We start from the raw sequence: 72,089 nt of genomic DNA, 5'->3' as shown, positions 1-72,089 counted from the left end.
TCCTTTGGCTCTTGGTAAATGCTAGATTATTGCAAGAGGCCAATTAAATCGGGGGTCAAAGCATCTCCGAATGTGGAGAAACAGTTCTCCGCCTCTTCTGGCTGTTCGGAAAGATGACCGAGGTTAGGAGTCTGCTGTGAATGAGGTTCAAGTCAATAAACACCTTGTAATTAGATTCCCTCTAGTGTTTTGTTTTCCTTAAAATACGTATAATTAAATAACAAGAAGTGGAGAGAGCCAAAAGCATGGCATGCAAGCAGGAATAAGGCAGGTAGGGAGCAGGCATGGTGCGGTGCCCTCATGCAGCCGGGCCCGCGGTGCCCCAGCCTCCCTCCACGCTGCTTCTCTCCTCAAGGGCGAACCTCACAGCGGGACACTCAATATTACAGTTACCTGGGGATGAAATTCAAGCTCTGTGTAAAGCCTTCTCCATCCACCTGCGCATCGTTTGTGTGAGGGCTTTACAAATATTTTAAACAGTATAGTGTGGTCTTTGCATTTGCTCTCTGGATTGGGGAATGCAATTGAGTTTTCCTTATGAGACCTCTTCAAAGACTGCATGTTATCAAAGACTCACTAAAACCCTTAAACATTTGAGATACAAGACCACGTCTGGCTCACTGCTTATCATCTGGCCAGGGGTAACTGGCTGTGAACACGAAACACGTGATTTTTGCCCCACAGTAGGCCACAGATAGGCCACCGGTGACTTGTACATTAACAGGGTCAAGACCCATCTCTTACCTAAACCCTTCAATGGTTGCAAACGTAACAGAAGGAGCAAGACACATCTCAGGTCTCTTGAGAACTGCTTGGTTCCATAGACTCAAAGAGCCAGACTAATCTTGATCACCCCTCTACTTTCAGACAGCTGAAACTACAGGTCACCAATTGATTTGGATTTTATTCTCTAATAGCTCACAAAGATTTCTCCTGCACTGACTAGACAAGAGCCTCTTTATCATGCCAGTTGGATCAATTGAATCCTGCTGATAATGCTGCACAGTCTTTGTTCCTTCCTCTATTCTTTACCTCTCCACTGTAAAGAAAATGTGCAATAAGATCGTCTCAAGGTATTGAGAGAAAAATAAGATATCCAGTATTAATATGCTTAGACATTATCTCAGCATCTCAGAGGGGATTGTCTCCACCTGATTCTTAATTTCGTACTTTAATATTTTTCCAGATCCTGTTACATAATTACATAAATCCTATGTGTTACAGAGAATTTTATTCTGCTAAGGAACATCACAATAAAACTGTCTTCTATCCTATTAAAAAAGTACTGTTAATAAAAACACCACCCTTCAACAGAAAAGTGATATTCACAAAACCTGTGCAGCATTATCAAATACCCGTTGCCTTTCCAAGGCTAGTTAGCCATTAACATTATCTATGCAATCGCTAAGTATATGGCAAAAACAGGTAGTGGCAGTTCGTAAAAAAACCTCATCTCAGATGTGATCTTCCTTGGTGTCTCTCCTCTTGCTCCTGCTCTCTCTAGAACAGCACGAAGGATGTGACCCACCTTTTTTTTTGTAGTTTTCAGCTGCAGAAAAAATCAGTGCCTTTTGAAAGTGCCTTTTGTATCTCTACCTTTCTAAAACGGCCCTCCGCGTTAGCGATGCTTGAAAAGAACTGGCAACTTTCTGCCAGACATTGATGGTACCAGCACACAACTATTTGGCGAGAAGGGTGTCGCTCGCCAGTCATTTGAGGTTTGGGCTGGTTTTCCTTTCTTGAGTGATAACGGGGTCTCGCGCCCGGCCAGGGCAGGGAGGTTCGCCTGCGTGCTCTGTGCCCAACTTCTGCCGTAACGTGCTGCGTTTTGAGGCAATGCCAGGACAGCACGGCAAGGTTAGAGGCGTGCCCGGTTTTTGAGAGTTCGCCTGCTGTAATTTTAATCTCTGAAATCAACTTCAGCGCCACGAGGCTGTGGTGACTGTTTGAGGGAGTTGCTAGCATTTCCAGCCTTGGAACCAGATCCGAGGAGATGATTGCTCTTGGCAAGAGATCACCCCACTGATGGCTGCGATCTTTAACCTCCCAGATGCACTGGGAGTAACTGAATGGGACTATGATGAAGTTAAATTGGCACAGACCTGTCTTTTACTCTGTTTCCTCAGAAGATGAGAAGGAAAATAGCCCAATCTTGCCTCACCCTGTGCAATAACCTGAATCTATTAGTACTCTTCCACTCCAACAGCATGGAAATGCTTGTTTTGGTCAGATGGAGAATGCTGGAAAGCCGCTGATGGTGACAGTTGACAAACCCAGCGTGTGCTCTCTGGCGGTTTTTTTCTCTGGCGTTATTTCCCTCAGGTAACACTTTCACATTTTATTTGTGTCCTGCAGATTTCACTGAGCCTCACAACTCTTGGGCACAGCCAACATCCCCCATGGGCTGTGCTTGCCTTCCTGGAGCAGAACGTGCCAGCATTTCCCCTCCGCAAACGCATGTTCAAATCTCACCAAAGATGAGGTGTTGATCCAGTTTGATCTTTGGTCCCCGTCCCCACATCTCCACAGTGCAAAGCCATCTCATTTCAGACCCAGAACGCCTGGGCATGCTGCAGGTGAGAGCTTTCTTTTACCTTGGAACATGTGACTGTAGTGTTTCTTCCTACCAGTGGGAGGTCTGAAGATGTATTTACAATCAGTCGTTTAGATTTAAAAAAACAACTGATGATTCTTGCTGCCCAGCTTTGAGGCACATGAAAAGACCTTGATTTTGAAACTACGCTGAGCACTGAGGATCCAGCCAGCAAGTTGCGCACCCAAAGCGCTCGTTACTTTTTATAATCTCAGCTGAAATACGGCAAAAAGGATTTTAAGAAAGCAAGTACGCAAACTATTTATTATCTATGTAATGTCTGTAACAGTAGTTCTTTGCATTCCCTAATTTCCTCACAATTTACATATAAATGAGACATCGTAACACTGGGTAGTTTTATTACTCCAAAACACTGTCAAGTATGTTGACAAAGCTTTGAGCCTCTTAAATTAAATACTTCAAAAACCCTGTAATTCTGCATTCGGTTTCAGAAGGAATCGATTTAAAGGTATGGTGTGTGCTTTGAAGGCAGGCGGCGCGGCATGCGAAAGCCCAGACGATTCCCGCTGTGGCTGTGAGTCTGCCTGCGCAAGCAGCCGGCACCTTCCTCCGCAGCTTCTCCAAATATAGGGCGGTGACCGTAAAGCCTCTTCTGTGATCGGATGATCCGTACAGAAGTGCTGTTGCCTGCTCATAGACGGAAGGTAAAACTATCGCTCAGTCACGTGAAGTTTGAAGGGGAGCCCATCACCCAGTTCTGCCCACGTCAAAGGAAACCTGGGGTCTGCAACAGATCATGTCCAACAACGCGCAGGATCAAGAGAAGGCAAGTTTGTCAGTTGCACTAATGTTTTTAGGTTAATTTAAAGCAATTAATGTCTATTGCTTTACTGTTCAACTACAAGTTTTGCCACTTAGGTGCTGCTTAATTAATGCAGGGAGAAAAAGCCTCATTTCACTACATCTAAAGGAAATCTGTGTTTGTGGTAACATGCAGAATAAAGAACTTTTAGGGCAGCAAAGTCTGGTGAGGTGCTACAGGGTGGCTGAAAGGTGCTAGTGCTGCTGGCTGCTTAGGGGCTCTGAGTCTGGCTGGGTCTCTCCAGCCCTCTAGCCTGTGCATCATTACTGCCGAGCTCGCTCCCCTCTAGCCGAAGCAGGCCTCCTGCTGATCCTCTTCTCTCATCTGGGGACCATGGGTCACATGCGCAGACTCTCCCTGGGTCTGCATGAGAGAGGACTCCCAGCTCCAAGGATATTCCTTCTTCATGCAGACCATGGACAGATGGAGACCATGTGCAGGAATTACAGTCCACCTAGGACCCAGCACTTCCCTACGCAGATGAATACACTAAATCTCTGCACAGCATTCAGTTGCAGAAGAAAGACTGTCAGATCATACACTTCAAAAAGACCCTAAAACCAGAACACAAGCAGCATCATTTGTATTTTAGGCTATGCTTTGATGCAGAGTGTGTGTGTAAGCATATGGTTATTTACCAAACCTTCCTGAGAGCTCCGCAGGCAAGAGAAGGAACAAAGAAGCACAGGATCCATTAAAAGCAAATGATGGGAGGAAAGCAGTCAGTTGCAGTATTAATAAAGCATTGCTTGCCATCCAAGCTGGATTATTTCAACAGCTAATCAGCTTCAGAGCATAAAGAGACTCTGGAGCACGCATGATTGATGACTCAGATTCTACTAGAGCTGTTGTAATGAGAAGGGAAATCTTTAAATCTTGCTGTGACGTTACCCTAAAACTCAGAGGCATTGGAATAAGCATGGACAGAAGGCAAGTATGAGTCCAAGCAACAATTATCTCTGCGGATCTAAGGATCTTTTTGTTGTACTTTCAAAAGCATGAGTAATCTTCCAAAGCATTCTCTGCCAGGCAAGACTAAATCCCAGGAATTGGTGCTGAATGGGGAGGTATTTTTAAAATTCACACCTAGTGCCTGCATAGTTCAGAAATCTGGCCCAAAAATCTGGCCCAAATATCTGCTTTAATGTCACATGCCATTTATCTTACCTAATTTCAGCTATCTGTAAGTCAACCACCTCATCTAAACCAGATAGCTAGAGGCCTTCCACAGCAGGTAGCAGAGAAAGACCAGTGTCCCCTGAAGCTGACCGCAACAGCCGGTCTTGGACACCATCTAGGGCAGAACTATTTACCGAATGGACCTCCTTGTCTCTCTGCATTGACTCTGGAAGGAGCCTCGTGTACAGGCTGCAACTAGGTACCAGCAGCTGGTGAGATGAACCCATCTAGGGTTTCTCGTGGCTCTGATAGATAAGTCCTTGTGAACACAGGTGCTCTTTCCTAAGATACTACTTTCCACCTGAACTAGAGGTTGCTTTTCCATAGCAGGAAGGCAGTTTGCAGTAGGACATAGCTGACTGGAGGCATGTGCCACACTGCTGACTCTGAGATGTGGCAGAAGTTGGGGGGCTGGGAGTGAGGGACTTGCAGCTTCAAACTGTACCTCTCTTGCCTTTATGGAATGTGAGCTGGAGCCCGGAGGCGCAGGCTAGGGAAAGAAACACTATGGGCAAGAGTAGGGGCCAGAAACTTGAAGTCAAAGTGGCTTCCAGTCTTCAGTGTCTCTGAATTAACAGCGTCCTAATATATCTTTGCTGACTGTATCTTCTTGGCAGCTTTTAATGTCTATTTCTTGCAACTTAGAAGTTCATTCTTATATTTGTATTTGAGTCACTTAATTGCTTCATTTTCTCTATTGTGTTTAAATTTCCTTCTGTATCTCCCAGAATGGTAGCTATATTCAAACCGGAGAGGCACAGAAAAGAGTGCCAGAATGCACAGATAAGGCCACCAGCCAAAGGATGCAAGCTGATTTGACACCCATTGCCAGACCTAGAGATTCAAAATTATGTTAAAAACAATTTACAGTGACACTTAGGGCTGTGAAAAAGAAATCCGCGATACTCTGCCAAATCCGTCCACCACCATCTACCATTTATCAGCCTAATCTAATCAATCATCTAACTCAATTCACTGCATTTATAAAGGCAAGTGTCATTTTCATGTCTAAATGCCACATATGTACTTGATACCCATGTATCAATACTGGTGTGGCATGGATAAGCAATTGCATGCTGAGAGGACTAGCTTCTCCACTGGTTTTACTGGGCCACCTCATCATCTTTCATCAGTTTGGCATCTGAACTAGCTGTAAATAAATTACACCAGCATAAATTGTATTTAGAGAAAGAGCGTGAGGCTGGGAGCCACTGCAAACGAGGCAGAAATACATACCAAGCCAGAAAGTGTTTTTGCAGCCAGTCTGGTGGGAGTTAATGCATACACATATTAATTAATTGTCACTGTAGGCACCAAGCTATAACACAAGTGCTGGAATAGCTTAAAGCATTCACAGCTAAGCTTCCCAGGGCACAGAGATTCCCCTCTTTGCTGAAGTTTTGACAAGGAGGGAAGTGGAAGCATCTAATTTTATACAGACGAAGACTGAAATATTTAGGTGGTGCTTGTTGTTTTTTGTTTGTTTTTGGTTTGTTGTTTGATGTTACTGTGGATACATAGCAAAGCATTGTTAAATCCAGATCTCTGTAAATCCAGATTTAACATAGTTCTAATTCTGGCACTACTGTGGTTCCTGGGTACCTCGTCCAGGAGCAGGACCCTTGTGCACCTTGCCATACAGCAGTTTGTTGCAGAAACAATCTTAGCTCTTTGCCTTTGATCCACAGTAATGATGAAGAAGTTCAGGTGAGTGTTAGGTATCGAATAAATACCTGGCAAAGCAATAGTTGCCCTAAAGACTTTGTGGTCTAAATAGAGAAGATGAAGAAGGAAACAGAGAAAACCTCCCAAAGGGTCAGTGAATTAGCAGAATCAGGAACAAAACCATATTCAGGGTGCTCCTGCCCCTTGAAAACACAGCTCCTCCATTCCCTCACATATGTAAGTCTACACTCACATGGACAAGGCAGAGCTTGCTTTACCTGACATTTGTAATTAGTATTTTGTTACATATTTTTGCCAATTAATAGATGTATTCATAGAGGTGACAGATAAAGATGCCAACTGTTTTCAAAGGACTAGATTTGCTCTTCCCTTCCAAAAGCCAAGGTGCAAACAAACATCACCTGGATTTCTTGGCAACACTGAAGCTAGAATATGATGTTCTTAATAGGACCCCATCTGCTCCACCATCCCACCAAGGCCAAGATGAGGGCTCACAGTTATTCCCTGGGTGTTTTCTACAAAGGTTCCAATTCAGCTCCAAGGAAATCCTCCAAGGACTCCTAGGCATGCCGAAGGAAATTGTTCCATGCCCTATACGAATAATGTTGCCATTGTATTCCTGCAGAAGCAGAAAATATACAATAGTTCACCAATGTTTTCCACCTGTTCATTATATCTTGACTAGCTTTGAAACCTTGCCAGGTTTGCATTAGACAACTAGTTGAGATTACCTTGCAATATTGTCTTTATATCCCTTTGGTTGCTAGAGGGGATATCTAGAGAATGTCAAATACGAGTTCGGTACAGTTTAGCAATAGTCACTGCTTTAAGGCACCGATGGAAAGCTGAGCTCGGGGCAACGCACTAACTAGTTTGTGTATATTTATGAATATTCTACATGACCCCCTATAGATACTCTCAGAATTCATTTTAAAAGGATTCACATTTTCTGGAAGTTTTCCAAACATTGCATATCAGCTTTGCAAACAGTCAGACATATAACTCTGCACTGTAAGTGATCGTTTTTGCTTGAAGTCCTGTGATGAACCTCAAAGCAGCGGGCAGATTGTATGACCAGATGAGCCATTTTTTTAAAGTAGGTGATTCACTGCAGGTAAAGCGCAGCTGTCTTGCTGGGTGACATTTTTTCCTCCCTCATTTCCTAGGGTGGCCTTGCGTAGTCCTTCACAGGACCTGAACGCAAAGACTGGGACGGACTGACTGCCTTTGGGCCCTTTCAGAGGGTAAAGGATGAGGAGCAGAGAACTTATAGATCGATCCTAGGAGTATGAGAAAGAGGTTATTATTCAACTTCCCCCAACTTCAGATTTCTGGGAAAGGCCCTGTGCAATAGAAGAGAGTTGGTTTTGAGTGGCTGAGAAAGGAAAAGTACCAAATTCTTTTAGATCACAAAGCCCAGGGGAAATTAGCTAACATGAACAAATCGGACTGTATGTGGTAACCTGAAGGCATGATGCAGATATTTAGTATCCGGGAAGTTCATGTGCCACGTGTAGAAAATGTCTGTAGTATAAGAGAGACAACTCTGACCTTTCTCAGCAGGTCAGCAGAACTCTTTTATGCATGGGCTTAATCAAGTCATATACAACTGCAGCCGACAGGAGCTCATGATCCACACACGTGATTTGGAGAGGACTCTCCTGCAAGGCACTTAGCACAGTTATCGCTCCCATTTGGCAAATGGTCAGGAATTGCACTTGATTTGATGAGGTGCTGGGAGATAAATTTCCTGTCACCTCTCGAGATAGACGTCGCTGTGCAGCAATCAGTGCCAGCGACCAGATGCTGGGTACGCCACGAAACCACCAGCTTTGCAAGCAGCGCCTGCATGAGCAGAACCTGCTCTGTGCCGAGTCGAAGGGCTTGCACTAGGTATTTTGCGTGGGCATATTCTGCTGCATCTGGGCTACCTTTGGGATATCTTTGGTCTGTGGGAACAGCCTGCCTCGTAGTCAACCCGCGTGGCCAAACCTAGGTCTGCAGGGACAGGCTTTGGGGACCTGCTCTCTGTTTAATCCCAGGAAAGCTAATGAAATTCACCGGACTGAAATGATATCTTGCAGAGAGCTTTTCATTTCATCAGTTTTATCCCAGTGTTTCCTGTAGATAGATGAATGCTAGATGTCATAGGAATACACTCTAATATTAAGTCCTTTCTAGCTATTATTTATCCTAAGAGAAACCTTATTTGCTAGCAATAGAAAAGACCTGAGTACCCAATCTGTCTCCTTGCTGTCTCAAAATAGTGTACCCAGCATTCCCCACAGGGGTCCAGCTTTTGCAGCTTGAAACCTTTGGCTCTTCAGGCGCATTCTTGTGCAGATATTGTCTATCAGGACTTTTTCTATTTCTATCATGATGCTTTAAAAATATGACTCTTACTGAGGAATATCTTGCCTATTATTTCCATACTTTGCTATTGTCTGTACATTCATTGGTGTGATTCCACTAGGACAAATTTCAAACGATCAAAAGTTAGTGAAACTAGTATTGAGTTTGAGGCAAATATATTGTTAATGTTTGTCCTATAGTGAAAATTTTGTACAATAATAATGTTATTTACTAAAAAACCTCCATAACCTATCCGCCCTTCTTCCGTATCCATCCACATTGCTGATTAGCTGGCAACCACCTTCTTCCGCAGCATCCGCTCTGCCATGTTGCTGTTTATTGAATTAGACACCCTGAAGGAAGATCGCTGTGTCAGAGGAACCCAAGACGCTTGGTGAGTGCTGGGATGGATGTCACACTTGCTAAGATGACTAAATTATCTTGTCAGGGAGCATTAAAGTTGAAGTCACTTCTTAAGGACTGCAGAACACTTTGTAGTGCACTTCCACAGGGCTGAGACTCCCTGTCTGCTTGCCTATGCACTTTCCTACGAGCCCATGTGCTGGTAGGACCCTGCACCCTGGCAGGGGGGTGCAAGGTGACCGTGAGCTGGGCGAAGAGCAGAGGTGCAGAAAGGCTGTGTCTTTGCATTGCTGATGAAAACCCAGAAGGGAGACAGAAAGCGCAATGCTGCAAACAGAGTTTGATATCCTGATCGAGCTGATTTAATATCTCACTGCTGCTACTGGAAGCTCTGCCATCATCCCCCTGTGCCTCCCCTGGTGCTCAGGAAACCTTTCACGGAGCTGGTTCAGCTCAGGAACGCGGCAAAACTTCACCGGGTTTTCCAGCGAAGGGGCTGACGCGTAGCCTGGCCAGGAGCCTGCAGGCAGCGCCGCGGGAAGAGGCACGGGGACTGCCCTGGTCAACAGATGTGCGCCCTTAGGTCACTTTGCCAGCACCGTTCAGCCAAACCCCAGTTGTACCCTGCCCCTGTGAAACCAGTCCAGGAATCTAGAGGCCTCAGAAATGGGTGTCAGTGACCATGTAAAATATGCTTAGTGTGGCTGAGGCTCAGGCACGTTTGTGCGCTTACATATGCAGTAGACTCCCCCCGCAACAAGCTCAGGTGCTAATTTGCATTTGTTGGCTGCATCTTTAAAAAATCATGAAGGTAATGAAAGCAAAAGCCTTGCCTGGAATTGTAAGTGACTGGTTAAGCGTTTCTCAGGTAAACCACATGCGCTTTCCTATTTGGGCAGCGTTGAATCTACACCACTTAAGGAATCTCCACATGTGAATGGATCGGAAAGTAATAGCCATTTCCCAGGGGCTGATGAGTCTTTTTTTGTTGTTGTTTTTTTTCCAGTGACAGGAGGTGATTTGTAGCAGAGATCACACTCTGCTCCCTGAAAGTGGTGTCTTTTCATTTACTCTGCGAACAACATGACACTGTATTATTGCCCTCCTGCAATAATGCAAGGACATGTCTAAATTGATCTCTGCTCAATCCCATTTGGGAAAGTGCTGGAGCCGATCCTGCAAAAGCCGGCGAAGCCACCTGACTGGGGAATGACATGTTCCCAGGAAAAGAATTTATGCTGCGGACACGAACGCATTTTGCTAATTGAGATTCTCCTTGAACACAAGTAAAATTGTAGCATATCTGAGCGTGGGCTGGCGTGTATAACCCTCGCTGAGCTGTTCGGGGGGGTTCAGTCATCATCCGCCTCTTCGAAGCAAAATTACCTGGTTGCCTCCATCAGCGGCAGATGCACTGCTCTTCGCCCGCGTAGAGAAGCAGGGTTTGGAGAGGTGGGTGCGCCCGAGACACGTTGCAGACTGTGCTGTCCGGCCAGGCAGCAGCGCCCGGCCGACAGCAGGCAGCAAACGAGTTCAAATGTCGAATGAGTGCAAACAGCCCAAAAGCGGCTGCTGAGTTTCGCAGGCGGAGGAGAGGCTCTTCCCGCGCCCGCGCTGTCGCTCTTGCTGCAGCACGGCTCTCCCCGAAGCATGCGTGCCGGCAGCCCGTGACCCGGCGGCGCGAAGCCTCGCGAGATGCGACGGTGCGGGGGACACTGCTCCAGGCCAGGGGACAGACATGCAGCCGGCCGTTTGCAAAGGCTGGCTGGGCCGGCCGCCTGCTGCAGTGCAAATTCTGCAGATTTGAGGGTTTTTCCATGTCACCAGTCCCTGCAGCATGCAGGCTCTGGGTCTCAGTCGGACGAATCAATGTGTGTCTCACTGGGAGCAGCTTGCAGGGGTACCGCCAGCAAGACCGGAAACGGAGACGTACGTAACAACCGCGATGGGCTGCTTCTCCTCCTAGCGCTGGTCCTTCTTGTGGGAGCCAGTGCAGAGCAAGGAGATTTCACAGGCTTCATGAAATTCCTGTGCCAAGCACCAAACAGCACTAAGTCAGTCCCAGCCACTGCTAAAATAACACACATCAAAATCCAATAACTTACTGTGGGTCCAAAAGGAAGAAAAGAAAAACCAAGCAACACGAAATTTCCCTTCCCCTTCCCCGCTTCCAGCCAAGAAACAAGCAAACAAAGGACTTTATCTGACATCAAATCCATGGTTTCTAAAACAATAGATTGTGGGGCTATTTATGTTTAATTATTCAGCTTAGAGGAAAGAAAACAGCAGAGGAGTTGTTAATCGGCAATCTGCACGTTGCATTATTCAGCGGGTGCTTTGGTGGGGGGATGCCGGGAGTATCTCTGTGCTTGTTTTGCAGTGAGCCTCACTTCTGTCTGTCCCATCTTGCCAGCATTGCATTTTGCACTTCTCACGGCAGGGAATTCACTGATTACTCCCCTCTAATTGAGTTTGGGTAATGAAAGTCACTAAAAATCTCTTGCATGTCATTTGTTGTCATGTATCTCATTAAACCATTAGATTTGTTCTAGACCCCTGAAAAAGGAGGCCAGGAAAAGAAAAAGTCCAATTTCCCAGTATTTCTTAAATGTTTCCAGAGAAACGGCACAGGATAATTACAGCTGCTTTTGCATTATTTAACCTGCCTACACACCCCCGGGACTTTGAAGAGAGAAAGTCAGACAAGATCCTGGAAAGCTGTTTTGTTAGGTACCGTTGTGCGTGGGATCAGTTTACTGAAGGGGCGAGAGATTTTGAAAATATTCACGAATGCAAGTTTTGCTGGTTCAGTTCAAGGGTGTCTGCATAAGGGATGAGACATAACGTGCCAACACCAAAATCAGACAAGAACTACCATACAGCTATTCGCCACTGAGATCACAGCCGAGACCTGAGTCCCTAATCACTTCTGAGCTTCGTTCTCCTAGCTGCAAAGTAGGGACGTAAGGCTCACTCACTAACCAGAAAAGGTTTTGAACAGGCTAACAGGCCAAAACGATGCTTTGGAAAGATCGCGTTCCCGTGCGTGTTGTGCTGACCTGCTAGGACAAGCTGCAGGACACCACAGAGTTAATGCACGGTAACGCTCGCTTTCTGGTGCACACCACCCCAGCCGGGACAAGCAGCAGCATGAATATTTGAGATTTAACTTTCCCTAATATCACCCCATTTACTTTATGTCAGACTGTGTTTATCTTCTGCTGCTCACATTTAAATGTCAGAGTATCAGCATGTCTAAATTCCTCTTTTTATAGATGGAAACCGTCAGGTTTTAAACACAAAAGGCACCCGGGACTGTGATATACATATTACCCTGGCACAGAGTTTAACCTTTAAAACCTGTTCTTTAAGAATCTGTTTTAGGATAAAGTCAATCACTTCAATAAAATGATAATTCACTGTTATATACCTCCTGGATCCTGAAGAAACCACAAGTGCTTTGCAAAGGATAAAAGCAGCACAGAGCAGTATCTTAATACTAATTAATGTGTGATATAATGAAGGACTAAAAGTTTATGTTTCCCATATACCTTGAGGTCTTCCTGGTACTGGGACTGAAAGATAATACATTGAAGGATGGCTCGGGTAGAGCCCCAACGGTTGGCCCTTTGCACTCCAGCTTTTCTCTTTGAAAAATCAGGCCAGTTTCTCTGGCTGGGCAATAAAACCCCTCCATTCCCAAGGACACTTCATCAAAGTACGTTTTTTTGAAAAGCCCAGGCCAGCAAAGCGTGCTTGAACTCTGCTGAGCGGATGTGATCGCTGTGGAGTTGGCACCCATCTGAGGTGGCCTCGGGCCATGGCACCCTGGGCCCTGACCTGCACCGAGCATCATCTCCACTGGGAGTCATCCATCAGGGACAGTCACAAGATGAAGCTCCAAGAAAGACTCCAAACAATGCCAGAGTTAAACTTTAGGGTCCATTTTCAGGTTATTTCTATATTTTTGGACCCCATCTAGACACATGATAATTAAAAAATAAGAAAAGGCCCATCAAGCGAAAAGATATTTTAAAAAATCAGAGTCTGGTTTGAGCTTTTTGTGAAAGACGATAGCAATTTTGCTAGGTTTGTCTCCAAAATTGTTGTGTGCCTTTTGAATGACAACGGCTGCTTACTAAGGAAGGTGAATTTGAGTGAGAATTCGACAACAGGAGTCAGAGAACAAGGGAGCTCAAGGACATTATTTTAAAAAACAAATGGTGCTTTACCATGAATATGATCCTCTTGGCTGTTTGCTCACTTCACAGGGTTTGGGACCTAGAACCAGCGCTTGCCGCTTTGCAGTGTCATGGCACAAAGTTCCTTAACAGATACAGCAGGGAAAACATTTCCATATATTCTTAACCCTTGCTGCCCTTCAGTGGGCTGGGATCCCTCCTTGCCAAGAAGAGAATTCCGGGTAGGCTTTACTACAGCAATATCACCAGAAATCTCCAAGCTGTTAAAAGGAAACACTCAAAGAAACAAGGTTTCTCTGGCTTGGGTATCAGGTAGAAATCCACATGGATTCCTTTAATTTGGGTAATACCTCCCTATCTTCATTAGAAGAATATCCCTCTCTATTTCATGGTGGGAAAATCTCTCTTTCGCTGATGGAGCCCAGGAGACATCTCCACCAATTACCAAGTTATTAGCTCTTTTAAAGGACAAAAACAAATGGGCTATTGAGGTTTGATTGCATTACAAAATGGTCTTTTTTCCTCTGTTTATTTTTGTCAGCTAGATCTAGGTAATATGTTCCAGGAAATGAGACAGCAGTGCTATCTGGGGGCAAGTTTAGCTTAGGCAGGTCTGTAAAGGCTTTTTGGCTCTGCAAATACCTTCTGATGTTGCACACTCAGCCCTGCTGCCACTGCCCCTCTCGTTCTTACTTTCACCTCTGCCAGTGCAACTTCCCGATGAAGCAGCACTGAGAAGATGCAACTTCTCAGGGCACAGGAAAATTGCTGCTCACACGCAGGAGTGAAAACAAGGCCTGGGGTCTGCCCCAAGCTCTTGGCGTTGTGTTGGGCACATTGCTTCAGAAGAAGGCTAAGTCTAGCAAGGCTCACGCAAAGAAGCAGGCACTACAGGTAGGACTCGTCCATTTATCCCCTATTTGTATATGCACTAATCCAATGTGTTGCACTGACCCCTGAAAAGCATTCCCGTAGCAGTTCACTGATGCTTTTGTGACACAAGTAGCTGCTCGATTAGATCACAATGAAATGGTTGTTTGATACCATTCATTAGAACAGAGCTCTTTGGCAGGAATAGGTGAAGAATAGGTAAAATAGTCTACTAATTGCATTGCATCTCATCCTCCAGCTTTGTAACCTCCCTCCTTGTAATTACGATAACTTCGATAACTTCACGCTAGAGGTTTTGTGGGATTAATGTGACGAGTGGTAGAGGGGATAAGACTGCTGAGGAAGCAGTAACTTTGTGATGGTGGTCACAGCAGAAGGGCTGGTGAGGACGTGTGCCCAGGGTGGCATCACGTCGACGACATGCAGCTGTCAGCACAAGTGCAGAACTCAGCCTGCACGCAGCTGGAGCAGCCAGATGCTATGTAAGCTGTTTCAATATGTAATTTTATGGATCATCTTTAAAATATGGCTGTCGGGCAGTGATAAGCCTGCAACTTTATCTGCAAAAGAGAGTTGTTATTTATCTAGATTGATCGGATTATAAAGTCAGGACCTTTAATTAAAGAGTACCATAATCCAAAATCAAAATAATACAAGTCACTGCCCAGCACATGGACTGGGTCTTCTTCAAAGCTGCTGAGCTTAAAGTCCACTCACGCTGTTAACAGTTTGTGCCTAACTCCATATATTGCCTGGACTTTTAATAAAACCTAGGATATTGAATTCACCAGCTCTAATTTGCGTATGCTCAGTAGATAGCTTTGTGAAGGGGTGATAGCGGCTATCCTACAAACATCCAGCTGGAAGTCACCCCAAAAAGATGGATTTCTCCCACCCCAGCCTAGGTGCTTTAACGTGCAGTGCAGTGGGAGCTGGGCCTATTCGTGTCCCAGCAAGGGCTTGTCTGAAGGGCTCCCCGCAAAAGAGCAGAATTGACCTTTGCGTATCAGCCCTGCTCCCCGCACTGCACAGAGCCAGCTCCTGCTTTGTTCCAGCACAGGCAAGTTTCACAGGGGGAGAGCTGCAAATCCTTGACCCCACAGCACCCTCCGAGCCTCACGTGGGGATTAGACTTCTGGACTGTGGGAGTTCACAGCAACGCAAAACATTGTCTTGTTTCTAAAATGAGGACACAATGCATTTTTTACTTTCTCTTCCCTTTTTTGAGCAGCTGGAATATTTTAGCTTTTTTTTTTTTTAATTTCAATGTTATGGAGGAAATTTCAAGCTGATTAGTTGGAGTCTGGCAAAGTAATAAAGTGACTGAGAACAGCGTATGAAAGCAGAATTCCCAAATCAGCCGCAGTTGCGCGGCTGCTGAAGTGAGCTGTGCCATAAAAGGTCGCAGGACAGGCGGGAGCTTCGCCGCGCTGGGACTGAGTTGTGCAGGAAGGTCGGGGACTTCGCTGCAGAGGCGAGACACAATTCAGGCTGAGGTCACTGCAAGAGGCTTTAGCTTCCCCTGGCTACTGAGCAATGAAAAGAGCCAGCAATGAGGTCCCCACAAAGCCCAGCTGATCCTGGTGGAACAAATAAAGCCCCAAATCCATTCTGCAAGACAAGGTCACCTGGCAGCCAAGGTCTGCAAACGAGCCTGCTGGTTTCTTTGTCAAGTTGCAGTCCTTCCGTCTCCTTCTCTTCTGTTTCTGTTTCAGTCGTCCCCTCTCCAGCCCTAAGATTTCTTTGCTTTTCGTTCTCCTCACTTTTTTAATAGGTCCGGGCTGGGATGGAGAGTGTGCTACTATAATGCATTATTGCACTGACTCCTGCACTGGTTGTTCAGACATGCAGAGGCTGGAGGTCAGGGAAGTTTTTAATTCACAGACTTCTCTGTTTGCTCACTGAGCAGGGGCAGGAGCCATCGACTTAGCAGATTCAGAAGCATCTTGCAGCCACATTACAATGTGCATTTCTGCAGGCAGCAAATCAATATGCATCTCGTGATGTCTTATCGAATGAAAAAGAAACATACGCCATATTATAGACATACACAGGCCAAGGAAAAAATTCAGTGTGGGTGAGAGGCTCCAGCCCATCCTGTAGCAAGGTGCCAGTGCTGAGACTCGCGCCAGGCCCCATGGGCCAGGCGAGCATGACATTGCCAGCTACGGCGGTGAGCCCCTGGCCCCAGCGCCACCGCGGGAGGCAGCGCTCCCACCCAGCTGACCCTTTTGGAGACTGGGGCAGCAGCCGGGAGCCCTGAGGCTCGCCTGGGTGCGGGTACAGATAGCCGTGCTCGTCTGCTGGGCTCCATGTCCTGCCCTGGCCACCGTTCCCTGCCCCCTCCTGGGCCATGGTGGGAAGCCAAATGGATAATGCCACCCAGTGTCCGCGATAAAGGGAGAAAACATGACAACTACATGTTCGGTAGATGGGAAGCTAGCTGGCTAGGAAGAGAGGGCAAAGCACTGAAGGTTTTAAGTGACAACAGCTGGGCCAAGGCAATGCAAGCAGAAGGACAAGCTGCGCTGTGCTGGCTCAGAGAAACCTGGGTTTCCTAAGCCCTTGCGAGCTGTGGTGCAGCATAGCAGCCACCTGCAGCCATCATGTGTTGACGAGGCCTCTGAAATGGCCCGTGGGTGCCTGTATGTCACAACCTGCATCCAAGCCAGCTGGCTGAGCTCTGCAAAGAGATACGGGCAGACGGCAAAGCCTGTGACTTCCAGCAGAGCAAAGGGCAAGTGTTTCCCCGTGGAGATCACACACCTCGGAAATCACCCACAGAACAAGCCTTTGCGTGTACATTGTCTGAACAAAGGGCGCAGGAAATCAGTGATGTTTTCTTTCACACCCAAATGAGCTGGTGCCTGGCCATCACCAGCCCTTGCTTAATGTCACCAGTGCCACAGCTTTGCAGGGGGGACAGCTTCAAACCCATGCCAGGCGAAATGAGCTGCACTCGCTCTGCCTGCCTGCCTGAGCTGCTGCCATGCAGGGCAGGCTGGTCAGCAGCTGACAGGTACGACCAGATCCACGGAGGAAGCATGAAAGCAAAGCAGGACAGCGCAAAGCCCTCTTCTCTCACTGCAGGTGAAGGCAAGACATGACAGAACAATATGTGGAGTAAACCTTTCCCTGGGGAAGTTAAAACAACAAGAAACCCTTGGAATCATACAGATGATGATAGCTTGATTACAAGTTATTAGTGCCAGTGAAGCAAGAAAGCTATGAAATTTCACACTGCACTTCCTCCTCTGGAGGAGAGGAATAAGATACTCTCTCAAATGTGTCTTTGAGGAATAAAATTCTTCAGCAATTCTAACTGACAACATTTATGCCATTGCTAATAGACACTAACAAATAGCCATCTTGTAACTACAGATAGCAATACTCTTGTGGAAGTCAGATTTTTTTTGATGAAATAGTTTTAGATATAGCCTTTTGGCTTTCAAGTTGATGGGATGGACAATATGCCCTGGAGAAGACAGTAGGAGTTTCCATGCACCTGGAATTTGGCTTCAACATGGGCTGCAAAGAAGGTGGATTTTGCTGCAGTGCAACCCAGACCATAAGAGCTGATCCATTCTCATAAGAATATGGATAAAGAAGGCTGCACCTATGGTAACTTCTGGCCTCTTGAAGGCAAACTATTCAGCAGATAAAGGTCCACAAATCTTCAACTAGCTTTCTAGTTTTTAATCATTCTACAAAGAACGGTGATATGGTCAAAATTTGACACTTGGCAAATGTTACTCACAGCTTCTTGCACTTGAACATTTTCTCTCTAGGATGTGCGTGTCCAAAGAGGCAGAGAAGCCAGGAGGGTCAGTTCACTTCAGACAAGCAGTCCCAGAGCCTGAGGGAGCCAGGCCTTTCGCAAGAGCAGGTTTTAACTGCAGTATTTTCTGTTTCTGTTGGGCTAGAAATTGTATATGACCTTATTGACGAGAAGTGTTTTGGTCTCAGTAAAGTAACATCTGTATAGGCTGTTCATCTGCTCTTGAAATGCAAATTTCTGTTAAGAAAAAATACCATCATATGCTTAATCAACAATGAAAATACAGATCTTTGATCCATTCTCTGTCCTCAGTCTGGACAGATTGTTAAATGATGTTTTTTATTTTTATATTTCTAGTATCACTTATTTGAATCATGAATTAACTGGCTATAAATAAGATGGAAATTGGAGGTGTAACTCTAACCATCAGAGGAGCAAGTTCAGGAACAGCCTTCTAATGTGATTAACAAAACAAAAATCTAACTAGTTTGAAGATGGAGGCTGATGAATATAAAAGAACTATGCGACGACATACTTGCACAGTGAGCATCCTGGGAGATTCTTTTCGAGCCAGAGCTGCGTTGTAATCAGTAAATATAGAATCTGTGTAATATGTTCAAGGAAGCGACTTGTTATGGCTTTGTTTAAGGGAATTCTGCACAAGAGCGTAAGAAACATCCCGCAGGATGCGAGCAACAGTCGGTGCAGCCCAGGGCTCGGGCTCTGGCTGTGGCAGCAGGAGATGTTGCTCTGGGAGTGCAGAGGAGCCAGGCCCTTCTCCACTGTCCGCCCTCCCCGCAGTCCTCCAGCACCAAGAGATGGTGTACCAGGAATGCTGAACAGCACATCCCTGCCCAAACTTAGCATACACCATGACCTGATTTTTTAAAGAAAATTTATGTATTTTTAATATTTATTTTATTTTTCTCCCCTGTGGGAGGCAGCACTTAAAATGTTTGACTCCGGCTTTCAAGTACAGCAACGAAGACCACTGGCTTTAGGCTGAAATAGCCCCAGCCCAAACTGGCTGTAGAACTATTGCAGATTTTGAGAGGGACTGTAGCCTTCTCTGATCCTGTCTCCACAAGCCCCATGCAATGACACAACACCTCCAGCAGGTTTTGTACCTGCATCAAGCAAATGGGTTTGGGGCAACAGATGAGCCCCTAGGGAAAAGATGCTTTTCATGTGGACATTTGTGCTTCTGTATTTCTTCCTGGTTTCTTCTTAACCTACCCAAAACCAAGATGTCTCATAGGAGTTAGGGTGCTTTAAGATTTAGCTGAGTTTAGACAAAATCCGGATAATCTGAGTTGACTTGGGCAGCCTTTGAAAATCTATTTGTCTATGAGTAATACTCAGGCAACAAGTTTTGGCCAGAGGGTTTTTCCCCAATAAGGATTTATGGTTACAAACCTAGCTGGTACGTTCCTACGTGACTCTTCCTCTGCTGGTGTTACTTGTCAGCACAGAGCTCTTTTTTTTCTGGAGAGGATACTGAGGTGTAGAAGGATGTAATAACGTTTTGGATTTGCTGTCAAATTTTGGAAAGCTTTACTTTGCCCATGAACATCTGGAGGCTATGGACTGATTATAGGCAGGAGGACAACACATATGAAAATGTCTGCATCTCTGCTTCAGATTTTCCAACCTCTCCACGTACCATGGAGGTCGCTGCAGGAAAAACAACCTCTCCTTCTGGAGCTGTTAGTAGTGGCTGTGCCAGGAAGAGGAAATAACAGCTCATTAGTAATCAAGCAGAAATGAAAAAATTCATTTAACCCCTTCCATGTGCCAATGGTGAGACAGAGATAAAAGTAGATAAAACAGGGAAATTCAGGGCCCCAGAAAAGAGGTTAGCAGAGAGCAGGTGACATGAGGACGAAGAGGTGCAGAAGGCAGGATTTGCTTCACAGTCCGAGGTCCAAAGGCTTGGTGTCGAGCACCCACCAAAAAAGAGAAATCAAGTTTCCAAAGAGTTAAAAAAACTGTCTCATGTGCACCTGATAAATAAAATAAAATTTCCAACTCAGAGACGATCCAAGACCATTTTTCCAATAAGAAATAAACCCAGGGCTTAGAAAATGCACACACACAAAGCAGATGAAACTTAAAAGCGTTTTACCAGCACAGTAGTTACAAAAAAAAAGGTGACCTTTAAAGAAAGCCACTGAGAGTTCACTTGCAGCAAAAAATAAATAAAAAAATCAGTTGGGTTAACGCAAAAAGTCCTATCTCCCAGATGTTTCTTCTGGCGCAGTTTAGTACTCTTTTTACTAGGTGTTTTAGCATCAGGATTTTAAAATTCTTTTTTTTTTTTTTTAAGTGCTGGAATAAATGGCAGGGAAGGGCAGAAATATCATCTCCCTTTGCATCCTCCCCTCTCGATCAAGGCTAGCAAGAGGTACTGGCTGCTTTTTGTCCTTTCCTTGCACAACACTTTAGTCCAGATGAAGTTTAACTTCTCATTGCTTTCCGAGTGGTAAAAGGAAAGAGGTGGACTATCTACCTCTTTTCACCCTGACAAAAGTCATCTTTGGAGCTGAGAAAAATGTGTTAACTCTGTACAGAACTTATTTAAACTGGAAAATATGAAACCTTCCTTTGCCGGAGTGACCCCAACTTAGAGTTTTGCTACCGATATCATGGCCGTTGCCCTGAGATGAGGGGAAGCTGCAGCACTGCAGAAAGAGGTTTTCTTTCTTGACAAGGTCTCCAATGTCCACGCTGAACCTTTTGCTCACCTGCCATCCCCCTTCAGGCTACAGGAGAGACCGACGATATGTAAAGCACAGCTCTTCATTGCAGGCCTTTGAGATAACAGTAGTCGTGATCATCTCTGTTCCCTGCTCTGATCGGTTGTTGTGCCAGACGAGCAAGGCTATTCTGCTGTGGGCATCATGTTCCCCTCAGGATCAAATGGAGAAAATTTACCGCCCCCGGAGGAAAATATTACCAGCATAGACCAAAGCTGCTGTAAATTGACAACTTTCAAAGTCTCTAAGGCAATGGTGACCTCAATGGTCAGTCTGTCTCTCTCTTCCCTGACTTAAAGCACATTTCTATTTAAAAGGGCAATGGATAAATTAAAATGCAGGCTTTGGGCTGAACAATTAAGTTATTATCTTCCCAAATAACACTCAGGATGTCTTTGTCTTTGAAAGATCAGGAGAGAACGGAATGTCTTTGTTTCATTTTTTCAATGCTGTCGATTCAGGCAGTTTGAGATTCTTTACATAAAGCTTCAGCTCCTGGAGGCAGTTCATGGGGTGATGTTCTTGTCCCTAAAAACAGCTGAATAAGCTATGACCATCTAAATGTTGAAAAGAAAAACGCTAGCTTCAGGTGAGTGACTGAGCTGGAAATAAGACTCCCACGCACCAGTTGCTAGCATCCCTGTGGGCAAGGCCTAACAAACGGTGTAAACCTGGGATAACTCCGGTTTGGTCCACGTATTTACAGCAGGGAAAATCCAACATGAGATTAGAAAGGTGCCACCAGCAGAGTGGCTGGGAGCACAGGTCCCTGCTCCTGTAGTGCACAGCAGTGCTCCCAGGGCCGGCACCCCTATGCAGAAACACCATAGGTTCAGTTTGAGCGCAGCTATCACGGCAGCCTGCATATTCTTTAAATCTGATCATGCTTGATGCCTGTTACAAGTTTTATTAATTTTAAAAGCTTTCTGATCTCTTCCAGTTAAGCTTTAATTACTGTTCTTCGCTTCCAGCCCATGGAAAGATCAAAACCAGTTTAGAGGAAGAGATCTTTTATTCCTTACCAACCCTGCCCTGAATTATATTTCTTTACTTTGCACATCCATGAGATCATTACGTATAAAGCAGCAATCAGTTAGCAACATCTACAGTAGCCATGCTCCAAATGCTTGTGGCAAGATGCCAAACACAGTAAATGTGACTTTAAGGCTGTGCAGTTGGTCCTTTGAGCTTTTTAAGTTTCTAGCTGGAGAGAAAAAAGAAAAAAAGAGACAGCTGGTGCAATTACTTATGCTTTCAATTGCCAGTTATGTAACAGGCAGGTACACGGATATATTTCAGACCCTTCAGTTTGAAGGCCATTGCCCGTCATTTGGTTTGAAGACCATTGCCCTCTTCAGAGAAGATACAACAGTAAGAAGCAGCCAAAAGATGTCACAGCTTGGGGAGCTCATTGGTCACTTCATTTGAAAGGTGAAATTGCTTTCAAAGGGTTCTTCCATCAGCATTCAGGGCCTCCGACATTTGCCTTTCTCTTTGCATCTTCTCACAGTCATCCATACTTTTGTTAGCTCTACGTAAGGTGACTGCAGAGTGTTTGCCTGGCAGATAGCCATTTGTGAGAGCAAGCCTATGCCGAACGCGGCCGCATACTCACCAAGTGCCGTACTTCATGCTTGGGCTGGAGGTGGGCATGTGCTCGGCTTGCCGATCCGCTCCGCTCCGCCAAGCTGATGCTCAGTTCTGGCTAAATGTAGCGTTTCTAATTCTACCCTGCCTAAAGCCTGGGGATTGAAAATTCTAAATTTATCAGCTTCCCCTTTTCCTAAACAGATCACTTGCTATCCAAGTGGAATGGACAATCGAGATGCTACAGTCCGTCCATAGCCATCAGAGCTCAGAATTAACTGAACCACCAAATCTCCTAAAATCTGACAATGACTCGGCTACCAGGACCTAAGTGCAACTGTTCCTTCCATCTGCATATTTAAAACTGGGGAGTGGAATTTTTAAACGTAGCAGGTCCAACTTGCACTGATTTCCATGAGAATGAGGTACCTAGCTACTTTGAGATGTGGTCCATACTGCTCTTTTTGGTAATGAAATGACATTTTCTATTACGGGAAAATCGCAGGGATGCTGGGGGATCTTACTTCACATCAGACATGAAGGGATCCCCTGCTGGACCCATGGATAGGCATCACTCCTCCATCTTCCCTACTAAGGCTGGAAAGTAAATCACGAGCTAGCAGGACACTTTTATTCTCAAGCTCGATTTCTATAGCAGCTTGTCTGGGATTCAGAAATCTTGAGCTCTATTCTCCAGCTGCTGTAAGATCTCTTGACAAGGAGTCACAACTGTCTTCGCTAGCTTTCACCTTAGTCCAACAACAACTGCAGTAAAGGAAAAAAACAAACAAGCTGAGAAGTGTGCTGAGCAGCCAAAGAGCAAATGTAGGGGAAATATTTTTATAGAAAGTCTAAGCAGTTTTGCAGAGCTCTTTTCAAGTGCATTTACTGAAATTTCCCCAGAGCCCTCCTAATGTAACTACTGTTGGAAAGATCCTAACTAAGAGAAACAGCTCCTGCTGAGTGATAGTCCATAGCTTTATTAGTGGAGATCAAAGAGAATAAAACAATTACTGGTAATTTCCAAGGAACTGTTTTTCCAGGGGGCACTGGAGATGAAGGCTCTGAAAATGGGTCCATGTGTGCTTAGGTAATGGATAGGCGTTTAGCTCTTTGTTTTACATTTCTGCTGGCAGAGGGAGTTACCTCCATTACAAAATTCACTGATTCTATTCTGGGATACACTGATGCAAATGTGAAGAGCGCTCGGGAGAACTTGGGACCCCTTGCCTCTTATAACGTCCTAACGGATGCAGGATGCCGACTGCAGCCTGGCAGTGGGATTTGGGTACCTTACAGTTCGATGGGAAACAGGGTGCCCTCATCCTCAGAGGTCTCTGGATCAGGTCTGATTCAACTGCGACCACTTGAAGCTCTCTATGAATTAATTTATTCAACTGCCTATCCTATGTTCATTTTTGGTGTTCTTGGAGATAAAGCCTGACAAATCAAATATTGCCACTGTTGCATTTGCTAGTAAGTACTCAGGGTGGTGGTGAGAGTTTTGGCTGACACGTGCCCTAGAAATCAGGCTGTTTTACCCTCCTTGGATGCACGCGGAACAACGTTCAAACTCGCCGTGCTGTTGTCTGTGAGGCTCAAATGGACTTACAGCTGGTCTGTGCGTGGAAGCATCCCTCCAGCAAAACAATTGTCCTTTCTCCTGTTACATTGTATCATTTGATTTAGAGATGATTCATCTCTTTCATTTGAGCCTGGACTTTGCTATTATCTTGCATTTCAGCCAAATATTATTAGGAATGTTGATGTGTCTACATAGGGCCATTCTCTAGAATATTAATCTAAGAACTTTTAAAGTGAATGCGTATGCATAAAATATTTCTTTGGAACAAAGATGGCCTTAATTTGGTTTATCTTAATGCATTTTGGAGGCAAATTACAACAAATCAAATTAAGGTCTCTGTAATGCTGTCCACATGGCAGTTGAATACAGTTGAATGAATCCACTTTAAATACAAGCCTTTAGTTAGACCAGGCTAATTTTTCCAATTTTCCCATGTAAACATGCCCTAAATTAAAAAATCAGAAAAGGGAAAAACAGCCCCCAGTTCAGTTATGGCAATGAAATTTGCAGCTTTGAAATTTGCAGGTTTGGAAGCTGAGTTCCACATAGCGATGCTTATGGCTCTTGTGTATGCCCAAAGAGAGGGGAATCAATTAAACGCACTGGCTGCTCTCTCTTGATGGCGTGGCCAAACTCTTGCTTCTGCTTCATCCACTTCAGAGCAGCTCAAAACCAAGAGGAGCTGCAAGGGTGGCATGTCTGTCACACACAAACCTTCCAGGGACACCAGATGCTGGAAGAGACAACAAATGTTAGAGCAATAGTGGAAAAGCGGCACAGCCTGGAGGGACAGGGAAATGATAACTGTGCACAATGCAAAGGAGACTTGTACCAGGAGCAAAAGCCCTCCCTCATAAGAAGCAGGAAATTCCCTCTCTGTGTGGGACCCCTGCAAACAAACCTACAGCTCTGAAGTCTTTCTTGTGTCTTAGGAGATAAATAAATGGACTGTGCAAATAAGTAAGGTTTTCTGAAGAGACATGCATGTAAGGGCAGATGCATTGCAGACCACTCACTGAGAGGTGGGCAATGCCACACCCCTGGCTGGGAAATGGAGGAGGCACACATGAAATAGCATATTCCCCAGGAGCAAGTGCTCCCGCTCAGTCCATTACAAGTATATGTGCAGGAGAAATCGGAGGAAGATGAAAGAAATCTGACAACAACGGTGACTAAAGGGGAATAGCAAATTAATTACCAGTGCTAATGAGGGGAAGAAACTGCCAAAGCTTTTCACTACAAAATGGGTCCCCGTGTATGGTCGTGGCCCCAGGAAAAGTGCTAATTTGGCACGTGTCCTTTCACTTGAGGAAATCCTATAACGAAATACTGGCTAGAAGTCATGGGTATCACTTAGAGAAGCTCATCTCTGCCAGGAGAGAGAAGGCGACTTGGAGAGCTGCTGCAGACCAACCAGGCGGGTAAACAGACTCCAGGCCGTGGAGCTGGCAGGGCAAAGGATGCTCTTCACCAGGATGTGTTGTTCAGAGAAAGAGCCGTTCCATTGTCTTCAGTACCTAAGCAAAGAACACAGGATCTCCAAATATTTTAAAATATTGGCCCTACTGTAAAAGGCACGAATCCTTTGCTAAGGACAGAGACACTATTATGATTAAGGAGAGACAAAACTTCTCTAGTAAGACTCTGCTGTGGAGGAAGAAAAAGATTTGCATGGCAAGTGCTGGCCTTCCACAAAATGTGATTTGTTATAGAAGCCCCAAGAGAAAAAAGCAGAATTTATTCTATGGATAGTTAGCAAAAAATGTGGGTGCCCATTATCAATAATCAAAGATCTTAAAGTCATGTTGTATTGCACTTCTTTAAGAAATAAAGTTTGTTTTTAAATTTTGTTTTCAATTTATTTCTATTAAATTTTCATTTCCCTGGTACTACCACTTATCAAATTGTTCTTGTGCAGTTCTCTGTAGGGACAAGAGTCTCTCTCAACCATTTCCAGACTGAATATGCATTATTTAGTTGAATGAACTGAAGAACAAAAATGTCACACCATGTCCAGGGCCACACAGCAAAGCAATAACTCAGCTGGGAGTTGGTCCAGGCCATGGCTCCCGATCTCAGTTCTCACTGCTAGGACAAACCCTTCCCTTGAAGGCAAAAGGGGAAATGAAAGTGATTGTAGGACATTCTCCAGGGCACAGTCACAAACTAAATAATAGGCTTTGTTTATGTAGACAGCTTTCTAAAAGTCAAATCATTGATAATGAGGGATCTTAATATCATGCTATTGTCTGGGATAACCACAGTCGACTCGCTGGGGACTGCTCTTGGAGGGAGTACAGCACTCTGTATTTACACTGATACTCCAGCAGTCAAGATCAGAAGCAGTTTTGGACTCAGTCCTAGGAAATGAGCCAGGTATGATAAATAAGATATATTCTGGGGAATATGTAGGGCCAGCGAATTACAGAGTCAGGCTTGATATCAGAGCTGTCCTGCCTCTCATCATACTGCTGGGGATGGAAGACAAGGCCAGGGCCTTGATCGCCAGCCCCTGCAGCGCTATGGGCATGGCGCAACTCAAGACAGAGCTGCCTGGGTGCAGTTAGCAGGGTGATAAAAGCAAACAACATCCTTCCAGTGTCATATATGCATGACTTGGCTTGAGAGAAAGAGCCCTTCAGGTTTTCTGAACCCAATGCATCCGTCTTAAATTTTCCTTTTCCCAACAGAGGTCCACCCACTTCTCTCCAAAGAATTATGGTTCGTTTAATCCAGGCATTTGTTGAATAATTCACTTCTTGTTGCTTGTGAGAAGACAAGCTGATTTGGAAATATAAGACTTTTTGTTTGCTCTTTCCTTAGGGAACATTATATTATTACTATTTTTTAGTAATAAGTATTTAGAGGGCATGGAAAATGTGCACCATTCAGCCCTGCTTTCAGAGCTTCTAGAACCAAAGTTTTAGCAGACAAAACAATGTGCCAGAAAATCAACTGCCTAGAAAGTGTCAGCCAGGAAACAGGGAACAGAGATAGTGGCTGGCAATTTAGGGAACTGATCAGGCGTCAGGAATAATAATAAAAAGATATTAAGGACAAATAGTTCATGGGAAAAGAAATAAGCTGAAATGTCCTGATGCTGCTGAGTAAATACTTACAAATTACTAATAGTTTTGCAGAAGATCCGTTAATGACAGATTTGCTAGCAATAAAAAGAGAGTAATATATATCATGAACACTACTTAAGACTGCAAATTTGATTAAGTTCCCTTCTAAGACAAAGACATTGCTTTTCCATTTTCCTCACTGTTTATGAAGATGAACTCAGTGGCTGAGATCTGAGGAATCTTTAACAGAACCACACTCCAGAATTTTTAACTTGTTGCCATTAAGCCCAAAACACACACCAATTTTAATTTTATATTGCAACGTCATACCTTTCTCACCTACTAGATGGTGATCTGATGGAGGTGGAGCCTGCTCACCCAAATATAATCAGCTACCCACAGAAGACATTGATGGTCATGTCAGTTTTTTGACTGATCCATGCTCAAATCTTGATTTTCTTTAAAGTTCTTTCATTTAGGGGCTATGAAAGTATCACTAGATCCCCACGGATCTTCATACAAAGCACTTGCTAGCAAGCGGAATGCACACTGAAGTGTCACAAGAGATGCTCTCCCTGTGGGTTCTTCATGTGTCGTGCAGCAAGTGCTGCAGTTTTTTCTCCCCTCCTTGCTGCGGGATTGCCCCCTGCGATGTCTCCACCAGGACTGCCTGAGTCACGCGGCTGTGTGACCCTGACTGCCATTTGTTGACACCTAAATCAACTCTCTGCTCACAGCCTGGCATCTACCTGCTGCCAGTTCACACAGCTTTTGAGCACTGTACATTTCTGATAGGAAATAACATCTCAGCAAAGTGCGGCAGCTCAGCAAAAGCCATTTCCCAGTGACTCACCGCAAGGTGCTTAAGGAGGTGAGAACTTGCATGGTGCAGATTACCAGCTTTCTCTCCTGCTGACTAATTCCCTGGCATGAAGTGAAATTTTCAGACCATACTGTACTTTTGACTCGTGGGGCCTGAGATATGAAAAGCAGCAACACGTCCAAACCCTGGCAGCAGATCCCAAAGACACAGAAGCATTGGAACCAGCCCAGCAAGAGCGGATCTGCCACCTGTAGCAAAGTCCTGCCTGGACTACCCCTCCTCACTCTCCTGCCCAAGGGGCACAGCCTACAGATATCCTCAGCCCCATCCCAAGACACACACTCTGTCTCTTCAGGACTTTTAAAAAATATTTATTAAGTCCAAAAACTGAAGCTTTCCCTAACCCCCTCAGAAGACCCTTCTATGGCTTAATACAGCAGCATATCCCCCACAGCAGCACGGGATGCCTCGAAATCCCAAGACACGGACAGATTTTCCCTGGTAGGACCAGGGACTGCTTTAGTAGTGTTTTTTTCAGGAGAAATGCTTGGCTCTCCAGTAGATAAGGCTTTCCAAGATCTTGGATCCGGATCTTCATAGTTTTATTCATCATTCTGCCAGTTTGTCAAGACAAAGTGAACAGCATAGTGTGCAATCTCAGCTCAAGTTTAAAAATGAAATCAAACATTTTCCTTTTACATTCACAAAGATCCTCAGGCTTGGACTTTTAACTTTTTACAGACCTGCACATTTCGCATCTTGCAAAAAAGCAGCAGTTTCCCTTTTGAAGTCTCTCTCCAGTACAGGGCAAAACTTAACACCTTTGCTGGTCCTTCAGTGAAGTTCTCCTAAGTACTGGTACACTGGATGAGGAACAGGCCTTATTTACTCATAAATGCTTTATGCCAGGTTTAGACACCGAAAAAAGCTACTGAACCTTTAGTTTCAGCTCCCCAAGCATCCTACCTGCCCAGCTTACTACTAGAGCCTGCTGGCATCAGGCCCTGGGCAACGGGGGGACAGCACACCACTGACTGGCCATGCTCACCTTTGAGGGGGCCCTGAAGGATGTACAGCAAGGTTCAAGAGAAAGTAATTTATTTAGCTAAAAAACAAAGACTTCAGGTAATTATGCAAATATTTATGCAGAACTTATGCTATCTAATCCCATGATTTGGATTTACTTTAGCTGTCCACCCTAACTCTTAAGCACTGACTCTGCCTGCATTAAGCCTATAGGGAGGGTTGGTGATTTTGATGTGGCTCCATGCCACAATAAGGATCTTCCCAGGACGTCTCGGTGCAGGATCAAGGCCCTGTTTTGTACCAGACGAAATCCTAAAAAGCCTGAGCTTGTTGAAACAAAATCCCTGCTTTCTGCTATGCCTGCAGATATATGTTTTCGTGGCAGAAAGAGAATGAAACTGAAGGGGAGACTTTGTTTTCAACTGCAAAGTTGGAAAAAGCTAGTTGGATAAAGCTAACTAAAACTGATGCCTTATCGCTCCAAACCACAGTAAGCTTCTGGGTTCTACGCAGAGAAAGCAATGGCCTTAGGTAATAAATTGATTATTTTCCTGTTAGCTGTGGAATTTGTTAGTGCCGTAAAACTGCTGCCCATGCTGAGAGGGCCCCTGTTATTTTCTTGGACCAACAGAATAATAAAAGACTACTCTGACAATTCTTTACATCTCCGTTTTACGTAGATGGCTGCTGAACTCTGTAAGGTAAGCAATATACTGTCTGATTATTGCCACGTGGATCCTTTAAGCAGAGTAAATTAAGAAAAAAGGGAAAAGAAAAAAAAGAAAGCACAAGACTTGCTTCTGCCGAAGAGCTTGGTATAACTGCATGCGGATTTCAAATTTGAAGCCAATCGGCAGAAGCACAGGACACACTTCTCAGTGCTTCCCTGACTGATAGCAATTGTTGGAAAGCAAAAATAAATGTGTGTGACTCACAGCTCACACAGGTTTAGGGGACGTAGCACCATATCCTTAATGCTGGAAGGCAATTTGTTCAAGGAGATTCAAAAAACTCATAAGACTTAATAACGATTCAGTACTCACACTTACCAACGGGACCCACTCTCATGTGCAGGGTGTTTGATTTGCAAGGGAGACATGCTCCAGACATAGACATCAAGATGACGTTTGGAGGAGCATAAGGGAATCTAATGAGACAAAAGTGCATCAAAGGAAAATAGCCGAGTGGAGCTTGAAAGTCAAAAGCCAAGAGGTTTTTAAAGAGAGAGTATATTGTCTTGCTGTAAGCGTGAGAGCTGATCCCGTGCTGGTACAAGCCAGTCTAATTTCATTTATCTACCGGAACTAAACCAGTTTACTCTAGTGAGGGTCTAACCAACCTGACTGCTTTGTCTTTTTAAATAATGTAAGAGCCATCCCTGCCAAAATGCTTGTAAGAGCTTGTATCCCCTGGCATGCTTGTAAGAAAGAAGCCAATAGCAGGAGAGGGCATGGCCGTGGACCATTTTAAGGACAGTATGAAAATCGTTTCAACAGCCCTTTGCCAAGGTTGCCATGCCAGATCCCCAAAAAGGTACTTGCCAGCTACCGCTTTCAGTCCTTCTGCCTGGCATCACATGGCAGGCAGTTCTTAGCCAAAACAGGACACGCCAAAGAGCAGCTTTGGACCAACATTGCCACTACATTTCCTCACTGACCAGCCTAACGTAAAGGGACATTAAGAGAGCTCAATTGTTGCACATCAGCCATAGAGGATGTGGCAGTTTTCACTTGGACTGGAGAGGAAAAGGCAGTGATTGTAACTAATTATCATCAACTTCTAAGCGTCCCTACCATGTGCATTGTCAGTTTGACATCTCTGCTGTGGTGTAAGCCGAAACGGCCTCACTTTTATCATTGTTGCACAATCCTGGCTCGCCACCTCCAGGAAGACAGACATGACGAGGGGGTAACGCACAGGAGGCAAATGCTACTTTCCATCACGCTCCCTTTTGGCCCAGGCCCGCCACGCTCTGGCAAACTCTTGTCTCTTACCCATGTTTGGTTTTAATCAAACCTGTTGGCATCAGGACCCTGACCTTCTGACAAGCCTCCAGTCTCTGCACTGTCATTAAAATGATTTGTGCAATGCCGTCCCATTAAGAGGGATTTCAGAAAGGAGAAAGTGCAAACTCCCAGAGCTGGTGGAACATGCAAGTAAACACAGCGTCATTCTGGCATAGATAGCTGTCACTCAAACTGATCTCATCCTCTGGAAGGATCTAATGAAACACATTCTGCCTCAGAGATATAAGACTGGGAAATGAAGTTTTAAATGGTGTTTTCATCCATGCTGGAATGGCTCAATTTGTGCTTTATTTCATTCGTGCAAAATAACCACTTTTTAAAAAGAAATGCTAATACTGCTACAAATAATTAATGTTATCTGAAGCTATCAAATTCTAGGAGGGGTTGAGTAGATTCAAAACAGCAGAGACATTTCAAATTTCCGTGATATGAGACAATATAAAAATAATGTCTATGTTCTTGGATAACCTTTGGTCTCAGTATTTTGCTGAATATCAGTGCTCCCGAGGCTAGCGTATGTTTATTTCTTAAGTCGAAATGTAACATTTTGCCCATATGTTGATATTAAAACAAAAATTTCACTTCTGAACTCTTTAATCTTTTTATTCATGTGTTCTGTCGCTCTCAGGCAGGAATGGTGAGTACCAGACGCTGCCTTATGTAAAATAATTGACTGTATTTTCTCTCCTCTGAACTAATTCACCACATTTTCTCCCCATCTATCATCTAGATGAATGCACTGTGTTTTCTATCTATCACACTGCTAAGGTACTCATCACTGGGGTATGCAGGCAGTAGATAAAAAGTATAATGATGCTATATTAAATAAAGAAAATTAATGTTCCACTCACAGTCAAACTGAGCCAAATTGCAACAAGTGGGTTGCCATGAGGAGAATTTTTGTGAGATTTAAAAGCCTGATGCCTAGTTCTTGAGCCTTTAAGGGCTCAAACCTGGCCAGCATTTACCAATGACTTTTGCTCCTTGGTCAGAGTCTGGGTGAGAAGCTTGCTTTTCAAAGAGAAAGATCCATGGCTTCAGGTGCTATAAAATGTCTCAAGAAACTGGAACATTAAAACAGCAGCAAATATGACAAGGTTATGTAAACTGAACAGGTTCTGTGAATATTGGCCTGATTTATAGAGATAAGAAAAGCAAACCAGGATCCTTGTGCCCAGTGTTTTTTGGATATAAGAAGCTGCACCCATTAGGGCCTGTGGTATGCATTTTTCTGAGGCCTTGGATCCAAAATGCAATGAAAAGCAGCCCCTGGCTGCTCCACAGATCATTCATCATGAGAATGTCCATTGTGAACAAAAGAGGGAGAGCAATTTTTTAAGCAAGTCTGTCCTGAGAACGGTAGCTCAGTCCAATGCCCCTTTAATGTACCATATATATTTTAATGTGGTACCAGTCCATTGCAGCCATGTTTTTCTACCCTTATTGCAAAATGCTGAATTACAGTTAAATGCTAGATGGTATTTCCTAACTGTGTGACTGATTGCTTGCCTTTGTGCATGGCTAGTTATTTGTTAGCAGTGGGAGCTTCAAAGCCTAACAGCCAGTCTAGCCGCACAGGAAAGTGGTTCAGTTCTCTTTTGTTCACCGCACTAGGCTAGTTGAGAGAGCAGAAACATTTTTGGTGCTTCACAACAGAGATATGAAAGTGACTGCACTGCTTTTGATGTAGAGGCATCTCCTTGCCAGCCAGCACATCCAGATTTTCTTCCCATGGAAACTGGGGCAGAGATGGAAGGGGAGGGGAGAGTGTACATCCAAGTCTCATGCTGAAACAGAGTACTGACACATCTGGTACGTGCAATTTGCCTGGACGCTAGGGAGAAGAGATCCCATTCCCAAAACAAAGGATGCATTTGCCTCTGCTCAATTCCCAAAGACACCAAATGAAGGATCTGCAATCAGAAGCTGTTGGCCCCACAACTGGAAAATCACTCTTCTCCCCTTAGCAGCCGTTTCCCTTGCGTTTTTTTATCTGCACAGGCAGAACAGCACACAAAGCTTTGCAGCAAGTAAGGTTTTGGTTTTGCATCTCCCAGCAAATTATATTCATGCCAGGTGATCAGTCTGCGGCCTGTTTGCAGTAGATCTCTCTCTGCCTGGCCAGCTAAAGAAGGCTTATGATGTGCACTCCATTCTTAGTAAGGTTTCCCTACGTTAAACATGAGAACAAAGCTCCTTCTTCTAAGCAAATATATGGCAGAAAGCTAGAGTTTTGCTCTTGCTCTTGCTTCTGATCTGTCTGCTGTATTTAATTAGTAGTTATGCTTGTTAATTCCAAGAAAGCAGCCATGATATAGCCTTGTGCTGAGATTTGTTAAGCTTAGAACAACAAAATAAATGTCCCAGGAATGGAAAATAATGCTTTCAAAGAAAAAGAAACAGGGGAGCCGTCTACCCAACAAGGGCAACTGTTCAAAGCCACAGTGCTTTATCACAATAATAAAATCTCCCCAAAGGCTCAGGACTTGTCATTTCCATTCCCTAGTTCAAAATAGTTTGTGTGTCAATGGATTTTTGACCCATTTAAATAGCATTTTGGAGAATGTGCTGAAAAGCTGGGAGGGATTTTCATCCCACCTCCATCAGAAAGTGCTGAAGTTGTCTAGCCACCCTGATCCATTTGCCTATCGGTGTGAAAACAGCAGTGTAGAGAACAAAACTGTATCTTAAAAAGCCATTTAGAAAAACGGCTATGTACCTTATAAGATGGTTTAACCTGGCACTGATTTATTCTCCCCCTTAACACTGCTATCCCTTACACCCTCATTCTGTCCATCCCTCCATCCCCATCAGAGCTGGCCTAATGAGTGTGCAAGTATGATGGCTGCATCCAGGCTCCATGTGCCCCAGGTAACTAAAGCAGAGAGCAGAGGTAAGTAATGAGACAGGGTTTTCTGTTCTGAAGAGACAAAAGAGGAATGGAGATGAGGGGAGTTCTCATAACCAGGGATAGAGAGCATCATCCCCAAGGAGGAAAGACATTAAAAATTAGTTCATCCCTTAAGCAGATCTCCAGCTCTCTGGAGGTATGAATGTCTCCAGAAAAAGAGCTGCCAGGCCTTCAAGCATCAGAACAGCATGAAAAGCAGGAGATTTTTCGGAATATTGTATCACATATTGGCCTCTGCTTGCAGAGGCATTTGCAAGCAAGTGGGTCACATTTACAACCTTTTCTTCGCTTTTACAACGAGAAGAAATACGCTAAAGAAGCCAGACCTTCTCTGGACAAAGTGTTTTCAGTACTTCTGTGCTGTGGACAAGATGTGACCTTCCAGCTACTGAGATGCAAGAGGAAACCTTTACCTTCTCCATGCTTAAGACCTACACTACCCTACAGACAGCAGTACAGATTGGGTGCAGACATGAAGAACGGATCCGGATGTCTACACTGCCTTGCCCACACATGCTGATAAAAGACGGAAAGACAGAAAGGCAGCAAGAAAGAAAGAAAGAAAAAGAAATACAGCAAGAAAAGCAGCAGCAGCAAGCCAAAAGGCTCACGTGGCACCTGACATAAAAGGTAGCATTTTCTGTGGTAAGGGGAACCAGATTCTACCCAAGAGAAATCTTAGATCTATTGCATGCCAAAAGATTTGAGCTGGAAAACCTTTTTTTCTTTTCTTCCAGTACGTTTTGTCATCTTGTGCTCTGGGAACATCTTGAATAGCTGTTAATAATTTATATGTTACAGTGGCAAATTAATTCACTAGGCTGTTGGAACAGCTTTGAAATATATGGTTCCTGGGTCTTCCCTGGATTATGAATGGAACCCCAGGATCTGCCAGGTGCCAACAGGTTTTGCTTTCATTTCTTGCAAACATGTGATATGCAGCCTGTTAGCACATGGATGCATCTGCAAACACTTGAAAGTAGGCTCAGACTGGCAAAAAATAGCCTCACCAAAAGGCTCTCCAAAATCTGTCTGGTCCTGGGAAACAGTGTCCAGTTGGGCTAATAACCATAAAACTGCTTATTGAAGCAATATTTGCACTAGATCAGGTAGCATTTACACACTTTTTTATGCGGCTTCCATGTTAGAAAAGATGATTACCTGCTAGTCACAGCTAGGGCCTGGGACTCAGACTAGCCTGCTGCTGACTAAATTTGCAGCCCCTGACACGTTCCATCACAGCCTTATGCCTCAGTTTACCAGCCTGCAAAACTGCTGGGGTAACACTGAATGGGCTGTGATGCCACTAATAAAAGCTGCTGTGAAACTTTCAGAGAAAAATGCTATTTGATAGCAAATTATTACTGTTCTTATTTTCAAAAAAGTGTTTTCCAGAACAAGGACTTTCACTGTGAAAAGCTCAGCAGGGCTTTTACTGTAGACTTATTGTACTTTAAAAATGCAAAATTTGCATAAATCACCTTGCAGAGAAGGCCAAAGAGGTAAGAGAAAGAAAGATGCAGGCTGGGATTAATGTAAGGGAAGGAACAGATGAGACAGAGGAAAGATGAATGAAAAAAGAGAGAAATTGGAATGAAGTGTAAAGGGAAAGCAAAGTGTGTCATTCCAGTGACTTCAGCAGTCCAAAGAGATCGACCACTGACGCTGTTTAATAGGAGGGCCAGTCTTTTGGTAACTAAATGTTTGCAAAAAGGAAGACGAAGGATTTCTTATCCCTGCTGGGATTCGATCTTCTTTTCAACACTGCCTTTGTGGAAGTGAACCTTCACTCGGCATGTGCCATCAGCTATGGCACTGTGCAGCTTGCATCTTTTAAATGCAGTCTCTGTTGGTGGCAATTGTTTGATTGCATCCTCACCCTTTCCAAAGATTGTAAGACCCAACAGGAAAAATGACCATTCACTTTCTAGGGAGTTGGAGCAAGCCCATGTAAAGTAAGCATTTTCTGCAGAAGTTTGTGCGATGTGTCACTTTCCAGCAGCTGGGGAATCATTCCTCCATGCACGCCAGGGTGTTCGCAGATATCTGTCATGCATATCTCAGTGCATTTCAAGCATTGCTCTCCTCAGCACCTAAGGAGTCTATTAGCCTGAATGACACTGGGTGGACTGCAGCGCACATGGCTTTTTCTCCCTTTTTATTTTGTAAATCAAAATGACATTGAAGACAGAAGGACTGAGAGTTGTTGGCAGTGCAAGGACAAGACTGCCCCCTATTGTCACCTGTCACCATCACCTTCCTTTTTACACTGAGCTTGTCCCTCTTGCTCTAAACACTCTGAAGAGTCTGCTCCCGCCTCACAGGCTTTCTTTTTATATCAGTGCAGGCTTTTATTTCCTTTGCTTGATGCATATTGATGGCAACCCAAACACTGACATTTAATTCAAGTATAAGCTGTCTGTGCTCCTCCAGGTGAAAATTAAACAAGGGATGCTGCAGTAGCCAGATTTCACAAGCACCTGATTAGTGAGGGGGCTGGAGCCATACAAATTGTCTTAAGAACAATAATTGGGAATAAGGAGGGAGCTGGGCCCTGCGTGTCTTGGGCCCTGCACTTTGCCTTGGTACTCCAAGCTTCCTGGCTTGCTGAGCAAGGGATCTGCTCACCCTGAAGACTTGTCTCGCTGCGTGTTCGGTGCCAGGATCACTGGAGGAGGCAGGTGGAGGTGTGGGACGAATACCACTGAGGCAAGCAGTAGCCTTTTTCTCACCTTAGCAGTTTGCTGGTCACCAGTGGCTGAGATCAGGGAAAACTTCTAATCCCTGCTCTCCATATCCAGCAGTTTAATTTCTTTGCCTGTTTACCAAAGAGCTGAGTTTAACACTTTACAGCAGCTTTGACTGGCAGTCAGCAGGATAAGGGTTAAAGGACTGAGGAATGAAGAATTTGAGTCCTGTGATCGTATCATATATCATAAGTCCTGTCCTAGCAACTTCACATGTATTTTGCCAAATCCATGTGAAATCTCCTATAAAAAAGATAGAGGCTGATAGACTCGGTGCTTAACAAGGCTTAATGTCATTTTAACATCATCCAGGGAAAAGCTGCAGCCTGACTGGTAAATCTTGATGCTGTCACGGTGTGGTTTTGAAAGTCCAGTTGTGATCATTTTGTATTTCAAGAAAAGCATTATTGCACAAATACATCCGTTCAAAAAGAGAAGTTATTAAGAATAAATGGAAGCCAGAAAGCAATATAGAGACTTAAACACATTTTTGTTCTTGCCTACACACACGCTCGTATGTGAATTATAAAAGGTACACTATATAACAAAGCCTGTGCTGCAAAATTGTCTTATCACAAAACAGAGCATAAAACATTTCTGGGATTTTAACTATCACTGCAAGTCGCCAAAGTGCACACGCCTTCGAAAGGATGTTCATCACGGCATCTGCCCTAGGTGCCCTGGAACAATCCCGCTTCATCGCGATGACAATGCAGAGGACTTCGGTGGGGACGTGCGGATTTCTGTGCAGTTAGCGTGAGGCCGGAGGAAGCAGCCGGCCGCGCCGGCGGGGCGTCGCGCCGCGCAGCACAGACGCGCGTCTGAGGGCCGCTGCCTCCTTTCCCAACGAGCCCTCTCGCTACGCCTGGCTGTAATGGTGTTGCACCGGAACACAGCTCGACTCTGTCTCTGAGGAGAGGGCACAAAGCAGCGCTCCGGCGGGAAATGGCGTGCTCAGGCCGGAGGCTCCACGGTGGCCAGGCCTGCTCGGCTCAGCCATGACGCTGCCCCCTCCACAGGGTGCTGCCCCTTGAACTCCCACTCCTTCCCCATTGGCTGCCACTGTCGCCATAGCAACAAGCAGCTTGGAGGCGGGGCAGGCCGCTAGCATGCCCCTCTGGAATGCTCCCTGGGGGGCTGAGGTGCGCTCTCATTGGTGGCTGCCGTTGCCCTGGTAACGAGGGATCGGTGGCTGCCCCTCTGCCTCCTCAGGTTTCCCTTGGCCGAAGGGGGACCCGCCTCCTCATTGGCTGCTGCCGTTGCCGCGGCGACGGGAGGACGCGGCCTGAGCTGAGGGAAGCCCCCAGGGAGCCATGGCGGAGGCCGGGGTGCTGCTAACCAAGGAGCCGGCGCCGCAGGCGGTGCCGGCCTGCCAGCTGCCCGTAAAGGTGGCCGAGGTGGCGCTGAACACAGGGCCCCACTCCTCCAGCGGCCTGGCCACGGCCGGCTTCCGCACAGCCAAGTACCTGCCGCAGGAATGGCACGAGCACAACTACAGCCAGGCCCACGAGGCCTCCATCGACTGCGACCAGGCCGAGCGCTGCCGGCTCGAGGCCCGCGGCCTGGCCCGGCGCACCGCTGCCATGGCCCAGCGCACCCAGCAGGAGTCCACGGCTGCCCTGGGCCAGCGCCTCCAGGACATTCACTTCTGGAAGGCCGAGCTCCAGAAAGAGATCGAGGACCTCATCGCCGAGACCGGGCTGCTGGCAGCCCAGAAGGTGCGGCTGGAAAGGGCGCTCGACGCCACCGAGGTGCCCTACACCATCACCACTGATAACCTGCAGTGTCGGGAGAGGCGGCAGCACCCGGACCTGGTTCGCGACCAGGTAGAGCTAGAGTTGCTGAAGGTGAGGAGGGATGTTAACGATTGTTCAGAGGCCTGTCGTAGAGCTGCCCCGGTCTCTAAAATGGTGAAGAGGTTGCTCTGTAGGTGATAACTGAGCAGGTGGCAGCTTGTGAAGGTCAGTTCCAACAAAGCACAGAGGCCTTGTTCCCCTCCCGGGCAGTCTGAACTCATAAGTTCATAAGTCTATCACTCATAAGTTTAGGAAAGCTTCTTTAAAATCCTTCCAGTATTTTAAAAGTATTTAAAATCATGTGGGTATGACTAAAGGACATCTCCAGTTTGAGGATCCTCTCTCAGACTGGGTCCAAACAAAATCAAAACAGAGTTTTCCTGAACCAAGCTGCTCATCCCATGCTGGCATTAGATATGTTCATCCTGCACTTGGAGTAAAGTCCTGCACTCTCTGCAGGTTCCACTTAAAAAATGCAGCACCCCTTGAACACGGTATTCAGAACCAGTGAAGCACAATGCTGCTTGCCTCTTTCCATGCTCATGCAGGCCGAATCTTGCAGTCTCTGTCGTAACCTTCCACTAATGAATCTGACGCTGTAGTCTTGCCAAGGTTCACAACAAGGTGGTGATCTAACACTGAACTACAGCGCTGCAGTACAAACCATTGTTTTAGTCATACTGCAGGACAGCAGCATGGCTCTCAGAACAGTACCGTGTAGTTGTGTGACACCTGCACAAGATGACAGCTCCAAGCAAGCTGTCCAAGGCATAAATAGCTGGTACTTTTGACAGTGTGATTTCAACAAACCTGACACTCTCCTGAAATTTTCTTGACTCTTTTCTTCCCATAGAGGACTGTTCACACCAGCAGACGCCTTGTTATCTGTTGGTGAGATCCAACATTGCATTTGGATTGCCTTCAAAGCTGATGTAGTAATTTTGGTTGCGGATGTTACAGAGAACAGATTCTGAGTCATTTTTCATTCTTGAATGATACATATTCTAGTATCCAACAAATAGATTAATGATCTTTTGCTTGCAGCCTCCAAAATATTGTGAAAGTTGATTCATGATGAGTTACTGATAAAACCAGATGGTTAAAACTAGTTATTAGAAAAATATGGAAGCGACCTTCATATTTGGTGGGATGATAGTGCTTGAGCAATATTTTTAATGGGAATAATGCTGAATTGTAGTCAATATTTAGGAGATTATTCTAGTCGATAATGTAAAAATGTGAGAATTAGTGTACTGGATATTTCAGTGGAGTACTAGTCTGCTTTGTGAATTGTAACAAAGTTGTACCCAAATTACAAAAAAGAAATTATTTTCATCTGTTGTTGGTATTTTAGAGAAGTTTATGAAGGTAGATTTACAAGAAAAAATCATTTTCTGGCAGGTTTTGCTTCCTGTATTTCTTTCCTCCTGGTCTTTGTTCCAGAGAATAGTTTGTTCATTGTTAAGTCCATCTGCTGCTGTCACTAATTCTTCACCTGAAATTGTGATTCTCTGCTTGTGACGACAGAGCATCAACAGCCAAGTGGGATGTCATCAAAAAAGAATGATGTGAGTTCAGATGAGGCGTGTATACCAGCAGCAGATGGACTCCTGAGAAATGAAGATTTTGTTGCCATGCCAATGACCTTTGTGATACAGAAAGAAGGGAGAGTAGTACGTAACATGAGAGGAAACTCCTCACATTTTTACAATGGAATAGATTTTACAGCACAAATATTTGCAAATAGATTTTAAAATGTGCCCTCTGTGGCCTTGCCAGCTCTTTAAGCTGCTGCTATACTCTATACCTCTCTTTCACTACAAGAAATCAAACTATACCTTGCATTTCTTTCTCTATCCAAAACTGAGTAATAATTCCTGACACTGAAAGCTGCTCTTCCACGAATTCTGGCTGTTCACTGCTCAGATTTCAAAGTTAATGGCCCAGTTCACGGGTAGCTGTATGTTCATTTGCTTATTTGGAGGAGTTATTCAAGTTTTATTACTAGAGTAGTTGCATACTTTTTCTGAATGCTGCTTCCGTATCCAGTCACTTTCCAATCTTAACTCTCTTGAGAAAATAAATGATGGAACTGTTCAACTATTTCCCCACCCTTCTTTGGAAATGCAAAGGAGATCAGGAGTAATTTATTCTCTTCCCATGCAAAAACTGAGAAAAATAAGAAGTATCTTCCAGAAGTCAGCTGTGTGAGGAAAAATACATCCTTTCCCTTGCACAGGAAGTTTTAACTACACAGTTAATTTATTTTCTAGGGCATTTTCGTTCATTTGAAATTCTTCCTCTTCTACTGGCAGCCCAGGCTTGCATCAGGTTCACTCGATGGTATATTTGCTGCGTTCCTGCCTACTCCTATGGGTAGGTGCATGGGGAAATCTGCAGCTGGGAGAAGAGCGTGCCTGGACAAGGGACTACCTTTCGTTTGGTCTTGGAACAGCTTGGCGGTTTGGTGGCCTTTTCACAGGACACAGGTTTTATTGCTGCTTTTGGCTTTCTGCAGCAATGAAGAACATTTCCCAGTTCCCAGAGCATCCTGCCAAGATAAGCACCTTTCAGCAGCCCCCAGCAGATGATATTTAAAGAGACAGCACCAAATACAGCTGCACAAGCAGAGAGGAATCTCTTCATGTAATTGAACTTTCATTATCCATTCAGTAGAAACCACTTCAGATGACTCGCAAAGAAAGCAGAAGTATCTCTGATGGAAGTTTTATGCATCCAGAGAAGATTTGGGAGTTTCATATATTTTGGCACATCATCTTTTTCTCTTAAGGAGTTTTTTTGGTTTCAACTCATTTCTCCTATTTGCTTTGCAATATAGAATCGTACTTAAATCACCTACTATGACACATACCACTACTCTTTAACCATGGCTGCAGTGAGGGATGAAGGTATTTAAAGTGAAAGCTCCTCAAATGCATAGTAAAATCAGCTGTTATTCAGAATGTCATTGACTCCACTTAACAGCATATTAATCTTTTCTTAATGCAGTTCTGGTTAAGAAAAATAAGCTGAAGGACACAACTGTTCTTCCTAGAACAAGGATCTTTGATGACTAAAGAGAAGATACAATCTTTTAAGTAGAATTGCTTTATTTCTTTGGGCTGCTGTATTGGAAACAGCTGAGCTCAGAAAAAGCAATATATGCATCTGTTTTGCTTGAGGTCTTTGACTCTCATAACCCGTACGATCTCTTCTGAATCCCCTTAGCATCAGTTTAATGATAGTTTAGTATTTGTGCATGTATTTAATATTTATCGTGTAAGCACTAGTACAGGACTTGCCATATGATGGTATACTGTCAATAAATCATGTTTCAGCTGTGTACATTCTGCATGCCAAGGTTATTTCCACATATCCAGTATCTGAATTCATTAACTGGGTGCCAGATATGACCCTGCTGTAAGCAGATGTGGTTAAATTTATGCCGTTTTTTACCCTAGAACTGTATTTGACTCAGTGTTGATTTGTTGTGCGTTTGCTTCAACGATGAAGTCAGCCACAGCTATTCCCTGATGCTGAAGACAAAGGCATTAGCCAAGATCCTGTCAACTGTATAAAAATTAAAGTTTAGAAAAGTGGAGAAAGGATACAGTTGTGTATATTCCTGCCAAATGCAATAATGGGGCAAGGAAAGCAACAGAAAACCTTTTCCAAAAACCATGATCTGTAGCTTTGCCCAGTGAACCTGCGCTCAGGAAAGAACTTAGAGCTCGTTTTTGACATCTGCAGATCATGGACTTTTCAAATGACACGAGGAGACCGTGCAGTTCAGCAGGAAAAAGGCCATTCACCAGGCTGAAAATTTGAAGACTGTTATCTACTTTCACTCCCAGCTGTAATAAATAAAAGTCTTCCTGTCACACTCTGCTTGGGAGTTTAAATCCAGTGAGATCTGTAAGCTAGTTTGGTTTTATTTCCTACACTGATGTGTGGGACATTTGATATCACGTTGTTACTGATGGGTGGATGCAGCTGGATTTGTAATCAAGGAGAACTGCACAGCCTCTCTCACATCCTATGATAAAAACTGCACACTGGGTTTTACCAGTTCCTCTTAGCTGCTCTTTCATTTTATCAGACTCTGGGTGCTGTACTTAGACATTGCTGACATCTACAAGTTACAGATGTAAGAAGAAAATCTGCAAAAATCAGAACCTATAAATTCATGGAAGGCACAAACATCTGCTCTTAAAAATTCTTACAGATTCCTCTTTGCACCATTAGTTAGATACTTAGAAAGTCATGAACTGAGATGGATTTATCATTAGATTTGAGGAGAATCCAACTTTTGCACTATAAACATTAGATACTGTAATAAAATCAGTGTCATACTAAACTATAAAATATTCACTCTACTTTTAATTGACAATCATTTATGACAGCAAAGAGGTTTATTACTATTAACTGTGGAGAAGACAACTGAAAACAAGCCAAGATCACTTCAGTTTCACAGTATTTCATTTTAATAGACAACACAGGAAGACGTATTTGGGAAAATTAAGGAAAGAAAAAGACATTTGGTCCACTGAGTCCTATCATGAACTGAAAAAATGCAAATCTAAGTTAATGTCATCTCCTGAACCACAGAGATACTGGTAGTTACTAGAACTCTTTCGTATTCTTTTCCTCTCTTAATGTGTACTGCTCAAATGAATTGCTAATACAATTCTGTGCACTAAATAAGGGTCATATATTCTGCCACTTGCTAAAGCACAGGCCTCCCCCAATGGATTTTAATGTGGAATCACCCATATTTATATGGTTGAAACCATAGAGAGCAGCAGGAGAGCTGTACTCCAGGCTGCACCTTTCTCTGCTATGGATGTTGATGGAATTTACTCTGCAAAGAAAACGTGAAAGAGCAAACATAGCATTTTATAAGTCCTCCACAAGGAGTATGAGATTCCTGCCTGCTACTCCTCTGCAGGTAATGTGAAACGTCAGGCATATACGCAGTGCTGATCTATGGCCTGTCTCCCACCGGGAATGCTCCCACGAGCTAGCCACAGCTAAGATTTGCCAGCTGCCTGCCTTGCACTACAATGTCCTACAGTGTAGCAGGGACTGCACTTCCTAGTACAAAGGATCTTCATCTTCAGCTTCATGCCATAGTTCCTGTGTGTGCTCACACACTCTGACTAGTCTTAGACTACCATTGATTATGAGAACTCTATTTTCAGTTTGCAATGTCATATTTAAATAAATATCCCTTCAATGTGGAATCCACCTTTAATTTTTATTTTAGGTCATTCAACAACGGCAGTCTCTATTTTTGCGCTGTTTCACTTTTTCCATGTAAGAGACCTTAATTGCCAAAGGAAGGGTTTTCTCATTTAAAATTGTGCAGTCAAATTGCACATTACTCACAGGAAAATGATTGGCTCTTTATTTACGTGGAGACTGACTACCCAGCACAAAATAATATCAATTACTATAAATGTAATTTCAAGTGCTAGATCTTTCTAACCCTTTAAAATCCTTTTGAATTTTTATTTTGACAACTGCAGTACTTGTAATAGTTCTTCTCTGCAGAAAGCGAGTCGTAGTGTTCTTATTTACAGTTTGTAAAGTGATTTATCTTTATCTATGTATTTATCTGCGTTCTTTTAGAGCCTTAAAAATAGTGTTTTCTTTCCAGTCACAATTGTCCTTTTTCATTTAGAGTAAAATGATCTTTCTCATGCTCCCCGTTGGTTTGTTATGATGGAGAAACTGATTTGCAGTGACATATTCATTCATTTATTTGTCCAAAACAGTATAAGGACCAATGAGTGCCAGCAGAGTTCTGGGAATAAGGTTTTTCAGCAAGGATATACTCCCTTTGTTGTCACTGTATGACTGTCATGGCTGAACAACAGCCAAATTAATTAGGAGCTTTTCATATACAAGAGCTGTTTTTAATATCTGAGCCTCAAATACTAAATTCCCTTACATAATAAAATACCCATTGGTGGACTGGCTTATATGTAACAATTTATAATCTACAGGTCAGTAAAGATACTTCATGAGGCATTGGTAATTCATCCGTAAAGCAACTTTACTGCAGTTGCAGATAAGCCATAGATACTTTTTGTTCCATAGGAGATTATTAGAAAGTGTGGCCTTTTTGGTTTGATAATATTCGTGTGGAAATGAACGTTCCTTCTAATACTTCAAACACCAGTTGCAGTGTCAAGGTAAGGCAAAGCTTTATGACTTTGACCAGTGCATGCTTTAAAAGAAAATTAATGCATCGTACAACATTGCATATACAAGATAATTCCATACCCCTTGATACTGTCCATCATCAGAGGCAAAATGAGTTCTGGAGTAAATTGGTTTAATAAAAAAATTAGAGCTGTAAATGTCATCAGGTTTAGCTCAGAATGGCTTTCCTATACCTGTTGAAGCAGACAAATACTGTTTAAATCATAGAGTAGCAACTTCCACTTTTAGTTAATGAACAGAGTTCAAAGGAGGTAGGCCAACTGAAGACTACGATACTGCCATTTCTTTATGTTAAACAGCCCCCTGTCACTATACTTGCACCGGCAGGAATCTGATGGGAAGCCTCTGCCTTGCACGCAGACCAGACGCTTATTACAGAACAAGACAGCAGGCTCTGAAGGTACCTGCAAGGACTCAGCAGGTTCTGGAGGCCAGCGTCTTACCAGGGTAGCTGATCTACTGTCAGGTGCCTGTGCAAGGCAGCAGCCTCTGACATCTAAGTTTATGCTTTCAGGGAAACCAGTGTCCTGCACATTTTCAGACTGGCACTTTGTTTTTGCACAAGGCAGTGACTCCCATTTCCTGCTGAGCATGGCACTGTAGTCTCATTTTTTTTCTCTACTTCAAGGCTGCGCAAGAAATTCAGATATTCTATTTAATCTGACAGAACATAGCTGTTTTGTGGAATACACATGCAACATGAAAATAACAAACCCCAGGCTTTAGAAGTTTTTCAAGTGTTATTGACTTTTTAGACTTATAACTGGGTTACCTCAGTGTTTGCTAACTCCTAAGAAGATCTTGCCTTGCAATAAATAGCGTAAGAGCGGGTAATGAGTGGAAGATTTAACTTTTTATCCACAACCATTGAAATCAAAAAGCTCTGCAGGATCTATAGCTCTGTACTGGATATCATAGAAGTCTCAATGTTTTTATCTAGGAAGCTGAACTTATCAGAAATATCCAGGAACTTTTGAAGAGAACTTTGATGCAAGCTGGTAACCAGATACGGTAAGGTGTTTTTCACTATACCTGAGCAGTTAATTTATATCACCAAATAATTCCTGACATAAAGGGGTACAATGAGTAAAGTTTATACTGATACAAGGCTTAAGAGCCGCATGAATTGCATTTAAACTTGAAAAGAGGTACTCAGTGATAAAACTTGAGAACTATCAAGTAAGAAAAGGTAAGAGAAGAGACATGCCTTTTTGTGATTTCCAGTATATTACTTTACATTTTCAGTTCGAATTTCCAGCGTATGTGTACAGTTCTGCAATTGTCCAACACTAAACATAAGCACAATCAACATATGATCTGGAAATCACTACATCTATCTTGTGACACTGTCTGATATATTACTATATGATATTTTACAATAATTTGTCTGAGTGAAAGACCTCTTTGACCTGAGTTTTTTGCCACCAGATGTCAGTGTGAATGTAAAATATGAAACCTCACTCCAACTTCCATATCGGTATGAATGTTCATTGCATTTCAAAGGAATGTTTTCTTTTAATTTATAATGAACCCTTTGGAAAGAAAATGCTAACTGAATTCTAATGTGAATCGATATGATGGAATTAACTGATAGAAACCTTGATATCTTATGGTTTTTAGTTTTTAATTGTTCCCATTTGTGATATTCTACCAGATAAAATGAAAATATTGTCTTTATAAAGAACATCTATAAAAGCAGAATAATTTAAAGTAGTTCAGTTACAGTACAAGAGTAATCTACTGAGTTTAGGCTTCACTTTTTGTAAGTAATACCTTTAAGCTCATCTTTGTACCACCTTTGACTGGCTGAGTCTTTTTAATTCCTTAGGTGATAGTGACATCTGCTGTTAACAGTTGATAAAGATCCACTGTTTTCTGTAACTTGAAGTCATTCTATTTAATGGGGTGAAGTGTTACTCATTTAATTGAGAACAAGACAGCAACTTTAATTCTGAATGTCACCGTTTTTGTATTTTCCAAGGACAAACCATACTACAGTCTTTGGAAGGCTACATAGGTGGGTTCAGAGAATGACAGAGGGTGACTTTATGGAGGTCTCACATAGTGCCAGGCCCAATATACTAGGGAAAAGGGAGGATGAGTGCCCCATTAGCACTACGTGATGTCATAGGATGGGAAGAGTGTTCTTTTGGGCAAACCCTCTTATTCTCCTCCCCATTGGAATGGCAGCTGTAGCTTCTATTGAAAAATCCTCTTTATTTTAGGATTAATCTGTAAAATCCAAGGTCCAATAGCTCCCCTGTCTTAGGCTATAAGAGTTCTAAGCCTTCACTAAGCATAGGACAGAACTGAAAGTCTAGGCCAGTGGTTAGCACATTAGGCCTCCTTTCCTGCTAGCAGTTGATTGTTAGGGAGAGAGTTTGGTTAGGATTTGCAAGACAAAAAGGAAAAGTTACTTACTCAGTGTTCTTTGAAAGACCAAGGCTTAGAGCCTAGCTTCATAAATGTCTGTGATAATTTTGCAGAATTGTATTCTTTTCCACTGGAAATATGTGATGATAATGACCTTTTTAGATTAAATCGAGATCACAAAGAGGTTTGTGAAACGGACTGGTCAGACAAAGTAGAAACATACAACATTGACGATAAATGTGGAAGATACAGTAACCAGAGCACCAGCATCCAGTTCCATCCTGGCTCAGTGAAGTATGAAGAGAGGTGAGCACTTCCTGATATTATCCTCCGCAAAAAAAAAACCCTGATAAAGTATAATATAGGCTTTGTGTCAGTGAAAACCAGAATGCTGCTCTGAATTAAAGGTATGATTGCAGCTACTCTGGACACATGATGTGTCGCAGCTTTAAAATAGCAACACAGATAGCAGTGGTAACGCTTCTGTCTCAGCACAGAGAGCCACTGATGGCAAAGCATGGTCACTATATGCAGACTGAGTTTGTAGACATTTTTCTCTGAAGTAATTGACTGTATACTTTTGAAGGGTGATCTAAATCCTATTGAGACTTACCATTTGACATCAGCAAGCATGCCATTCTTTCAGAAAAGGCAAGCCCTGCTTCCTGTACACAGAGAGGGTTACTATTATTTGTAATGAATCTTGCTGCTTCCCCCTCCCCTTTCAGGCAATATTCACGTGACACAGCGTCCTAAGAGCTACGTAGTTTCTTCTGCTGCTCAACATGGCAAAGGATAACCTGATATCCTGTTTCTCTTTGTTTTGAAGTATACATGGAGCGTAAAGCTTGAATATATTCATGCTTTTATTTGCTGGTGACTTAACAGGGCTTGCGCTTGTAGTCAGCGTCTGTATACTCTCCTCAGTTATATGAGCTAAAGGTGAAAGAACTTCAGACGATTTTGTGTAATGTATTACTTCTCTCAGAAGCCACAGGGTCAATGAGAGTTTATCACTTTTATAATGAATTTTTATATTCTTCTTCCTTCGTGGTAACACTAGACAGCCTACAACATATCCAAAAAGAAAAGGGAAATAGTGGTTGGCAATACTTTTGCAGGGAGACAACCAGCTTCAGATTGGCTTCTTAAATGCAACTTGAACAAAAGAGCAAGTCTCCTATTTCTATACCATTCCCCTCTTCCTGCAGTGCCTCAACACCAGAGACATGGGCAAAGTTCAGTCACGACAACATTTATAGGGCAGAACGAGAGAAACTGGCTTCCATCAATCTTCGTGCCTTGATTGACAGTATTCTTCATGATGTAGCTGAGGACCTGCGGATGCAGTGTGCTGTTGTTAATGAGGCTTTTGCCAAACGCTGTGAGGAGATGGAAGATGCAAAGCACAAACTAGAGCATCATTTGAAAAATGTAAGTGTTCCTTTTGGAATGCTGGCTAATGGTGTGATAAACTCTTCTGAGAAAATCACAGTAGAATTGTCCTCTAGGAAAAACTTCTTAGTCCATGCCAGGTGGAGAACAGTATTTTGTGACAGCTTAGTATTTGATAAGAGTCTTTGCTGATGGAGTACGGCTCCAATTCAGCTTTTTCTGCTTCCTGCTCTGCTTCTGTAAGTAATAGAGATGGATTTAAATATGAAGACAATTAAACACATGCTTGCACATCTTGCTGAACTAGAGCATAATACTGTGTGATCAAGGAGCTGATCTTTGGGTCAGGATTCCCAGAGCCAGGGATTCCCAGGCTAGCCTGGTTATCACTGTTACGGAAAGAAAGCTGTGCTTTGCTGCAATAGTATCAGCAGCAATAGCTGTTGGCACATGAAGCCTCTTCAGCCTCAATTCCTTGTCCTATGTGGAGCAGCTCCTACTTCTGTTTCTATTTTCTTCACTAATACCAGAAATCTGCATTTTCAAGCAGGTTAGCAATTTTTAATCTCATTCAAAGTAACTTAAAATTTTCTTGGATAATTTACAGTGTCAAAAGTAATTCATAGAGGTGAGATGTCTTATCAACAGGTTTGGAAGAGACTTTGAACAGACTACAAAATATTTTCTGCATCTTTTTAGACCAGACATCAGATTCTCCATTCTCCTCAATGTAAGAGTAGAAATAAAGAGGTGAAAAACACTTTTATAGTTCTATTTCTCCTATATTCTGGCCAAATAACAAGTCAAAACAATAACTAGGACCATGAACAGGTGTATAGTGTACACAGAGGCAAGTGTATTTTTTAAACCATTCTTTTTCCTGGGTATCCTCTTCAGACACTTAAGGAGATTGGAGATCAAGAAGCTAACATTGCTGCTCTCAAACAAGCTATCAAAGACAAAGAAGCCCCAATGAAAGTTGCTCAAACAAGGCTGTATGACAGATCTTTTAGGCCCAATGTTGAGCTCTGCAGAGATCCAGCACAATTCAGGTAAAGATTTGTGCAAAAGTCCTCCAAGGTGTCTATTCTATCCAGAGGCAGCTAGACAGCTTTTGTACTTATTATTTGCAACACACGGCCTTCAGCTCGTAACTACTAAGCTTGATTCTGATATTTAAGTCAGAAATAATTCCACTAATTGAAATCACTACAAGGAAAATACCATTTTAACCTAATATATTGACAAATCTAGAGACACAGCTCTGCCTTTTGTCTGCACGCTTTCTCCTCTGAACTATGTGTTATCTTTTCTGATTTAGATGGTCCAAAAAAACTTGACAGCGTGTGGGTAATTTGCAACCCCTTTGCTGTTAGCAAAAGTTTACCACAAGGGGGACTATGCACTGAATAAATTATGCTTCAAGTGCTGAGAATATAAATAGGCTGTGCATATCCATAGACTGAGAAAAATTCTCAGTTCCTCTGAATTATTGGGCTGATAGTGTTTGGCTTTCAGTAATAATCCATTTTAAAACTGGAGGTCAATAACTCCTTTCAAATTAAAGGTCTGAGTGTCACATTTGTCACTTCTGATCTCATTACAGGCCTTATAATTGATTCTCCTCCTTCATATATTCCTGCCCTTATGAAAAGTAGGGGATAAAAGCTTACAATTTGCTGGTAGCAAAAATGCCTACTATTCAAAGCCAATATGCTGTTCTTCTTCATGCACTGAAGAAGTTATGATTAACCTGAATGCTGTATGCCATCTCAGGCACGTACATTTTAGGTCCTGATTCAGCAAATTATCAATGTGCAAGCTTTTTAGTACGTACACTGCCGTTAGTGGAATGTAAGGACAAACTGAAGTGCTTAATTGTGTTTAATTGCCAAGCTTATACCGTTTCAAGTTACTCAGTTCCCCATAGCACGTACGGGTCTTGTCTTCCCGGGGGGAAAAAAAAGCCTCAACCCCCCATAGGCTTTGAATTAAATTGGTGTGCTTCTTTCTTGACTGCCTATATGCTTTTAAAGTAAAGACTATGTTCTGATCTCTGGTACATTGGCATAAATCTGGCATAATGCAATCATCTTTAATACTTGAGTTTTATACCATTGAACAGATATAAAAAACTGGGCTTAAAGAAATGCTGATCCAGTCAAACTGGGTGAATCATCTAACAGTTTCTGCCCTGTAATTCTTAACTGAAGTGTCCCGCACAGTGGGAGTGTGCGTATGAGGATAGATAGTTCCATTGTGCTTAGTGGCGAAAGGCATTCTTCAAACTAAATTATGGGAGACTTCTGTACAAAAGCTATGAAAGTGAACTTTTTTTTTGACTAAGTACGCAGGATCTCATTCACAGCTCTGAGGCCTGCAGTCCAAAGTCACCACTCACCAGGTCCTCTTCAGTGCTTTGGGATCAAAACTTTCTTCCTTTTATTGAGCATAATGATTCTACCACTGCTGCTCTTTATTCCCATAACAGTTCGTTTGTCTTCGGGAACACAGACTGGCTTATGCTCAATTGTGTATTACTTATGTAATTCTGTTCAGGCTGATCAGTGAAGTTGAAGAACTAACGGAGTCCATTGAGTCTTTGAAGAAAAAACTACTAGAATCTGAACAGTCTCTGAGGAACTTGGAAGACACACGGATGAATTTAGAGAAAGAAATAGCTGTGAAAACAAACAGTATTTTTATTGATAGGCAAAAGTGTATGGCCCATCGCACACGCTACCCTGTTGTTCTTAAATTAGCAGGTTACCAATAGTAATATTTGTACTAAGTGTGTAAAGCTTGGAAGAAAAATGTAGTCTGGAATCTTTCGTATAAAATACATGGATAAAATTATACACAGAAATACTGCATTTGCTATTCATTTCCTTTATTTAGGTTAAAATGTGTCAGTGTAATGTGGCTGGCTTTGGATCTTGCCTTTAAAAGTTCATTCTACTGGGTGCAGATGTTTATAGTCAGTTTAAAAGATTGTTTTAAAGGTGAATTCATTGCACCTAGAATTTTATCTATATCTTTATCATGTTTGCATAATTCACACAGTATGTGGTATTTTGCCTTTTCCCTCTAATGAGTTGGATTTTTAATAATATGTATTGTATTGTGAGTAATAATGACATATGCAGATATAGATATAGAACATTTCTAGCTTTCTGGTATATTCAGGCAGCCTGAAATGAGAGCAATAAAAGTTCTTGCCTGACAGTAGATCACATGATTAGCAAGGAAACAGAGGATAGGCTTTTAAGCTGCTCAAACATTATTAGGAAAAAATAGTTTGCATAGGTTAGATGACAATCTGATTATTAGCAAAAACACTCCCAGTCCATGACACCTGCTTATCTGATCTGACAATGAGTCCAAGGATTTTTAGTTTCCAAATCAATTCAGTTTGAGGGTTTTTTTGGGGAGGGGGAGGGGATAAACAGCTTGTGAATAGCAATCATGCCTTTCAACTTAAGCACTTGGTTACAGAATTGAGCTCTTGATCTGTTCCAGCTCTTCCCTGGAAGCAAAGCATGTGTTTGAACTATTACTCATAATGGAGAACACATCAGATTCATCGATGCCAGTGGAGCAATGTAACAATTGTTATTCATCTGTTAACTTAGTAGTAATTTGTGACATGCATCAAAAAAAGAGAAAAGATGACACATAACAATTCCATTATGGTTACCTATATTACATATTTTTAATTTTAAAAGGCAGCTGACCAAAGGGGAAAAAATCCGACCTAGCCGCTGTACAGTTCTGAACAGCCCTGCTCTGTTAACCAGAGCAGGAGAGGCCATTAACCTATCTGCTTTGCTCACAGACAGCTATTTGTATTATCTTAATGCAGGATGTGCACAGCAGTATTCAACAATTGCCCTCCTGTTAAAAGCTACTACCGTTTCTTTGAAAACCAGCTGCGTCAGTGAGGGCTTTTGACCCAGCCTTCTATTTTGTGGGATTTATGTTCAAGAGTTCTGTTTTGCTTTTTTAGTAGATCTCCTCTTGGTGATTATATTTTCATAGTCCGGAGGTCGAATCACAATTAGACAGAGATGGCATATAGATGAAAAAAGAAAAAACGGCTCTGCTATGGTTTTCAGTGCATATAACTTAAAACAGTTACTAAAGGTGATTTTAAAGTGGTATCATCATAGGCTGAAAACACTCTCCTTCATTCTGCCTCTCTTAAGACATCTTCAGCATCTTTTTTCTTGGCAGCATATTCTATCCCATTGTTCGTGCTCAAATCGTGCAGCCTAATCAGTATCACACACGTTGTATACAGCTTCATCATTGCACGGTTGTATATAAAACTGATGTTAAGTGCACCAGAAGGATAAAACACTTTAATGGGTATTCCACTACTCAGAGCTATGAGGTTAAAGGAATTCTGGTCATTCAGCCCCAACCTCTAGACAGTGCTGCTTGTTTGGTGGCATGGACGTCTCCAGGTGTTTGGCTGAAATAGAAGGAAGAATACTCCAGCTGTAGATTAAAGGGGCTGCCCACAGAAACCTTTCAGAAAATGCAGAAAGGAGCAATTTGTTCAAATTGACTACACTTACTCACTAAAAACAAAAGCTTCCTAGAATTCCATCCTTCCCAGTAAGATTCTTACGCATGGTAACTCGCAGCCTTCCTCCTTTACCCCAACAGGCCCTTCCTCCTTCCCCTCTTCCACCTCTGATTCTACACAACTTATCTGAAGGCTTACTTTCAGATAGCAGCACAGGAGCGGAGACAATATGAGGTGTAGGTTACATGTCTGAAAACGCAGTCTCCACTGTTCTTATCTGTGCTGACCTGATTATCTCAAAAATTGCAATTCTTTTAGGAAAAAAACCTAGAGATGTGAACCCTCGTCGGTTGTTAGCCCAACGCCTATTAGAGCACAGGAAGGGAGATTTAAATCCCAGGTAGCAGGACAGGAAACTAAAGCAGTTGAGGTTAGAGTGGAATTTGGGCTACAGTTATGACAAATGGGTCCATGAGAATATGCAACCCAGGAACTGAACTGTTATTTTGATTTGAGAGTTTTGTGTTAGAGAGAGAAAAACAAAAGCACTGTCGTCTTCTCGGAGACTAAGTATTGAGAACAAACAACCGTATGCCCCCTTTTGGATTGTAAATGGAGCCTTCCCTAATTAGAGTCTATCAATTTAATTTATCTCTCTGAACTGAATTATTCTACCCTTACTTTAGGCCATTCAAGGAAAATTTTGGTCTGGTAAACCGCTGGCAAGAGCGTAATCACTGCCCTATTCACATAATAATAGATGAATACATGCAAGTTGCAAGACTGAATCAGATGGATGAGATTCAAGTTACTATAATTACTTATTATTTTCTTTAATTACTGATTTAAAAAAAAAACATAATTAAAGCCACTGCTCTAGCATGTAGATATGTTTTTATATTTTTTTTTCAGAATTGCTTTTAATCTGATGACTTTTCAGAAAAGGTTTTAAAAGGTTTTTTAGCTGATTCTTACATGAGTTAGAGCCAGAAGTTAACTATAGCTCCCAATCATCTTAAGCTCTACCTGCTAATCTGTGTGAAAAATATGGACCGTTTTGACTTCGTTAGTTTATGTTGTTTGTTTGTTTATTATCCTGAGAGATTTCTGGTAGTGAAGACAAAGTCTAATTTCTGGAAAGTCTGGGAGTTTTCTCATCTGTTTATAGGAAGAGTTCCCCACAGAATTCATGGTATGATGAATGATACCCCCACAATGCCTGGTACAGTGACTTCAGGAAAAAACAGATGTGAAGACTCATTAAAAACGTATTTGTTATTTAAGAGAAGATGACACTCTGCAAGGGGAGAAAAAAGGTTATGGGAAAACAAGAGATAATATTTGCGTAGTGTTTAAATCACCAGTCATTGATTTTATCTAAAACTGAAGCTTAGAACAGCTATCTCATGCGTTTCAGCCTTGTTCCATGTCACAGGTCACTGAAACATTTAAAACCAAACTGGCAGACATAGTATTTTAAGTGCATTGAGATGCCCAGGTGAGAGTTTTTCAGAAACATCTATATCCACTTTAGGTGCCTGAACACATTTTAAACAAAACCTCTTTGAAACAAAACCTATTTAATTCCATCTGCACAGCCATAAGGACAGCTAGCGACACCAGCTCTTTCTCGAAGAAGAAATCTAATGCAGGAAGCTTTTTTTCTATTGTTCTTCATGATTCTGTTTGAGGTAATTTGCAGCATAATTACAAAATAACCCGCAGAGAAGTGGAAATTATTTTAAAGTCTTTTCCTGAGCAATTTTTCCAAGTAATTCCTGGGTATTCTCTCATTTCTACTGGCTCTTCTAAGTAAATTGCATCACAACATTTGTCTTGGGAGTAATAAAAGTCACAATAACATCTTTATGGCCGTGTACAATGCTCATTAGTGGCCTATTTTATTCTTAGGATGTATCTGCCACCCAAATTGCACGTTGAGTCCACTACAGAGTGTTTGCTACCTGCCATGGCAGCACGTACTCTTCTTAATTGCTGGGCTCTCATGCGCAGGGCAAACGGGATGTGTTGAGCTGTGGGTGACTAATCTACTCAGCTGCCACAGAGGGGAGAATTCTCAGTGTGCAAAGCCCTGATCCTACCACCGGCATAAACTTCAGCAGGTTTCAGGGTAGCTCGAATCAGCAATCTATTGCCTTAAAGCAGTGCAACCTCCCTGTACCAGGCAACGAGGACAAAAACAATGACGAAACCTCAATGACAAAACCACAAGGACTGTCTGCAGGATGCTTTTTGCATATATTAGATCCTCTTTTCCATGTCCAAAGTGGCAGGAAGATGTTCATGTAGCGGAGAAAAAGATCTCAGCTGAACAGCCATGAGGAGAATTATCTAAGTACCGAAACGTCAGCGCAGCTAATATGCCCATGAACAAACAACTTGAGCTGGACTTGCCATTAATAACATCATTGTACTTTTTGTTAATGGATATTTATTGACTAATTAGCATTTGGTGAATATGTTCATTGTGAAAATATCTTTCTTGTGTTGAGATTTGCATTCATGAAATGAATAGGTAGAAAATACTTTGTGTCCAGTACCCAACCAGTGTCTGACCAATCCACATTAATAGTTTGTGAGCAAACTGTACTTTGACCTGTTATCATTCAAGCTATTAAATCAATGCTTAAGAACACAGTCAACTAGACTGGTTGTGAAAGCCTGCAAGAGAAGGTTGCCTTCAAAGTGCAGTGTTAACAGCATCTGCTCACCTGAAGTTCCTTTGTTACTAGAAGCCTTTTTCTCTCCCTTCCATATGAAAACACATATCGCCAAATGGATGAAAACCACAGATTATCCCATCAAATGCTTTTACATCCAGTTCCTTCAAAGAAAGTTTGCCTGATAAAGGGTTGCAGTGGGACTCCTATGTTTAGTCTGCTCAGAGAAATAGGCATCATACCTTGTCTTCATCAAGACCTAAATAACTCAAGATGCAACAGAATAAGAACTTATCCTATGAGATGGTGAGTGCCTTTAATTCCCAGTAGTGTCTGTTCTCTCACAAGGAGTGACAGGCTGCCTCAGGATCACATCCAGACTGCAGAACAGAGTATTTCCCTCTCTGAAACAACAGTCTGTTTTTACCATTCTGTGGGTGAGGAATGCAGACGTTTCTATGACAACCTCACTGTAGCATCCTTATTTCAAGAAGTTGTGAGTATAGGGGGATATTCTGATTACTACTACCTGTTACATGTTCCAGGCAGAGGCACATTAGTCCCAGAAATCCCTCTTATCTTTTCCTTAGAAGAAAAAAAGAGGAGGGTAGAGTAAGTGAGTAGTTAGTTCTTTAGAATTTAGGAGGTATAGACAATTAAGAAAATTCCTGTTTGATTAAATCACTTAGGCCCATGTTGACAAAGGTGTTTAGACACCTGCCTTCTAAGTCAATATCCAGATCCCATGGGCTTTGATAGGAATTGGGAAAATTATACTTTTGAATAATCCGTAGTACTGTTGTGTTGTGAGAAAAATCAGCAGCTGTAGTAATGCACTCTCCTGCAGAGATGGATTTCACCCCAAATGCTTAGTAACAGCTCCAAACTGGGGTTATGGAAGCATGCTTTAGTTTGCCTGATGTGCAGACTACACTAGGAGGTGCTTTGTTTTTGAAACAGTGGCGTGATTTAGGCTGTTTGCATGCAGCTTGTTTAGTTGTATTGGAGATGGCCTGGTTGCTTCTGCACCTCTGGCATGCAATGCAGAAGTTTGGCAGTTTGCTGGAGAAACTTGAACATTTCTTACTTGTTACCCCCTTTGCTTCTTTTCCTTTAGGTCTTGCAGTTCAGTCACATGAAACATGCTATGTCTCTGCTTGTGATGCTTCTTCATATAGAAAGAGAAACTTCATCTTTTCTCTTTACATACTTTTTGTAATCTGTTTGGAGAATGAAGTAAAAAGGACAGACTCTAAGTCAAGTTGCCATGGAAGAACATCTATACATCTTTCAAATGCTACATCAAGATTTGCTTCAAGCATGACTGCAGTTTCAACAAGCCTGGCCACTCTGAAAGTAAAACAGCAGCAAGAAAGGATAAAATCCTCAGGGAAAGGGCCATAGAGGGTAAAGAAATGTTTGGGTTTTTTTAAGCAATAGGAAAATGAAGTATTTTATTGCTGATTCCTTGAGAATTTATATAAACATAATGACAAGGAAGAAAAAGTGAATGATCTTTTCATATAGTCATACATAGTCGATCAGGAAGACAGAAATGTCCATCATAGAGCAATTTGGGAGATTTTTTAAAAACACCTTTCAGAAAGGTAATATAACTGAAGAGAGAGAAAAAATTCAGACTTCTTTCTTTAAAACCTTGATTATTTCATCCTTTAAAAAATTGTAATTCTGTCAGTGACCATCTATGTTAAGGGACAGAGGTCTCTTTTGAACCAATAGCTTTCAATTTTTTTAAACCAAAGGAGCCCCATCTGGTCCAGAAAAGACCTCGCCTCTGTTGTTCAATGGTCAGAGTAAGGGGAAAACCCAGAATAGCAAAGTCAGAAGCACAGCTATCCTATGAGGGAACAATACTTACTACTGAAAAAGAAAAAATCACAATTTCACTAACATTCCCAGTGCCAGCTAGTTCCTTTTAGCTTCCTTGCAGGCATTGGGAGGAACTGGTAGATACTTCTAATATCTAATGGACAGCTGGGGATCCACAGATGGCACAGTGAACAGCCCTGATTTCAGACTTGAGGCACTGAGAAGTGGGGAATGAGCTGTAGGAATCCATCACTTTTCCAGCTCAGTCTGCATCATGCAAACAACACAACGTGGAGCGAGATTAACACTTCTTGAATACCTCACAAAAGGAAATTCCTGGGTTTTGCAGAATGCAATCAGTGCTAACACCCCTGTCCTTCCCAGCATAGGAAAAGGACTGCTTTCCTTTCCACAGTGATTCTTTCACCCTCACCTTTTCAATATTTCACTCGTTGTGTTAGCCTGCATATAAGGAAACAGAGAGCCAAGAGATGGGACGCTAGACTGTAAAAGCATGAAAATGAAACGGTCAGCTGTCATTTTTCCCCTGCATCTCCTTCCTGCTCCTTGGTTTGAGATTACATGTAGCACATTTTACTAGCACAGCTTCAGCATATGAACAATTACATCATCTCTGCTGGCACTTAGTCAAGCCATGTCCTGCTCCCATGGATGTTCCCTAGGCCAAGAACATTATCTGCCCGGTAATTGCAGGAAGAGAGGGTACAAAGCATGGGCTATCTCGAGCCAAGATTCCTGACATTTTATGACACCAGTTTTTACCGAAGGATAAATTCAGGTCTGTAAAACTGAGGGAATGATCATAAAGCTTTCTGACTCCTGTACATATGAATCAGCTCCAGGATGCTGATCATGAAAGAGCTCTTAGATTTCTATATATGTATTTCAAGAGCTGTAAATAAAAAGCGTTGCACCAGCAAAACAAGACCAACCTGCAAGCCTCTCATATGCTTTTGGCTTCACTGTAAAAGGATGGATGAGAGGTGGATGAAGCAGAGAGTCGCAGAGAGCTGTAAAATTGTTAACCTTAAGCTTTCTGGATCAAAGCCAGTCCCCTCCAGCGTGCTGAAAGCCACCAATGCATGCGTTGAAAAGTCTGGATTTGCCAAAAATATATTTTGAGAGAGGATAGATTGGCAGAATGGGTAAAGGTAGCAGAGCAGCCAGAAGTACTATGTTCAGCTTTGGAATAAGGAGGTGGGAAATCACCAGGATGCCCCTTGGAGACCTGTGCTCCCAATGGACTCAGGGAAGGACTCAGCAAACATATCCTTCCTGGTGCAGGAGGTCTGCAAACACTCCATGGCTACTGTACACATGAGGTGCAGCGTTGGCCTCCTGGATGGTGTGAAGTGAAGCCATATTTTGAGGAGCAGGATTGCTTTCTCCCACTCTCTCTTCTAACACTTCCTTCTCTGTGAGAAAACCTTTCCATTGCACTTTGTATGCAAGCTGAAAGCCTGCTTAGATGCTGTGCTTCCTCTTCCTGCAAGGTTAATGAACTTCCTGTCTTTCTATCTGAGTTTCCAGGGGGTTTAAAATAAATTTCCTCTGAGGCTCTGTCCAGATATTTGAAAATCACTAAGGCCTAAGAGACAATCTGTGCACAAACACCTTGAAATGATGCTGCCATCCAGCCTGGCTAGTCTCAGAGAGATGTCCCAGCCCAGTGCAGATCAGGGAGCAGAAAAGACTGTGGCACTGATGGATGGTAGAAGACTCCCAAGAGGCTGCATGGCCACTCCTGCACATCAAGGCTTCATGCTGCCGGGGTGAAGGGCTTCCCAGCACCCCAGGGAAAGGATATGTGCCCTGACAACAGTGGGGTTATAAGCAGCTCCTGCTTTGTTGTAGCTGCATGTATACGGGCCTGAGCTTTTCTCACTGTGTAGACACTCTCCAAAACCCTGTAAGAGTCACTGAGCAAACAGTGCAGTCAGGCACAGATCATTTCAAGCCAGCAGAACTCTTGAGGAGGTAAGCATTAGCTGCATGTTGGGACAACACAGCTTCTAGACCAAAAATTACCAACCTAGTTTTTTGTTTTATGTCCCTTTAGGAGAGAAACTGGAGGAGGGGTTTAGCAGGGTGGTTCTCCATCAAAAAGCACACACTGCATTCAGATATTCAGCAAATATATTGGTTTTGTCCCAGACAGGTTGTCATCTACCATATGTTTTCAAGCTACATGGAATGGCAGAAAAGGTTGATAAAACCACTGAGATTAAATATAAGAACTTGTTTTTTGTGTATGCTGTTTTCTTTATTTGCAAATGTTTGTAGTTTCTTCCTCCTTAACTAGCTCCTTTCAAAAGCGTATTAACTGGCTGAATCATTACTGAATGGAATTCAATCGGCCAGAACTGAGTCAAGGCTACTCAGCAGCTCAGGAGAGGCAGGACAGGGCGAGTGTAAGGAGGACAGACTAGAGACAGGGACTGCTGACAAATTTAATCTGTAGCTGCCCTTCCTAAAGGAGAAGGCTGGTCAGGAGCTTGAGTAAGTGATACAGGAATATGGAGGGGCCTACTGATTTGAGGACTGTTTCTTCTGCCAGGCCAAAGAAATTAATTGCTGCAGTGTGAGTCCGCCAAATGGCTGTGCTCAAGGTCCTTTTTTCATCCCCTCTCATCCGACCTGGGGGTCCCTCCGTCCCTGGCAGGGAACACCCGGTGGAGGCGGAACATGGCTCAGCAGCAGTCCTCCACCAGCCCTGAATGCTCAGTACCCTGGGGACAGCCCATGCCAGGCACTGGCCATGCGATGGCACTCGTGGTCCCGGCTGTGGGCAATGTGCCAAGCTGCCCAGTGCAGCTTTCATTGTAGAAGCATCCCCTGCACTGAGAGATGGAGAACAGGATTACAGATCGAATAAATTGAAATCCACAGAAGTCCTTGGCTGTATTTCCATTTCATACACTGATCCCATAATGATGGAGTGCCTTGCTCAGATACAGGCTTGTGATTAAGGATTGCCTTCAGGCCTTGTAAATAGAAGATCATTTTTATGATTGCAGAAGTGTATGAACTTCTCATAGGAGAGGCTTTTAAATCCAAGTGGGTTCAAGCGTATGATAGATTAATGTGGGTCTGCATGCATCTATCTCAGTCTGCAAATTCCAATTTATTTTACTGAATGCCATTTTGGTTGCAAAACTGCTCTGTGCTTTCTGCAAAAGTCTGGGAGACTTTCTCTGCGCATGCACAGCGGTCGTTTGTCTGGAAACCTGGCAGTAGGTTACCATGAGAAGCCAAAGTCTATTGCCAAAAATTAGAGAGCTGGCAGGTCTGCTGTAGTTCTTACCTGATTGCTGAACGCAGCAAACAGCTTTTATATGCTTTCAGTACATGATTCCTTGTTTGCAGGACAGCATCCTCACACTGTTTCTGGCGCCAGGAACACTGCTGGGTTACAGTGGAGTTGCAGAGCTTTGGAGACTTCTCAGCAAACGATGGACCAAGAGCCAGGCTCTGAGGATATTCTAAGAGCAACTTAACGTGAGCTGCCCAAAACTCAGGTAGGCCAAATTTGTCTTCCATGAGCCACCACCACCACACACCTTGGTGCTTCAGGAACAGGCTGTACCTGGAGTGCAGGGGAGTGAGCAAACTCTCCTCACTCGCATAGCATAAACCCAAACCACAAGGCTTATCTTCCCAGGAGTCCAGACTTGCTCATTCACTCAAAATCCCTGATGAACAAATGTTGAAATCTCCGTATAAAAACAAACACACAACTATAAAACCTTGTGTTAATTCTCTGCTGGTTTCCATAAAAACAAGAGTGCAGAGCTTTGCCTGTGCAGCCCTGCTTATACTGAGAGAGGGAAAAGCTGAGCAAGCAAGCTTGAATGTTTAATTAATTTCAGATTACTGTTTCCTGCCTCATGGGACCTGCAGTTCTTAAACAGAACTTCCCTAGGATATACACTACCTCCTCTGAAACCCATGCTGGGAAGGATTGAACTCCCATACCTCCTACTCTGTTCTCCTCCAAGCTCGCTGTGACAATAATATTTAGTCACTGCAGTTATTATGCACTCAGTTTGCTTTACAGGCAAGAATGGTTTTTACAAGGTCTTTGCATCTCTGGAGCTGATGATGTAAAACTGTACCCAGCTGTCTCCTTCAATAAAATAAAGAATTAAAGGTGGGCGAATTCAATGCTTTTCCTAACCAAAGCCTGTGACAGAGCAGGTAGGCACTCAGCAAATGCAGTTTGTTGCTGTTCAAAGCCATACTCTGATCTCCTCTCACATGCTCATCCTGTGCTATTCCCTGTCCTTCTCACCTTGGGTCAACCCAGGGACAACAGCAAACTACTTCCTTACCCAATGAGTATCCTGTTCTGGGCCAGAGAGTCACCCAAAAAAGCCTCGTCACGGACACCCATAGGAGAAGTTTCTTTTTACCCTGTCCACTGGCTGAAGCAAGTTGGTTCAGCCCTGAAGCATGAAGATTCATTCTCCTTTTAATTTTTGATCTCTCTAATGTGAGCAAATTTATTTCATTATGTGGCCTTATCAAGAGTGTTCTTAAATATGGGCTTAGTTCTTATTATGCATTGAAGTCCTGCTGAAATCACTGCGACTTAAACATTTTCCCGAATTTTGATCATAATTATCTTCATTAGCTGGACACATGACAGATATAGCCCAGCCAAGGGGCTTAGCCAAGAGAGGAAAGCAGGAGGATGGGTCAGTGGCACTGTTCTTCCAGTGAAGCACTGCAGCAACATACAGGATTACTTCAGATTCTTCTAATGATCTCCCTGCAATATGAAAACCGTGACAAAAGTCTACACACACCGAGAAGGAAGAAAAGTTTGGAAGTTACTATGTTTCATAGGGGAGTTACATTTCCCGAGACTTGTTTTCTTTTTAAAGAAGTGACAGGACAGAATAGTCTAATTTGTGCATCCTGGAACTAGGCATATTTGGGAAGGCAGAGGGGGAGAGGATTTTTTGGTTTGAGGGTGTTCAGAACAGGGCACTGATTTACAGCCATATGTGCCTAGGCTTTGGTAGTTGTAACTGTTTGTTCCCCTTAGTAGAAACCCTTTAAATTAGAGTCCCACAGTTCTCTGGATGGATAAAGGCAACAGGCCCTGGCAGTTCCCGGCTGTGCTGGCAGCTCGCAGTTCTGGGCAAGAGCTCAAACAGCTTTGTAGATCTTGAGCCTCGCTCATGCTGCAGGCACCAATACCTGGAAGCACCATCTCTAAGTTTTGTCTTTGTATGGGACAGCACCAGGCTAACACTCTCCCCAGTCATGCATGCTTTCTAACTGCCTTCCTATTTGCTCCATCCAAATTTTTCCCAAACTTAGCTAGCACCTTGGTCCAACCTTGAACCACACTGATCTGAAGGCTGGGGCTGAGCCCAGGCCAAGTGAGCCACAGCCACAATTTGTCACAAATATCACCTTCTCCTGTTACTCAAACAGTGCTTGATGGTAGTACTCAGGTCTTGAAGAAAGGGAAACTATTTTTAATGTATGCAAGAGAGCATCCTTCAGACACATGAGCATTAAGTTTTTGTGATTATACACACAGGCTCCTAATTCTCACATTGAGTCACAGCACAAGATGTGTGTATGCACTGAAAGGTAAATATATTCCATAGCTTTTCCCCTAAACTAACATTTAAATTAAAAAAATTAGGCCTCCCACCACTAAACAGCCTATGTTTAAATGCTTTGCATCTGTTCCAAAATTCCAGCTCACAGTTTAATCAAAGCTCTTACAAATATAATTTCCAGCGCTTGTTGCCAACTCTGATTAGTGTTGTGTTCTTCTAGCAGCTCATCTCACACTGCGATGAACTAAAAGTTTTATGTGAAACATCCACTTTCATCCCTGTTTATTGCCCACTGATGATCAGTCTGATGCACATTTCCTTGTGACAATAAGGGAAGCTGGAGTAATGAAGGAAGGGCTCTGATTGCAGTATGGAATTATTTGATGGAGCAAACAAACAGACCACTCATACTAATTGTCTCATTAGATGTCTCTTTGGAAAAGCATGATACCAGGTATAAAAATGACTCTTTTTTTTTTTCTGAAATGTGTGAAAAATCAGCCAGAAATGCCACAAGGATCATCTCTTGAATATTGTTACCATTGCTATAAAATTCCACCTGCATCTTGAAGGCTAGGTGCAATACAAGGATGTTTTACAGCAAAGAAACCAGTTGGTAAGCAAGGTCTGAATGCAGGCTGCAATTATTTTAAGTGACCTTGTCTGCGCAGCTGCTGTGAGACCAGCTGAGGATCTTTCAGCTACAGAGGAGAGAATAAGCTGAAGTGGAACCATAAAAGTGAAGGAGAAAACTGAAAAACACTTCTACCAAGTGAAGAAAATCCTGCAGAGAGCGTATAGCCCTCCTGCTTGCTATCTTTTCTGCTTGTCTTACATCTTCTGACCTTGTCTTGGCGTGTTCCCAGCACAATCTGGAGTTGCCTGTTAGCCCCAGTTCGCCCCATGCCCAGCACTGTGTGCCTGCAGTGAGCACTTCCTCAGCAGCAGTTTCAGGCCCATCTCTAGGCTTTTCCCATCTCTGGGATCTCAGGGATTTCCCCATCTCTGCAAAAGCTCTGAGTTGCCTTTAACAAGCTCTTGTCAGCAAGAGGTACTGTTGCCAAATGATATTCCAGGCCTAAACTAAAAATCCAGCTCTGGCATTTACATTTTGCAAATGATTTTTCATCAGTGATTAAGCCACTCCTGCTGATGCTGTGTAAGACCATGCTGCTGGACCACTGGCGGGACCACAGAGGATGGGTCGCATTGTGGTGCCCCACCCTGATGTCTCCCAGCGTTTGCAAACACCCTGGGTAAGTGTACTTTACACTTTAAAAGAGCCATCACTGCCTAATAAATATTAGGCATCAGGCACGCTGCTGAAGGAAGATCTGTTGAGCCATTGGAGGCTAAACCCTTTTTTCTTCTGCTATGCATTGTATTTAGTAGATCAGCACATTCACTGCATTAAAAACAGATTAGGGAAATTAATGAAAAGGGAAACCAACTCAAACCAATCTTTTCCTTTTCACAGAGGGCAGATAGCTTTCATTATTAGTATTGCTTTCATTAGCATTAATGTCAGTTGATGCTTTTAACTGTTCTCTTTTGACATTTCTGTCATATATTTTATGTATATAAATGTCAGCTTTGGGATTGTCCCAAACTGAATCTTTGCAGAGACTGTCTTCAAATATGCATTATTTATCAGTACTGTCTTTCTAGTTATCATTCCATCTCCATGCACTAAAAATCTTGTTTTAATGTAGGTAAGATTTCTGCATGTTGACTGCCATTTTTTTCTTCCAGGTGCAAAAAAGTCCATTTGTCAGGAAAAAAATATGTGCATTTTTTTATGAGAACTGCTCCTAACACTTTTCATTGACTGATGTAGTTTAAGTGCAAAAAGTCAAAAATCTTCTTCCAAATGAAAGTGGGTTTTAGATAAAAAATATTTTTCCTTGGAAAATGTGTTGAAGGGAAACAAAGACTGAGCTGGAGTTTTATCCTAAATTTGAACCAAATAATTCCTGTGGCTCTGAGAAGTTTAAACAGCATTACTCCAAAACTGTCATAATGCATTCCCAAGTGTTTGGCCCTTGTTCATTACCCCACTGCCTAAAGGCTGAATCAAATGATCAATTCAGCTATTATTTTTCATGGTGACAAATGCTCAGCTGTACTTATAACTAAAATAAATGCTTTCTTAAATCAGAGAGAGAGAGAGAGACAGTTCCCTTGAGGCATTCAGCCCTGGTTACGACTGTATTACAGCCAGGGGAGAAACCCTTGGCAATGTTGCTCATCCAACCACCCTTGAATGCTGGGCATCTGTGATATCCGCTGCCAGCAGCAGAGAGACAACCTCTTCCCTATCACCTTTCAGCACGCTAATATCACCAGATGCCGTTTCGTATTTGCAGTCTCTGGAGGAAGAGAGATTTCTGAGCTTCTAAATATTTCTGAGGTTATGAGGCCACCTGGATCTGCTCTGGGTCCTTTGGATGCTGTTAGCACCAGTCGACACTTCTGTCTATAAAGCTATCGGCAATCTATGTCATGTCTCTCATGTCTAAATCACGTCAGCCCACAGTGGTGACCAGCGTCTGGATGCCTCAGCCTGGCTTATGCCCTGTGTGGCCATTAACGAGCATTTTGACACCGCTCCGAGCCTCTGCACTTCAAGAGACTTCTGCTGATGAAAGTCATGCTCATCCGTGCTTGTAATCTTGATGTTGCCTTTGTCTCACTCCCCCTTCACCCATGCCCCACAGAGATCGTGCCCTGCTCGTCAATTCCCACCTCCACTGCAAGCAGTGTCCAAACCACCTCCCCTACCGCTTTGTCCTTTGCTATTCCTTGCCGCCTCTCTTTATGTCTTTATTCTACGTTTCACTATGCAAGGAGTATTTCATGCTCCTGAAAGAGATATTGTCTGTTTTGCTAAAGGATTTTGTCAGGGCAAGAGGTACAGATGGAAGATCAAGCTCGTGCCCTAGGCCACCCAACAGATCCAGCTAAAAAACAAGAAGTAAACAAAAAATCACAAAAATCTCACTTTCTTCATCATACACCCGTGCTGAGATTGAACTAAAAATATTCTTCAGAGAGCAAGAAGTCTAATGCATGCATCGGTTCACAGCAATCAGTGCTTGCCTCTAGCACTAGAAGGAACGCTACTGGCTTCCCAGCTCATCAGGGAACAAACATAGGTGTGGGTTTTACAGGAAAACAAACAGCAGAAAAAATTGTGATTGTTTTCCCTGGGCTTTTGTTGACTGCTGAAGTTATACTGGGCTGCTGGGAGATGCCAGCCGGGAAAGGACTATACTTTAATCCCACAAGAAGTATCCAAAGCTCTGCTTCCTAAGTTATTAATGAACAAGCTCTCTGCTTGCAAATCCTTTCCCACTGTGCAGGGCTGGCCCACCGCCGCATCCACAGGAGTTTCCATGGCAGAGGTGGGAACACTGCTTTTTAACCGACTGTTGTAGAGACAGCTGGAGATGCGCTGAAATCCCTTATTAGCTATTCTGTTTAAAGTCAGAGTTGTCCCCTCAGCCTCTTCCTTTCAACTACATTCATCTTTTATTACCAGGATCAGAGGCATCTCTCCGTCTTCATTCTCACTTGCCTTTGCCTGCAGGTCCAGCATGGCCCATACAGCATTGTACGCCTTCCAGCCCAGGGAGAGGAGATGTTGGAAGAGGACTGAGAGGTGTCTGCAAAGCCAGCTACAGCCTCATAGGTTGCTGTAAGGGTAAGGTGGGGGCACCGCCTGGACTCCCGGCAGGGACGGATACACAAACACAAGGCACACTAGGGTCGATACTGAGCGTTTATTACCTCTGCATCTGAGCGGGGGTTCCCCAGCAATTTCCCGATCAAGGTAATAATGGAGCAGGAGAGTCCCTGGCACCGCTGAGTGTCAGTCCAGGGCGAGGAACACTGGTGGGGGGAGGCGTTATGTGAGGTTTTTATGGACTACACACATGTGCAGCAAGCATATTGAGCTCATCACTGCTTCTGATTCAAAGGCCGAGTGCAGCGCCACAGTGACACAGGCTCAGCCACGTGACTATTGGTCAGCATGCCCTGTTGATGCTCCTTTTCCCACAGAACGGTCTGGCTAGCTTCCATCGCCTATCTCCTCGACATTCTTCCCCATTTTCCCATGCAGCTCACATTAAGAAAAAAAAAAAAAGACGACGCCTCCCCATAAACCCGTACGCGAAACACAGCATGTGAGGCACCGGCCTACAATCTCCTACAATCTCCACTGTGCGCTAGCAAACCCCAGTGACTTCTTGGCTCTCCTGGTCCTCCTTTCCAAACCTGAGGGACACAAACAGGCCATATGTAACAACATGGCACAGGTCACAACTTGTCCTGCATACAGGGCTTGTCACCTGCAACTCCAAGTGCTCGCAGCCTGAAATGCCCTCAGTCTGATGGATGCCATACTGTTCCTATAATGACTTTCTTTAAATAAGTTGGCTCAATAGTATAATCACAGCAATGGTGAAGAGTTGAGCCGGTATTGGATATTCATGGAAGGCAAGGTTTTCAGTCAGGTTCCATCAACATGATATTTTGCAATAGGCACGTGCTGATCCAGCTGAGAGCGCAGAGAAAACACCACCATTTGGATCAATTCTGTGGAAACAGCTCCAATTTTCTGTTTTAATCTCTGAATTGCTGCACTGAAATCCACCGAGGTAATCTGTGTTTGACCAAAAAATGTTGTTGAAGGGGAAAAAAAGCCTACAGGCTGTTTTTTTGCGGGAAAAGGAATATGATCTGTCAAAAGGATTATTTTTTACAAATTATTTGTCTGGTTTTAATGCTGAACAAGAATTACATTTTTCTTCCTGACATCTCATCACAAACTGAGTGCTGAACTGAGGTGCAGTTAAGTGAACTGGAGCAACTGAGCTACTGCTGTCCTGGTTTATCAGCTCTCATTTCTTATACTCCTAACAGAAGAAGAGAAATAAAATAAAATAAAATAAAAAACCCCAAGAACAACAACAGCTTTCATGTCCAGCTGTGTTTTTTCCTCCCATATTTATTTTATACATAAAGAAAGGAGTAACTTTGCAGCTTGAAAAAAGCCCAGGATGCATTCACTTTTCCATTTTTTGAATAAAGATTTTACCTTTTTCTTTGCCTTGCTAATTTTACCTATATGAGTAGAAAAAGGTAAACATTGCACAAGAATTATTCTTCCAATTTTTAAAAACTGTTTGGTCAGCAGCCTCTATGGCTGGGCTTCCCTCCTGGCTTTTTTGCCCTAGCATCTCCCATCACCATTCCAGCTGCTGCACCTTCGTCGGTGGAGGCTCGGGGCACCAGGCGAGCCTCTCCCCTGCTCTCCTGTGGTTTTAATCAGCACGGTGTCAGTTGTGCACTGTGCCTCCAGCTATCATCCCACAAAAGGTGGGGGCATGGAGTGGGAAACCAGTGGGTTTAATTAATAATAAGTAGAGGAAGATGGAAAAATGGGCTGGGGAAAAAACATCTAAACACATTTGTCATCCTTTGTTGATATGAGGCTTTTTTCATTGCATGTTTTCCTTATAAAATGGAAGTCCAGAGAGGAAAAAAATTGCTTTACGCATCAAGCAAAACATATTGTGTGACCTGCGCTGAAATGGTTTGGCTTATTTTCAGATTTTGATCCTTTTTGACCTCTTTACTTAAAAAATAAGACTCAATAATTTTCAAGATGGAAATATTTCCTCTAGAAAAAGTCAGAATGAAACATCTTGACTTATTCCAATTTCTCCTCTGAAATCATTCATTCACAGACAATTCTGACTGTCTGGAGAACTGCAGTTCTGTTTAATTTAGTAGAAATTATTAAGTCTCTCAATCTCAGCCCCTCCACAATAACCTTTGGTTCTAGAAACAAGTGGATTTGCTTATCATAGGCTAAAAAAAAAAAGGCTCCTAGGCACATTAACAGAGAAATAGCATTGGGGAATGTATCAGGTTGTTTTCCCTCTGGCTTTTATATGTCTAGCAGCAGCCCTGGAGTGAATCAAATTATGTCAGTCATTGGACCTTGATGAAAACTGATTCAAGCGCATGTTTCAGTGCTGGACTGGGGCCTCAGGGCTTGGACTTGTGATTTAAGAAGCATTTAGCAGCTTCTAGACTGAAGTGACGAAGATGAGAGCGAGGGGACAGTTCCACACCACTGTATTGCTGCACGCAGATTTGACTTTTGGGTCCCAGTGTACAAGGACATGCAGCAGCACGAGGGCCTCGCTCTGCCTCCGTGGTGCCCAAGTTCCCAATTGAAGATGATCTCTGGCTTCAAGCCCTCAAAAATAATGATTTACGTAAATGTGCTGCTTTTATTAAAAAAGGGAGAAAAAAGTAGGCTTGCAAACATCACTGAATGGCATAATGACACATAATTTACCAGAGTTTTCAAAGCTATATTACAATGCCTATCTTAATTGTGATAAATTACTTCAAAATGAGTGGGTGTCAAATGAATTGATTGAAATAGCACAGAATTACCACTTTCAAAATCTCTTTTAAACATGGACTTTTTTCTAAAGTTTTTGTATCTTACAAGGTTTTCAGTCTACAAACACCCCCTGGGAGCACACTGACTTCTTTGCTCTTCCATTTCTCCTCACGCAACTCCAGCCCTCCAGAGGCAGCTGCTGAGCAGAAGGACAAGGTTTTCTCTCTTTCTTGAGGATGTCTTTGTGCCTAACTTGACAAACCATTAAAAAGATCTGTTTTTCAGAGATTGGAGGCACTGCCTTCTCCCATGGAGCCATATTTGGCACTTCATTCTTCTCCTTCCTCTCATGCCTCTCTTTAGTCTATCTCTCCTGAAGCTTTTTCCTGTTCCAGTTGGAAGTAGGAGTCTACCACAAGAAGCCAGAGCTGTCAGGCACCTGATGTCCCCACTTAACAGGGTTTGCATGATTACCTCTCCAGCCCTCTCCAGTGTCCTCTAGGTTAGTGCTTAATAACTCAGTAATCTGGCAAAAAAGGTGGCAACAGTTAAGTCCTCTTTGGCCTGACGTGAAAGATATTTTCCAAGCTGTATGAAAGTGCCTGTGTATCAGCCAAGCCTAAAATAAGACCCCAGTTTCGGGTCTGTCTTGTAACAATACCTGAACTCTGAACCTCTTGATGTTGACTTGAAGCAACTGTCTGCTCTGAGCAATTCAAAATAGACTGAAGTATTAATACAGAAAATGCCAAATCAGAACCCTCATAAACCATCACTCTGAACTCTCAAGTACATATTTTTCCCTTTCCGGGTGTATTTTTGTTTCTTATGGAAAGCTCTACCTTTTGGACAGTAAACAGACACTGTTCACAAGAAGTATTTGAGTTGAAAACCCAGTTTCTTAGCAAAACAATTCAAGGACAGAAATATATTCAGAAGACTTTTCTTTGGAGCCCTCCTACCTCTAGCATAAGTTACTGCAGCCAAAAAGTCAGAGAACCCTTGCCAGCTAACGCAACCCACTGCTTCTGAGCAGGGACCCAACACAGTAAAGTCCTCCACTTTCATTACTTAAAACACACCTCACAGGTCTTCTCAGCTGGGAAGCTGCCTACAACTCAATTTGTCATCCTGCAAAAATGAACTTTTGTCTGTTTTGCCCTTTCCCCAGGCAGTTCAAGGAAGGCGACCTGTGAAACTAAAATTAGCTCTGGCTTCTCTCTCTGCACTGAGTTCTGAAAGCGTCTCCTGAAGAGCACATCACCCGTCGAGACAGCAGCAGGTGATTCAGCGAAGGGCAATTTATCATCATGCCTATTCTTGGTAACAGAAGGGATCAATTTTTCTCAACATTCCTGTGATGTAGAACTTGCAAATTGAAGGTGCAGAGTTGTGCCTTGCTGGAAGGGAAAAATCTACAGGACTCTGGAGCTGACAGGTCTGCTGGACTAAGGACTACAGAACTCTAGGTTAAGGATTCCAGTGCATTTTTAGCTATTTTTGTTGAAGATCATTTTCTCTCTCCCTAAAATCTGAGCTTCTCTTTCCATACAGCAACATTGTGAGCTCACATGGAGCACATCACCAGCTGAGGCATCAAAGCAATGACACATCTATTGCCAGCAAACCTTATACATCATGTGCTGGCAACACAGTGAAAACATTTCACATGGGCTCTTCACCAACAAAATATGTCCAAATCAATCACGATATCTACTGTGTTACAGGCCACCATCCTGGAATCCTCTTGCACACAGTAGCGCCAAAGACCGATGGATCAAATCCTATCTTGCCAAATCCAGCTACCAGAGCTTCAAGAAGGACATGACAGAATGGCAGCAGTCCTTCCTCCAGCAAACAATATAAATAGCCAGATCCAGTAGACACCGTTGGTAATTAGATTTTGTGCACAGAGACATACTATATGTGTGTATCAGGCCAAAACAGCACAGTTTTCACTTCAAGACACTGAAAATCTGATTTTTCCTAACTGAAAGCTATATTCAAAGTATCCGTGTGCGAATTTTTTACTTTACTATAGGCTTTCAAACTTTGCCTTATGGAATGATTTAGAAGTCAAATCTCGCAGAGCCATTCAGGCTGTATTCTCTGTGCCAGTAACTCTTTAGTCCTTTCAAGGTCGTGAATTCCCAGTTTGTGAAGTTAATTCCAGTGAGTTCTCATTCTGAAGTTTCTGATAGCCTTGAACTGCTGATTAACAAGCTCACAGCCAGGGTTTGTAAGAGGATGAGACCTGCTGCAGCTGGGACTTTCAACAAGACCTTGCAGTCATCCAACTGCAAAATTTCACAGAGCTGCTGCAATAGGCACAGTATAACCCACTTTGCAATATGTGATCTTCAGTTTCCGTAATTTAATTTTGAAAACAAGACCTGAAGTGCATATACCTAGCTAATCTCTCTTCTGGAACATTGTAACGTGCTCACATTTCAACAAGTCCATCAGTGTAGAGAAGTTAATTCCCCAGCAGAAAATATGCTAATATCAAAATAACAGTAATCTGAAGAACTCTGAAAAGTATCACAGAGCAGGTGTGTAACCCAAAGGGAGATGCTTGCTTCTTTTGGCTTCTTTCACCAAAATATTGTTATTCTCTCCCTATCAGTGGTGACAGTTGTTTTCCCTGCTGTCCTCCTGGGGAGTTGCAGTGTCAAGTGCTCTGATTGAATTAGTGTGGATAATTTATATGGAGGTAAAATGGAATGAAAAGTAAAGTAACCAGAAATTAGATTATTTTCAAGGTACATTTAACTTACTGTGACATTTGAGAGCACGAACCTGTAACAGAAACAAGCAAGGCCCATTTGTCTGAG

The 72,089-nt window shown here is 43.1% G+C and overlaps 1 protein-coding gene across 1 annotated transcript; it reads left to right on the top strand.

Moving 5' to 3' along the window:
- The first annotated feature begins 37,690 nt into the window (after positions 1 to 37,690).
- Positions 37,691 to 51,060, top strand: TEKT4 (tektin 4). The gene is made up of 6 exons (XM_009670389.2): positions 37,691 to 38,244; positions 45,362 to 45,432; positions 46,957 to 47,100; positions 48,006 to 48,228; positions 49,087 to 49,241; positions 50,749 to 51,060. Exons 1-6 carry the CDS (start codon positions 37,711 to 37,713, stop codon positions 50,963 to 50,965), a joined length of 1,344 nt encoding a protein of 447 aa, XP_009668684.2. The 5' UTR covers positions 37,691 to 37,710; the 3' UTR covers positions 50,966 to 51,060.
- Positions 51,061 to 72,089: the final 21,029 nt, after the last annotated feature.

Source organism: Struthio camelus, chromosome 15 (assembly GCF_040807025.1).
Source record: "Struthio camelus isolate bStrCam1 chromosome 15, bStrCam1.hap1, whole genome shotgun sequence".
In the NCBI taxonomy this organism is placed as follows: Eukaryota; Metazoa; Chordata; class Aves; order Struthioniformes; family Struthionidae; genus Struthio; species Struthio camelus.
The sequence above is the reverse complement of the archived record's forward strand: the minus strand, read 5'-3'. Positions and strand labels throughout refer to the sequence as shown.

Excerpts from the sequence above, each read along its gene's own strand:
- TEKT4 (XM_009670389.2), top strand. The coding sequence starts at position 37,711 with ATGGCGGAGGCCGGGGTGCTGCTAACCAAGGAGCCGGCGCCGCAGGCG. Across the intron at positions 47,101-48,005 it reads TCAGTGAAGTATGAAGAGAG|TGCCTCAACACCAGAGACAT; the intron begins GTGAGCACTTCC and ends CTCTTCCTGCAG. Across the intron at positions 49,242-50,748 it reads AGAGATCCAGCACAATTCAG|GCTGATCAGTGAAGTTGAAG; the intron begins GTAAAGATTTGT and ends AATTCTGTTCAG.